The sequence below is a fragment of the Henckelia pumila genome, chromosome 2, assembly GCF_033568475.1.
Source record: "Henckelia pumila isolate YLH828 chromosome 2, ASM3356847v2, whole genome shotgun sequence".
NCBI classification, from domain to species: domain Eukaryota; kingdom Viridiplantae; phylum Streptophyta; class Magnoliopsida; order Lamiales; family Gesneriaceae; genus Henckelia; species Henckelia pumila.
Window position 1 is genome coordinate 194,534,081 of NC_133121.1, and position 72,089 is coordinate 194,606,169.

At 38.1% G+C, this 72,089-nt stretch overlaps 1 protein-coding gene and 1 non-coding gene across 2 annotated transcripts; both read left to right on the forward strand.

The window, feature by feature from the left end:
* Window positions 1–13,310: 13,310 nt before the first annotated feature.
* LOC140885810 (small nucleolar RNA R71) lies at window positions 13,311–13,421 on the forward strand. Its single transcript, XR_012151226.1, has one exon. It is a non-coding gene; the product is annotated as a small nucleolar RNA R71 (small nucleolar RNA).
* A 16,455-nt stretch (window positions 13,422–29,876) lies between these two features.
* On the forward strand, window positions 29,877–30,545 carry LOC140879301 (secreted RxLR effector protein 161-like). Its single transcript, XM_073282976.1, has one exon. It carries the CDS (start codon window positions 29,877–29,879, stop codon window positions 30,543–30,545), a length of 669 nt encoding a protein of 222 aa, XP_073139077.1.
* Window positions 30,546–72,089: the final 41,544 nt, after the last annotated feature.

The window sequence follows — 72,089 nt, forward strand, 5'->3', positions numbered from 1 at the left end:
TATGGATATTAAGTTGTGCCCAAGAAACAACATGAAAAATTTCTTCTAAAGTACCAAAACCACCAGGTAAGGCAATAAAAGCATCAGAATTTTCTATCATTTTAGTTATTCTCTCGTACATTGATGAAACTTTCAACTCTTCCCCAACCGTAACACCTGTAATATTTCCTTCAACTAAAGCTGTAGGAATAATAGCCAAAACCTGACTACCTCCAAGATGAGCTGCTGTTGAAATAGATCCCATTAACCCAATATTGTCTCCTCCGTAAACCAAGTGAATTTTTCTCTCTGCTAACTTTTTTCCAAGATTAATTGCTGCATCAACAAATATTTCATTCTTTCCAGTATTAGAACCACAAAAGACACAAATATTTTTCAATTTTTGTGAAGAAGATCCTGTCATGTTTTTTTTTTCTTTTCAAAAATATAGAGAGAGTTGAGTGATTTTATAAGAAAAAAAAGGAATAAGACAGAAATAGGAATACAGATGTGAACAAAATGATGAAAATAGTAAAAAAAAATAATATATAATAATAACATGCATGCGTATAAACAGTGATGTGATTGTGGCTCACAGTGTTCCTTCAATATTTATGAGTCGAGGGTTGGCTTACTATCCAATTTTCTTATAAATTGGCAAATAGGGTCTTTTTTAGTCAGATTCCCAAGACCATTACCATGACGCTGCGCTTGGAATAGTTTCCATAAACGGAGAAGTTGACCTTGAACATCTCCACTAGAATGCGTCTCAAGTGTAGTGACCCTTACCCGGATCACCTACTAAACAGAACTTAGGCATGCAATTAACTTTAATTAAAACAGATATCAGAATAAAACTGCGGAAACCAATAACATTATACAATCCCAAGTAAAGGAATCTGTAATTATCCAATAATATAAAACCAAATCGAATAGCTGTATAAACCCAAACAACAGTAATAAAACCTAGACGAAGCTCCAGCTGGCCAACCACTGACTAGCCCCTCCTGGATCCACCCTCCTCGTCCAAACGCAAACCTGCCCCAAGGAATAGGGTGTCCAGAAAATACAGAGTACGAGACGTGAGCATAAAACGCTCAGTGCGAGAGTATGAGTATACATGCATGCAAAGTGAACTCCCTATAGACTCGAGGTCAAGGATCAGATAACAGAGACAGACCGGGCCCTGGTATGTAGCACGCTGTGCCGTCGCTTCAGGAGGTGGCTCCCATACCGAGATAACCGTGGAAACGCCGGACCCAAATCGATGGAAGTCCATCCACTAACAGGATAGGGTACAACCCTACTAACAGACATCTCGAAGGAGATACAGCAAGATGCAAATGAATGCAGCATAATATCATGGCATATAAATCATGCAGTCACATAATACATGCATACTCAGTCAGGATATCTCGAACAGTACTTTCGTACCTCAATACAGTGCAAGCTCTACCAACTCTAGGTCCACGCCTATAGTCTGCTCTACACTGCCAAATGATACTACTATCATTAAAGTGCTCTAAAAGCCTTAACTAAGCTATTGCATACTCCTAAATATTTATAGGGAGCAAAAGCTATACCTTCGTCCGTCGTTAGCCCTTTGATGTCGATGCCTCCAGAACTTGGGCACGACTCCGCTACGACTACCGAACGCCCCGCCGACCTCCGGACCAAGCCTAAGAAGACTAGAACAGCTCCAAAAGGACTAGAATAGAAAGGAGAACTCGGAATTGGCAATTGAAAGTGAAGTCTCGGCCTTCTATTTATAGACAACGATCGGAACTTCCGATCCTTGATCAGAACGTCCGAACCTCGATCGGAACGTCCGATCCTGCCATCGGAGCTTCCGAAGATCCTGATCTGCCACGTGTCAAAATATCACTTGTTGACTCCGGATAGGGGTGATCGGAGCCTCCGGTCCTGATCGGAGCTTCCGATCCAGCCACACGTCATGCCTGACGTAATATCGATCGGTGCCTCCGATCGCTCATCGGAGCTTCCGATCCCGATCGGAGCTTCCGATCGTCCCTTCGGAGCTTCCGATCCGTCCAATCCCCAATTTATTTAATTAGCATTAATCCTTAATTACTCAATTAGGGTTCGGGCTACTACATTCTCCCCCACTTAAGATATTTCGTCCTCGAAATCAGATCTTAAGTACCGAATGCAAATACAGAATTCAGAAACATTCTTTATTCAATCAAACGTTTACAGAGTTTGCAACTGAATACAACTTAAAGAATGAAATCAAAACAACTCAGGATGGTCTTTACGCATCCTGTCCTCAAGCTCCCAAGTAGCTTCCTCAGTGCCTCGGCGCTGCCACTGAACTAAAACCAAAGGAATGACTTTGTTTCGTAAAACCTTATCCTTATAATCCAGGATGCGAAGAGGTTTCTCAACATAAGTCAAATCCTTGTCTACCTGAACCTCAGACCGCTGCAGAATATGAGATTCATCCGCCACATACCATCGCAACAGAGATACGTGGAACACGTCATGAATACTGGATAGATGCGGTGGCAATGCTAGTCGATAAGCCAAATCGCCAATGCTCTCTAAGATCTCAAACGGACCGATAAATCTGGGAGACAACTTGCCCTTAAGGCCAAATCTGAGAATCTTGCGGAAAGGTGACACTCTCAGAAACACTTTCTCCCCGACCTCGAACTGCAAAGGCCTACGCTTGATATTAGCATAGCTGGCCTGACGATCCTGTGCAGTCTTAATCCGTTTCTTGATCTGATCAACAATGTCTATCGCCTGCTGGATAAACTCCGGTCCTTCAGCCTGTCTCTCCCCTACTTCTTCCCAGAAGAGTGGAGTACGACAACGTCGCCCATACAACGCCTCAAAAGGTGCCATCCCAATACTAGTGTGATAGCTGTTGTTGTAAGCGAACTCGATCAACGGCAAATGATCCTGCCAGGCTGAACCAAAATCCAAGACGCACGCTCTAAGCATATCCTCTAACGTACGGATAGTGCGCTCTGACTGACCATCAGTCTCCGGATGATAGGCTGTACTCAAACTGAGAGTAGTACCCATCGCACGCTGAACACTCCCCCAGAATCTAGAAGTAAACCTGGGGTCCCGATCGCTGACAATGCTCACAGGCACTCCATGAAGTCGAACGATCTCCTGAATGTACATTCGTGCCATGCGATCCACAGAGTACTCTCGGCTATAGGCAATGAAATGCGCTGACTTGGTGAGTCGGTCCACCACAACCCAGATAGCATCACAGTTCCTCGGGGATACCGGCAAATGGGTCACAAAGTTCATAGTGATAAACTCTCATTTCCATTCAGGAATAGGCAGACTGTGAAACAATCCTCCAGGTCGTCGGTGCTCTTCCTTGACCTGTTGACACACCAAACATCTCGAAACAAACTGATAAACACTGCGTTTCATTCCCTTCCACCAGAAACGAGTACGTAGATCCTTGTACATCTTGTTGCTCCCAGGATGAATACTCAACTTAGTGCGATGTGCCTGAGATAAAATCTCCTCTCGCAACTCTTCATCCTGTGGAATCACAAGCCTACCAGACAAACACAGAAAGCCATCTGACTGATAATGAAATCCAGACGAGCTACCCTCGTTAGCTAGACGAGCTAAACGCTGGGTCTTTGAATCAGACATCTGAGCATCTCGGATCCGCGAATACAAGGCTGGCTCAGATAATATCGCAAACATCTGGATACTCTGCATACCTTTCTTATGCTTGAAGGTATAACCTGAAGTACAACAGTCACTGATCGCACTAGACATCGAACAAGTCTGAAGTGTGGATAGTCGCACCTTGCGACTCAAAGCATCAGCGGTGAGATTAGCAGCTCCCGGATGGTACTTAATCTCGCAATCATAGTCCTTAAGCAAGTCCATCCAACGTCTCTGCCTCATGTTCAATTCTGCCTGAGTGAACAAATACTTGAGACTCTTATGGTCGGTGAAGATCTCAAATTTCTCGCCATAAAGATAATGACGCCAGATCTTCAAAGCGAACACAATGGCTGCTAACTCCAAATCATGGACTGGGTAGTTGTCCTCGTGAAGCTTCAGCTGTCTAGAAGCGTATACGATCACATGCCCATTCTGAGTCAGGACACAACCTAACCCCTGAAGAGAAGCATCCGTGTAAACTACATACCCTCCAGATCCTGACGGTAATGCTAACACCGGCGCAGAAGTCAACCGCCGTCGAAGCTCACGGAAATTCTCCTCACACTCGGAGGACCACTCAAAATCCACACCCTTGCAGGTAAGCTGCGTCAACGGTCGAGCTAACTGAGAGAAGTTCAGAATGAAGCGATGATAATACCCTGCTAGACCCAGAAAACTACGGATCTCAGCAACCGTCGTCGGACGAGACCAATTAAGTACCGCTTCAATCTTGCTTGGATCAACAGAAATCCCCTCCCTGGATATGATATGGCCAAGAAAAACCACTCTATCCATCCAGAACTCACACTTGCTCAGCTTGGCGTACAATTGCTCATCTCGAAGAGTCTGTAGTACCAACCGCAAGTGAGAAACATGCTCTTCCGTATCACGTGAATACACCAAGATGTCGTCAATGAAGACCACGACAAACTTGTCCAAATACTCCCTGAAGACACGGTTCATCAAATCCATGAATATAGCCGGCGCATTAGTCAAACCAAATGGTATCACTAGGAACTCGTAATTCCCATAGCGAGTACGGAATGCAGTTTTGGCTACGTCCTGATCACGGACTCTCAACTGATGATACCCAGATCTCAAGTCAATCTTGGAATAAATTGATGTGCCCTGCAGCTGGTCAAACAAGTCATCAACACGAGGCAACGGATACTTGTTCTTCACAGTGACTCGATTCAGCTGCCGATAGTCAATGCACAGCCGCATCGACCCATCCTTCTTCTTCACGAAGAGTACAGGAGCTCCCCAAGGAGATACACTAGGATGAATGTACCCCTTGTCTAAAAGATCCTGTAGCTGATTCTTCAACTCTCGCATCTCTGACGGAGCCAGACGATACGGTGCTCTAGAAATAGGCGAAGTACCCGGCATCAACTCTATGCCAAACTCGACTTCCCTAGCAGGAGGAAAACCCGGAATCTCATCAGGAAACACATCTGGAAATTCATCCACAACAGGAATGCTCTCTATCCCAATACTCTCAGCGGACAAATCAACTGCATAGATAAGGTAGCCTTCCCCGCCAGACTCTAGAGCTCGACAGGCTCTCAAAGCTGATACCAAAGGCATCGGGGGTCGCGCTCCCTCACCATAGAAAAACCAACTCTCACTCCCTTTCGGATGAAAGCGTACTAATCTCTGATAGCAGTCCACTGAAGCTCGATAGGTAGTCAGCACATCTATTCCCAGAATGCAATCAAAGTCGTCCATCGCCAGGACCATGAGATTCGCCAACATAACGTTCCCTTCAAACTCTAAAGGGCAACCCATCACTAGACGCTTAGCCAAAGCAGATTGGCCCGTCGGAGTAGAAACAGACATTACTACGTCTAGTGCAATGCATGGTAACTTATGCCTCTTAACAAAACGTGCAGAAATGAAGGAATGAGATGCACCAGTGTCAATAAGTACAAGAGCAGGTATACCATAAAGCATAAATGTACCTGCGATGACTTTCTCATTCTCCTCCACAGCCTGATCATGTCTCAGGGTAAACACCTGGCCAGAAGCTCGTGGCCTCAAATGAGAACTCCCAGCAGACTGTCCCTGCGACCTCTGCTGAACGGTGGCCTGAGAACCCGATCCTGAACCAGATCCAGAACCGCCTCCCCCAGACTGTGGACAATCCCTCCGGATATGACCAGTCTCTCCACAACGGAAACAAGCTCCAGAAGCTCTGCGGCACTTGTCGGATGGATGGTTCTTCCCACAGTGATCACACTTGTCCTTCTTACCGAAACGGACAATACCTCCAGAACCAGAGGAAGAAGAAGATCCAGACTTCTTGAAAGTTTGGGCACGGGGACCCAAAGAACTAGAAGGTCTCGACTGAGAGAAAGACCTGTTCCGCCGAATGCTGTCCTCCGCCTGGTGACAACGGCTCACCAAACCCTCGTAGGACATGTCGTCACCAACCGCCACACGGTCATGGATCTCAGGGTTAAGGCCCTGAAGGAACAGATTATACTTCATCTCTGAGCTATCAGCAATCTAGGGGCAATAGGATAGCAGATCAAAGAACCTCTGCTGATACTCATCGATAGACATGGTTCCCTGTCGCAGACTCAGTAGCTCGCCTGCCTTCGACTGACGGAGTGCAGGAGGAAAATACCGCTTTTGGAAAGCTGTGCGGAACTCGGCCCAGGTGGCCACTCCTCTCGCCGCAACAAAAGGTGCAGAAGTAAACCTCCACCACCTACGCGCACGCCCATCCAGAAGATAGCCAAGGGTCTCCACCTTCTGCTCATCGGTGCATTGGAAAGTCTGAAAAGTCGTCTCCATGCGGTCTAACCAGTTCTCCGCATCCTTCGGAGACTCACCTCCAACTAAGGGCTTAGGACCCATAGCTAAGAATCGACGCACAGTGAAACGCTCGTCGTCATGGTGACGATGACGCCGTTCTCGACGAGGCTCCCGGTCGGCATCACCCCAACGCCCACCAACACTGCCATGAGAACTTTGGTCGTCACGATTTGACATCTACAAAAATACCTCAAGATGAGACTAAATCCCAAGAAATCTTTTGCATGCTCTGATACCATAAATGTAGTGACCCTTACCCGGATCACCTACTAAACAGAACTTAGGCATGCAATTAACTTTAATTAAAACAGATATCAGAATAAAACTGCGGAAACCAATAACATTATACAATCCCAAGTAAAGGAATCCGTAATTATTCAATAATATACAACCAAATCGAATAGCTGTATAAACCCAAACAACAGTAATAAAACCTAGACGAAGCTCCAGCTGGCCAACCACTGACTAGCCCCTCCTGGATCCACCCTCCTCGTCCAATAACAAACCTGCCCCAAGGAATAGGGTGTCCAGAAAATACAGAGTACGAGACGTGAGCATAAAACGCTCAGTGCGAGAGTATGAGTATACATGCATGCAAAGTGAACTCCCTATAGACTCGAGGTCAAGGATCAGATAACAGAGACAGACCGGGCCCTGGTATGTAGCACGCTGTGCCGTCGCTTCAGGAGGTGGCTCCCATACCGAGATAACCGTGGAAACGCCGGACCCAAATCGATGGAAGTCCATCCACTAACAGGATAGGGTACAACCCTACTAACAGACATCTCGAAGGAGATACAGCAAGATGCAAATGAATGCAACATAATATCATGGCATATAAATCATGCAGTCACATAATACATGCATACTCAGTCAGGATATCTCGAACAGTACTTTCGTACCTCAATACAGTGCAAGCTCTACCAACTCTAGGTCCACGCCTATAGTCTGCTCTACACTGCCAAATGATACTACTATCATTAAAGTGCTCTAAAAGCCTTAACTAAGCTATTGCATACTCCTAAATATTTATAGGGAGCAAAAGCTATACCTTCGTCCGTCGTTAGCCCTTTGATGTCGATTCCTCCAGAACTTGGGCACGACTCCGCTACGACTACCGAACGCCCCGCCGACCTCCGGACCAAGCCTAAGAAGACTAGAACAGCTCCAAAAGGACTAGAATAGAAAGGAGAACTCGGAATTGGCAATTGAAAGTGAAGTCTCGGCCTTCTATTTATAGACAACGATCGGAACTTCCGATCCTTGATCGGAACGTCCGAACCTCGATCGGAACATCCGATCCTGCCATCGGAGCTTCCGAAGATCCTGATCTGCCACGTGTCAAAATATCACTTGTTGACTCCGGATAGGGGTGATCGGAGCCTCCGGTCCTGATCGGAGCTTCCGATCCAGCCACACGTCATGCCTGACGTAATATCGATCGGTGCCTCCGATCGCTCATCGGAGCTTCCGATCCCGATCGGAGCTTCCGATCGTCCCTTCGGAGCTTCCGATCCGTCCAATCCCCAATTTATTTAATTAGCATTAATCCTTAATTACTCAATTAGGGTTCGGGCTACTACATCAAGAGTCAATGAGATATCATCTAATGACTCTTTACTCAGCCCATTCTTAATGAAATCAATTTTATCTTCTCTATTTGTGGAAACATATCCCAAAGATCTGCATTGTCTATTACAAGTCCATCTGGAACAATTATGACAAACATCTAACCTTTTAGCCCTTCTTTTCTTCGCATAGGTACTTTTACCTAGTCCAGACATATTTCAAACAAGTAAGAATTTTGGAACTTCACCACCTAATCGAACCTTGGCTTCAATTATAAGACGAATATCCTCCGGGATTTATTTTTGCATAAGCATTCTCAATCTTTCACATCTGCCTTCATAAATCATTCTCAGAACTTTTTTAGAAACAGATGGAAAATATTTACCAAGTTTTTTGATAGCTTCATCCATAATATATATTTATATATATATATATTCAATTATTTTGGGAAATTGAAATAAAACCGACTGAAAGTAGTCACGGAGTACCGTTATCCACCACTTAACCGGGAAGTGAACTCAATTCTGCAAAAATAAAATAAAAATATAAGTAAGAATTAAGTTGGATCATATAAAGGCATAAACTCTTCATTAAGAACATCATTTTCTATAAACGGTTTAAGTCTTTGCCCATTAACTTTAAATACATTATTATTTTTAGGATTTTCAACATCAACAGCACCATGAGAATAGACAAATTTAACAATAAATGGTCCAGACCATCGCGATCTAAGTTTTCCTGGAAACAAATGCAAGCGAGAATTATAAAGTAAAACTTTTTGTCCGATTTCAAAAGATTTTCTCATAATATTTTTATCATGAAATGCTTTTGTTTTATCTTTATAAATCTTTGCATTTTCATATGCATCATTTCTTAATTCTTCTAGTTCATTTAATTGAAATTTTCTTAATTTAGATGCATCATCTAAATTAGTATTAAACGCTTTAATTGCCCAATAAGCTTTATGTTCAATTTCAACAGGTAAATGACAATGCTTTCCAAAAACTAATCTATATGGTGACATCCCCAATGATGTTTTAAATGCAGTTCTATATGCCCATAATGCATCACTTAATCTTAAAGACATTGTCTTTTCGATTTGGATTGACTGTTTTTTCCAAAATTTGTTTTATTTCTTTATTTGCAAGTTCAACCTGACCATTCGTTTGAGGGTGATATGGAGTAGAAACTTTATGTGTAATACCATATTTTCTTAACAATGAAAAAAATGATTTATTTATAAAATGACTTCCCCCATCACTGATTATAGCTCTAGGTATTCCAAATCGACTAAAAATATTTTCTTTCAAAAATTTTATCACAACTTTATGATCATTAGTTCTACATGCAATTGCTTCAATCCATTTTGAAACATAATCGACAGCCACTAAAATATAAGTGAATCCAAAAGATAATGGAAATGGACCCATAAAATCTATTCTCCAACTGTCAAATATTTCAATAATCATGATTGGATTTAAAGGCATCATGTTTCGTTTTGAAATTGAACCCATTTTCTGACAATTTTCACAAGATTTGCAAAATGAATGTGTATCTTTGAATAAAGAAGGCCAATAAAATCCACATTGAAAGATTTTTGCAGCAGTTTTCTTTGAAAAAAAATGACCTCCACATGCCTCAGAATGACAAAATTTAATGACACTACTTACCTCATTGTCGGGTATGCATCGTCGAAAAATTTGATCAGGACAATACTTAAACAAATAAGGATCATCCCAATAAAATTTTTTGACCTCTTTCAAGAATTTATTTTTATCTTGTGAACTCCAATGAGAAGGCATTTTATTTGTCACAAGAAAATTTACAATATTAGCAAACCAAGGCATAGTAGTAGCATAAAATAGTTGATCATCCGGAAAATTTTCATTTATTGGTATTTCATTTTGAGATGATTCAGAAATTATTCTTGATAAATGATCGGCTACTACATTTTCTTTTCCTTTTTTATCTTTTATTACAAGATCAAATTCTTGTAACAACAAAATCCATCTTATTAATCTCGGCTTAGCATCTTGTTTATTTGATAAATATTTTATGGCAGAATGATCAGTGTAAACAATAGTAGTAGAACCAATTAAATAGGATCGAAATTTATCTAATGCAAACACTACTGAAAGTAATTCTTTTTCAGTTGTTGAATAATTGATTTGACACTATTTAAGGTTCTACTTGCATAATAGATCACATAAGGTTTACCTTATTTTCTTTGTCATAACACGGCTCCTACAGCATAATCACTTGCATCACACATTAATTCAAATGGTAAAGACCAATCAGGAGGTTGTAAAATATGTGATGTAGTTAAAAGATTAATTATCTTTTTAAAAGCAGTTTCACATTCTTGAGTCCATTCAAATTGTGCATCTTTTGTTAAAAGATTTGAAATTGGTTTCGATATTATGCTAAAATTTTTTATAAATCTTCTATAAAATCCCACATGACCCAAAAATGATCGAATTTCTTTGATCGTGTTTGGTGATGGTAAATTAGCAATAACATCAACCTTAGCTTTATCAACTTCAATTCCTTTTTCAGATATGACATGCCCTAACACAATTCCGGATTTAACCATGTAGTGACATTTTTCCCAATTTAAAACAAGATTTTTTTCTTCACATCTTTTTAAAACTTCTTCCAAATTTTTAAGACAGTTTTCAAATGAGTTTCCAAAAACAGTTATATCATCCATAAAAACTTCCATAAATTCTTCAATCATGTCACTAAAAATACTTAGCATGCATCTTTGAAAAGTAGCCGGGGCATTACATAAACCAAATGACATTCTTTTAAAAGCAAAAGTTCCGAACGGACAAGTGAAAGTAGTTTTTTCTTGATCTTCTAATGATATTGGTATTTGATAATACCCCGAATACCCATCAAGAAAACAATAATAAGGATTACCTGCCACTTTCTCTAAAATTTTATCTAAAAATGGTAACGGAAAGTGATCTTTTCTAGTTGCATTATTTAATTTTCTATAATCAATGCACATACGCCAACTAGATGGAATCCTAGTTTGTAATAATTCTCCCTTTTCATTTTTTATAACAGTGATGCCTGATTTTTTTGGTACTACTTGTGTTGGACTTACCCATTTACTATCCGAGATTGGATAAATAATTCCGGCATCTAATAGTTTTAAAACTTCATTTTTAACAACTTCTTTCATGTGTGGATTTAATCTTATTTGTGGTTGTTGATATGTTTTAGCATTTTCTTTCAAGTGAATTTTATGTGTGCAGATTAAAGGATTTATACCTTTTATATCTTGCAAAGTCCATCCAATTGCATTTTTGTGTTTTTTAAGTAGTGTTATTAAATCTTCTTCTTGTTTTGGTAAGAGGGTAGAAGATATTACAATAGGATATGTTTGATTTTCACCAAGAAAAGCATATTTTAGTTCTATTGGCAAGGGTTTTAATTCAAGTTTTGGATGATCATTTTCTTTTACTTCTTCAAGTTCATTAATTTCTTCAAATAACTTTGATTTAAAAACATTTTTTGAATCAAAATTTTCCACTAAACAAACTTCAGATTGTTGATTTAAGTTTTCTTGGTGTATATTTTCTTCCACAATTGTTTCTATTGCATTATCATCTTCATCTTCATTAATACTTGGTTGTTTACATAAATTGAACACATTAAGTTCTAAAGTCATATTTCCAAAAGACAATTTCATTATTCCATTTCGACAATTAATTAAAGTATTTGAAGTTGCTAGAAATGGACGTCCCAATATTACTGGAATTTCGTTATGTACTTCTATTGGTTGTGTATCCAAGACAATAAAATCCACAGGATATATGAATTTATCGACTTGAACTAACACATCTTCTACGATACCTCTAGGTATTTTGATTGACCTATCGGCTAGTAAAAGAGTGACAGATGTAGGTTTTAAATCTCCCAACTTAAGCTTTTCATAAACTAAATAAGGAATTAAATTCACACTTGCTCCCAAATCTAACAAAGCTTTTTTAATTTTATTTTTTCCAATAATACATAAAATTGTTGGACAACCGGGATCTTTATATTTCAAGGTAGAATTATTTTGAATAATAGAGCTTACTTGCTCCGTTAAGAATGCTTTCTTCTTTACATGCAATTGTCTTTTCACATTACATAAATCTTTTAAAAACTTTGCATAAGAAGGCACTTGTTTAATAGCATCTAATAATGGAATATTTATTTTTACTTGTTTAAAAACTTCATAAATATCAGAATCATTTTTTTGTTTTTTATTATTAACTAATGCATGAGGGAAAGGAACATGTTTATTTGACTCACATATTATTTCAGATAATTTATCATCAACTTTCTTAATCTTAGGACTCAAAGTATCATCTTTCTCGAAAGTATCAAGATTTTCATCCTTACTCTTTGAGTTTGACTGATCTTTGTTTTCATCACTATATGGATCATTAACTATTTTACCACTTCTAAGAGTAATAACAAATTTTACTTGATCAAATTTTTCTTGATTTTGATTTTTAGGATTAGGTTGTGGTTGAGATGGAAATTTTCCTTTTTCATGAATATTAAGTGCAGATGCAAATTTTGCAAGAGTTTCTTTCAAATCATTCATAGATTGAATGTTTTGAATATTGATAGACTCTTGCTTTTGAATGTATGCATGAATTTCATCTTCAAAATGTTTTCTTGGAGGTGGGATATAAGGAGCATAACCTTGATGACTTTGGTTATTGTGAAAAGGTTTTTGTGAAGGTTGTGCATTATTATCGTTCCTCCAACTAAAATTAGGATGATTTCTCCAACCAGGATTATATGTTTGTGAAAAAGGATCTAATGTTGGTTTTTTAAAATTGTTAACATAATTGGCTTGTTCATGGAGACATTCTTTAAATGAAGGCAAAGTAGGACAATTTTTTGTAAGGTGATCATGTGTGTCACATATATGACAAACAATTTCTTGAACACTTTTTAATTGATCACTCTTTTTTATTTCTAATGACTCGATTTTTCTTGCTAAAGATGCAAGTTTAGCTTGAACATCTACATCATCTTTAAGATGATAAATACCACCCCCATTTGTTGAATTATTGGTTTTACTTGGTGGTTCAATTGAGCCTATATTATCCCAATTTTGAGCATTTTCTGCTAATGACTCCAAATATTCTATAGCTTCATTTGGGTTTTTATCTTCAAAAGTTCCATTACACATGAATTCTATTATTTGCCTATCTTTAGGTATTAAACCTTCATAAAAGTGAGAAACTATCCTCCATATTTCAAAACCATGATGTGGGCATGTATTAAGTAACTCTTTATATCTATCCCAACATTGATAAAATGTTTCCCCTTGTTTTTGAGAAAAAGTTGTAATTTGTCTTTTAAAAGAGTTTGTTCTATGGGAAGGAAAAAAACTTTTTAAGAAATTGTTGTTGCATTTCATCCCATGATCTTATTGAACTTGATCTCAAATTTTGCAACCATGTTTTAGCTTTATCTTTTAAGGAAAAAGGGAAAAGCTTTAATCGAACAGTATCCATGCTACAATTTTGATCATTATAAGTGTTGCAAACCTCCTCAAATTCTCTTAAATGCAAATATGGATTTTCAGAATCTAAGACATGAAAATTTGGTAAAAGTTGAATGACTTGTGGCTTAAAATTGAAATTAGATGCATCAGGAGGAAAAACTAAACAAGATGGTGTACTAGTTCTTATTGGATTCATATGGTGCCTAAGTGTTCTTGGTTGTTCATGTTCTTGATGATGATGATGATGATTATTATTATTATTATTATTATTATTATTATTATTATTATTATTATTATTATTATCTTGATTATTAGAATTATTGTCCATGTTTAAAATATTTTCAGTTACTCAAACAAGTCTACCACTTTGTTTACGACTCCAAACAATCATATAATTAAAAACAACATACTATTTACATAATAACAAAATTAAACTTAATTTATACCTCCCCGGCAACGGCGCCAAAAATTTGCTAAAACTTAAATTGTAATTCACCCAAGTGTAGGTTGTCTGCAAGTAATGTACTCGTGAGTACGAGATCGATCCACGGAGAGGATGTTGTAAGTTTAATTTTAGCAATAATATATTATAGATGAAAATATTATTATAAAACTTCAAATACACAAATTATAAAATTGTCAAGGCTTCAAAGGTTCATTGTTGGTTTATTTAAGATTGCTTAATAAAAATAAATAAAAGAAACTAAAATAAGAATAAACATAAAAGAATAATGAAATATTTAAACAAGTATATCATATAATATAGTTCCCACTATATTAATATCAGATTAACCGATATTTAATACATGGTACCCATAATATATATAGATGAATAAATATAAACATAAAAAGAACAATTAAATATTTAAACAAGTATATCATATAATATAGTTCCCACTATATTAATATCAGCCGATATTTAATACATGGTACCCATAATATATATATAAATGCATAAATATAAATTGACATAAAAGTAAATGTTAGATCAAATCACAATATTTCATTTAGAACAATCGGCAGAGCCACGCTATCGTCTAAATAAAATATATGACTTTATGTTATATGCGAGAAAGTAAATGTTAGTTGCGGAAAAGTAAATGTTAGTTGCGATAAAGTAAAAGTTAGATGCGAGAAAGTAAATGTTAGTTCAAATCACAATATATTATTTAGAACAACCGACAGTGTCACGCTATCGTCTAAATAATATATATGACTTTATTATAAATAGATACTTATATTTATAGTATATAATTATTGTAGTATTTATTGTATCATATTTGACAACAAATCAAGGTAACCACATTCAAGGTACCAAGCATTTGATGTAAATAGATAACAACAAATCATCCAAAATTATACCTACAAATAAAGATCAATTAGTAACAATAAAAATAGAAAAGAAAAGAATATATAAAATATAAAAAATCTTACTTGACCAACAATGAAACCTTTTCACCTTGACATAAAAAGATTTAGCTTTCCATGAACATGAAACTCAAGAATAAAGATAAAAGAAATTTCATACTTGAACTTGAGAAACTTGCACACTCAAACTTTTATTTTTACACACACAATATTTATTTTACAAATGAGGAATTCTCTACACTCTTTCACACTATAAATTTTATACAACACATCTATTTATAGGCCAAATGAGAGCAAGGGTCCAAAACTCATTAAATATGGAATAGTAAAGTTGGTGAGTGCTTGTATCCTTGAATGTCAATACATTGACCCAACTTTAATTGGCATGTTTGATGCCATAGACCACCGATTCAGCCTCTTCATTCAACATAGAACACGTAGGATATTTTGTGTAGATGTGTTTGGACATATAATTCACCTCTTTTGGGTAAAAGGTGAAATAGTTATGATATTTTTACTACAAGCTGGTCATAGTAAAAGTAAATCTGTCTCCATTTTGATGATTGATTAGTTTGATCATCTTAATGAAGTTTTTGGAATTTCTTGTCTTCTACAAAGTTGAAGATGCCTCTTTTGTGATTCTACAGGTTTTGAGATTACTCCATTATGACCTCTGTAGCTTGAGTAATTTTATTTTTACCAAACCTGCGCAAACCGTAAAATACAACATTTTAGTAAAACATTTAAATATAAACACATAACACTAAAATAATACAACTTCATAATTTTAATTAAACTTAAATTTTAAAACACACTTTTTAACATATAAATAATTAAAAATTTTAAGTTCCATCACTACGCATACAATGGTCATCTCGATTGGACTCCAACGGATCCATAATACTGCGATTGTCCGTTGGTTGAGGCCTCCGCCCACGTTGTTCAAGCTCAATGTTGATGGGAGCTCGAGAGGGAACCCGAGTGAGTATTCTATGGGTGGGGTTGTTCGGGATTCTTCTGGGAGGACTTTGGCATTTTTCAGTGATTTCATCGGTGTGGGGTCCAATGTCCATGCAGAATTTTGGGCGGTTTGGAGGGGTATCCTTCTCTGTTCTAACCTTAGCCATTTTCCCCTTTGGATTGAGACCGACTCCCAGATAGCCATTCAGATTCTTCGATCTCGGAGGTATCATTGGTGTAACCCCCCAAATTTATCTTAATTAAGTTTATTTGAGATAATTGGAAATTATAGAATTCAAGAGCCGATTTAATTTTGTTTAGGGTCTATTTTGCAATTTTAGGAATTTTTAGGGACTCAAATGCAAATTTGGACTTTATTAGATATTTCAGATCCTTTGACTTGTCTTCTTCACTCCTCCATCACCTCCAACACGCCTCTCCTCAATTGAAGACTTCCAAATGCCATCTTCAAGCTTTCTTCTTTGGTTTCCAGTCGATCCGTCTGGTAGAATTTAAAGGGAAAATTGCAAATTTAGTCCTGTATGTTTGTCACTTTGCGATTTTGGTCCTTTATGTTTTCACATTTCAGTTTTAGTCCTGTATGTTTCGATTTTTGGCAATTTCGGTCCTTTTTCTTCGAAAATGCTGACGTGGCACTGTACACGTCAGCTCCACATCAGCATTGAATTTGTGCCACGTCAGCGCCACATCGGAAAAAGGACTAAAATTGCCAAAAAAATAAAGATAGCGGACTAAAACTGCAATCTGAAAATATAAAGGACCAAAATCGCAAAGTGACAAACATACAGGACCAAAAAAGCAATTTTCCCGAATTTAAATCCAAAGTTAGTTTAGCGATCCCGGCAGCGAGAGCTTCATTATATAGTAAGTTTTTCTCCGATCAGTTATATTTCTTTTTTCGGATGTTGTTAGAATCTATTGAGTTTCAGATATGATGTTCTTGAACTAGTTCTTATAGTTTATTCTCAGTCGGATCGAAAAAAGAGCGTCGTTCGAAATTGTTATGATTTTAGTAGCATATTTCAAAAATGGGGATTTTGAGATGTGTTGGTTTTGAATCGATATTGTTGTTTTGGTATTGGTTTGAGTTGATTGCGATGTTTTACTGTTGTCTGTGTTTCCGGTTTGATCAGAATATAGCTGTTATGCCGCCGGTTTGAGTTTTTGGATTTTGATTCGTTTGAATTGTTGAACCATTGGCGGTTGGGTTTGATTGTTGTTATTGATCTTTTTTTGCCTCCGTACAGATTGGTTTGAAGTTTGTTGAGCCATATTTAGCATAAGTCGATCGTCGAAGAGTTAGACGAAGAGTCGTAAAGAGATTTACCTTGAGCATTTGTTTTAGTGGTTGTATAGATTTTGATATAACCTCTTTTTGTAGCATATCCAGAGTTGGAGCTTTTGAATCGAAAGGTATAAGCAGACATTGGTTAAGCGGGATAGAACACTCAAGATAGATGGTTCTTGAGTTTCCCTTAAATCACATACTTTCATCAATACTTGTTATAGAGTGGGGAGCTTGTATTTTGTGATTGAACTTTTGTTATTAATTGAATTATGTTTAATTCTTTGTGTTTTCTATATGCATTCATCTTGAGCCTAAATCATTGATTTCAGCGGGTTGTACGGCCCTTTTTGTTAGAAGATTTGGGGGCTATAATCGAGTGGCCTGGGTTGTAGAAGTTCACCTAGTGTCAGCATACTCCTTGTAGTCGCACCAAAGTTTAGAGGATGGAGATACGTGACACCACCTTGATCGGGAGAGTCGGTGAGTTGTTACGTGATCTCATCCTCGGGATCCCAAAAGAAAGCAGAAATTCCTTGATTATCAGAGTTGATATCCCGATTTTAAAGACATTCATTTCATTCGTATTAACATTGAATATGTTGTCTTTATATCATGTGATTGATATATTACTTGTTATTGCATGTTATGTTGCTTTTATTGAGATATATCATTCTCACCGGAGTTATCCGGTTGTTTCTTTGTTTTGTATGTGTACTTGGAAACAGGTGGGCAGGATCGAGTAAGAGGAGACTTGGTTAGCATCAAGATCAAGGAATATAAGTGGGACTCGATTTAGAAGTCGAACACCATGTCAATCTAGTTTATATCTTGAAGCAAGTTTAGAACTCAAACTTGTTTGATGTTATATTCGAATATTTAGGATTGAATGTTTTCGTTGCATATATTTTATACCTCGTTATGTAGTGAATGGATTCGAGTAGGAATTTGGTTGTAGAGCAAAAGCTGGTTTTTGACTTCAGAATTGGTCTCGCAGCGGCGGTATGAGCTCGCTCGAGCGAGCGTTTTTATGATTGCGATACAGAGTTTGGTGTCTTACCATTCGAGCGAGCAATCTGTTGAGAGGCGGGCAGAGTTTTGCTCGCTCGAGCGGGCGTCCTATACCGCTCGAGAGAGGCTCTGTGCAAAAGAAATTTTTTTTTTCCTTTGTGTCTTTTAGCCTTGGATCTTGTATGCTTAATTATTGTTTAATTCGAGATTAGATGTTTAGAATCGAGGTCTCACATTAAGTGGTATCAGAGCGATAAGTTCTTTGTTGAACTAGAAGTGAGAGGGGTATATCGAGTCCGCCTGTGTTGGCTTCTCGCATGTTATTGAGTTATTTATTTGATTGTTTGAATTCCATGCGAGCATGCTTTATTTGAAGAATTATTTGAATTACATGATTATGTGATTTAATTTATAAAGCATGGACTACTTGAGATATAACTGTTTTGTTTATCGACTTGTATCCGAATTCCTAAGAAGTTGAAGGGCACCGAATTTTATAGATTGAGATATCTTGTGTCCTAACCCTTTGATTATCAGATGGGTCCTCGTCGAGTAATTAACAAAAACCCACCGCCAGTTACTCCTCCGAACGAACAAGCTAGTACCAAAACTGATCAGATGGACCCCACAGCGACTCCTATGGAAACCTTACTGAAGAGGTTTAAGTCGTTTAACCCACCAATATTGAAGGGTTATGAGAATGCTATTAACTGTGAAAGTTGGCTGGAAGACATATATCAGTTTTTCGATTCTCTCGACTATTCAGATGATCGCCGAATCAGGTTATTAATTCATAAGCTGCAGGGTGTGGCTAAGAGCTGGTGGATTTCGATAAAAAAGGCCCTTGAGAATCGAGGTACAATTGTCTCATGGAGTTTGTTTAAGACAGAATTCTATAAGCGTTTCTTTCCAGTGTCTTATAGAAAGGACAAGGGTGCCGAGTTTGCCACTCTGAGGCAAGGGAACATGAACATTGAAGAGTATGTGTCTAAGTTTGATAGCTTGCTGAAGTTTGCACCGCACTTTTCCGATAACGAAAAAGCAAAAGCCGACCAGTTCATTAATGGTTTGAATTCTGATATCTTCACGTTGGTAAACACTACTAGGCCTGATAATTTTGCAGATGCCATGAATCATGAAAAGGGAGCTGAAGCAGGTTTGATGAGACAGAGAAGAGCTTAGCATGTGCCTCAGCAGCCGAGACAAGTCTCATAACCAACCGTCTCAGTATCAGAACCAACCATCTCAGTATCAGAACTGAAAGAGTGGGTGCCCAGTGAGCCAACTTGTGGCTAAGGGCTTTGATGACTCTTTGTATAAACAATCTTTTGTTTAATATAATTTACACTTTTATTAATGGCAATGACTTTATCTTTCTTCATATTCTTATATTGTGATATACTATTGTTGTTTTGATAAAGACCTTGAATATACTATAGTGTATGTAAGATGTGGTAGAACATGGAGATGTCTATCATGAAACACATCTTATATTCACTGTATATTCTAAACTGTTCCTAGTGAGCCGTCCGATAATAAGGATAAGGATCGCTCGAGTTTGAGACTAGCATTTGCGATGCAGAGTACCACGTTTCATTGGTAAGGAACATAGAGATGTTCGAAGCATGCAAATGGATATTCATATGATGAATGATCGAACTACCCTATCCGGACTTTCCAAGTGGTTATAACTTATCGAGTGGATAAAGTCCGCGGTTTTGGTTGTACACCATTAGTCCTTACTACTTGAAACATCATTGAGACTCTATATGCTAGTACTGTGCTTTGACTCGTTTACCGACTCTATTGGGGTCATCAGGTGTCGGGATTGGGTACAGTTACAACACATATAGGAGTCGATGCTTTGTTGTCAAGGATTCACCACATACTTGCGAGTGTGGATATCCTATGCGATCTGAGGAGATATTAGTGTGACGAATCTCTGGCCAGAGTACATGATGTGTTTTAAGAAATGGTTTCTTAGTAACACATGCGATGTCACTATTTGATCTTCAAGATGTATTGCATAGTTATCGAATCTCGAACGACTCTCGATATACCAATGGTTGTTGATTCGATCGGGATATATGGATGAAGGGACCGTACTGTACGCTAACCAAAATCTATTGGTTCTTGCAGGCACTATCAGTGATACCTAGGGAATCATGGGGCGATGTTTCTAGGCGCTCATACCATGATTCGATGGGCAAGTCGGAAATTGTTGTTCCGAGTCACAAGGAGTTGTGAGCCCACGGCTAGCTGTATCCCTGAACCATTGAGGGTCACACAGAGTAATGGATTTTTAATCCCCGTTGAGATAGTTAAATTTAAAGAGTTAAATTTAATGAACGAAGAAGTTGGACTTCTTAATTATGAGTAGAGGAGTAAGATTTTCTAAAATGACATAGGGATGGGCATTTTTGGAAATCACTGAATTCGGATTCAGAAAAATTTATCTTGACTTTAAAAGGTGCAGAAATGGTTTCTGTGCACATTGGTGAAATCGGTTTATCAATCGGAGTCACGATGAATTTTATATTAATTTCTGAACATGCGGGCTTTGCTTGTCGGGCTTGAACTTATGACTAATGGGCCCTAAGCTGTTAGTGGCCTACATTATAAATAAGTTATTGCAGTACAGAAATTACATACAACAGGTCACAAAATTTTCGAAAAAAACCCTATTTTTCTCTCAGTAGTGGCCGCGCCCCCTTCTCCCCTCTGCTCGGAAAATCCAGTCTGTGAATTTTGAATTGCAGTCTGGTTTAACGGATCAAATTCGTTAATCTCTTCGTAGAAACTTCTGATAGATTTTCTAGTGCAATCTATCAGAGGGATTAAATATCCATTCGTGGACTTGATTGAAGAACAGTTCGTCCATCAGTTTCAGGGATATACAACAAGAGAAGAGAAATCTGTTGGTGTCCATAATCTCGCTTCGAGATTGGAGGTAAAAATTTATAATCGTTATTTAATTTTTACACACACACAATTTAATCGTAAGGTTGATATCCATTATGGAATTGTTCCATATATAATTTTTAAACTTCCGCTGCACCGGGTATCAATCCTGATTGATCTGATCGCCGCGTTCTCCAACAAGAACCAACCGTCTCAATATCAGAATCAGCCATCTCAGTATCAAAACCAACCACCGAGGTTTGAAGGAGGAAGAAGTGGAGGTAACCGAAGGGATCGCTTCAGAGCAAAGGGGAAACAAGAAGCCAGAGAGCAGTTCTTCTAGCTCCAGTGGCTCCAGACAGTTCGGTGCCGGACAGAGTTCCGGATTTTCATCTATGTTTTGCAACAAGTGTGGAGGTAGAAACTCCCAAGAGCAGTGTAAAGGAGTTTTCGGGAACTGCAATATCTGTCAGCAGCCAGGGCACTTTGCTAAGGTGTGTCCCCCAACGAGGTAATGATCGATCTTAGAGTGGGAGTTCTTCTAGACAAATAGCTCAGCCTGAGAAGCAGACTTCTGCGGTTCACTCTTTCCAGCCTCAGCAACAGAATACACAGGGAGGTAACCCGAATGCAAACCAGCCTCCGAGACAGTTGGCACGAGTCTTTGCTCTGACAGAGAATCGGGATCAGGCTGCACCTGACGATGTTATAGAAGGTAACTGTTCGATTTTCGGTTATTCTGCTCATGTATTGATAGATACGGGTGCGTCTTACTCTTTATGTCTGAGAATTTTGTTTTGATGCATGCCTTGCCTTGTGATCCTTTGCCTGCTGTAGTAGTTGTTACTTCACCTTTGGGTGGAGGAATTGTGTCCGTAAGATTGGTACGGAACTGTGAACTACGGTTTGAAGTTAATGTGATTATTTTCGATTGTATTGTGCTTGGTTTGTCAAATTTTGACTGTATTATCGGTATAGATGCTTTGACCAAGTACAGGGATGACGTTGACTATTTTCAAAAAGTAGTCTGTTTTAGACCGGAGATGGCAGAGGAGTGGAAATTTTTCGGTAAGTGTTCTCGATCCAGAATTCCTTTAATGTCTGTTTTTTCGATGACTCGTTTGTTACAGAAAGGAGCAGATGGATTCTCGATCTATGCAGTGGATGTCATGAAATCTAGCCCAGAATTGGTTGTTATACTAGTGGTTAGAAAGTTTCCTGACGTCTTTCCAGACAAGATTCCTGGATTGCCACCTATTCGTGAGATCGAATTCAGCATTGATTTATTGTCAGGTACTCAACCGATTTCCAAAGATCCTTATCGTATGGCACCATTCGAATTGAGAGAATTAAAAGAAAAGCTCGAGGATTTGATTGCCAAAGGATACATCAGACCTAGTGTGTCATCTTGGGGTGCTCCTGTTCTCTTTTTGCGGAAGAAGGATGGTTCTATGCGGCTCTGTATTGATTATCGTTAACTGAATCAAGATACGGTAAAGAACATGTATCCTTTACCTACAATATATGACCTTTTTGATCAACTGCAGGGTTCTTCTATCTATTCAAAGATTGATCTAAGGTCGGGATATCATCATCTGAGAGTGCGAGAAGAAGATATTCCTAAGAAGAATTTCAGAACGAGGTATGGTCATTTCGAGTTTATAGTCATGTCGTTCGGTTTGACTAATGCTCCAGCAGTTTTTATGGGTTTAATGAACTATCTTTCAGCGTTATTTGGATGAGTTTGTGATTATTTTCATCGATGATAATCTTATCTATTCAAAGAATCGTACTGACCATGCAGAGCACTTGAGGACCGTATTGCAGATTTTACGGGCTGAACAGTTGTTTACCAAGCTGTCTAAGTTTGAGTTTTGGTTGGATCGAGTTGTCTTTCTTGGTCACATTATTTCAGGATATGGGATTTCAATTGACCCCAGCAAGATCGAATCGGTAATGAATTGGCCTAGACCGAAATTAGTGCCTGAGATCCGAAGCTTTATGGGTTTAGTTGGTTAATCGCAGATTCATCGAGGGATTCTCTATTGCAAAGCCGATTACCCAGCTAACTCAAAATAATGCGCATTTCAGTTTTGTTGATCTGAAGAAGAGACTGACCAGTGATCCGATTCTTTCTATTCCATCAGGTACTGGAGGTTTTACCGTTTATTGCGATTCTTCTCACCAAGGTTTGGGATGTATTCTTATGCAGAGGAAGCATGTGATAGCTTATGCATTGAGACAGCTGAAGCCACACGAGACTCGTTATCCAGTTCATGATATTGAACTTGCCGCGATCGTATTTGCTTTGAAGATCTGGCGTCGCTATCTTTATGGTGAGTATTTAGAGATCTTTTCTGATCATAAGAGCCTTAAGTATTTGTTTTCACAGGCAGAACTGAATATGAGACAGAGGAGATGGATAGATTTGTTGAAGGATTTCGACTGTGAAATCAAATACTACCCGGGAAAGTCGAATGCAGTTGCAGACGCTTTAAGCCGAAAGCTTTGTTCTTTATCTCTTTCTACTATTGGTGTTTCTCAGTTTATCGACGACTGTTGTACTTCTGGTTTGGAGTTTGAAACAGACAGGAGGACTATCAGAGTGTTTTTTATTCAAGACGATCCAGAGTTAATTGTAATGATCAAATAAGAACAGAATTCTGATCCGAGCATTCAGAATTTTTGAAGAGGTTTTTCGCCGCCGTTCTTGCTGCTTTCCCCGTGTTGTCATTAGTGTTGAAGGCATGGAGACAACACTTAGTGCATAGTCTTGATTAACGATTTTGTTGTTCTTCAAATTTAGGCATACGAGAGTTGCATCTGATTTGTTTGATATTCTAATAGTTTAGGATGCAGTTTTATTTCTCAACCTGTTGAGAAATCTAGTATTTACTATTTTTTTATAAATCAATAGTATTAATTTGTAAGACTGATATAATATTTTCTAGTGATTCATTGGCCCTAAGACACCCGCACAAGTACTAGTTACTTGTGCATAACTGTCTCTGGTCTTATTTATTTTACTTGTTATTTTTATTATTTTCCGCTACATGTTGTCTCTGGTGTTGTAACACCATAGACAACACGAACTCTACTCGACAGACTGTGCAAGTATACCTTAAAAGTGCCATCAGAGATGGTCTCTTGACATTACTAAGTGAGTTCTTGGTTATTTCTCCAGGTTTGTGATGGATGCATCATACAACAACATTGTAATTCGTCCACCAATTTTGGATGGAACTAACAATGTCCCCTCAAAATTGAAGATGCGTATATACATCAAATCTATTGATGCAAGGGCCTGGTGTTGGGAAATTAAATTTTGGTGTTTACAATTACGAATCCCAAAGGATCTAAAAAAAGGCCAAACGGAAAGATAATAAACTGATATACATGAGCTAAACTGCCTCGTGCTAAAATGCCTTGCTCAACTAGCCGAAACTGCTTGCTAAACTGACTCCATCATTTTACCCTCGCTAAACTGACTTCATCAGTTTACCCTCACCAGTTTACTACCTTACCACTTCTGGATAAGATCGTCCGTACTCTGACACACTCTACAGAAGGTAGTGTCGCGATGCAAAGGGAAATGTCGGCTCCAGAATTTGTTGTTGAAAATGACAAATACAACGAGAATATTCAAAATCCTATCTTAAGATTCAATTTGAATTTATGACCGTTAACAATTCAAGGGTATAAATAGAGATCTTGATAGTTCTAAGGAGCTCTCTCTCTCGCACTGTAATTTCTGCCTATATTGCTCTCTACAAGAATATTCAAAGTCTTACATGCTTGAGAATCGATCATGGAACTCGAAGCACAAGTGCCTGAGTGTTATTCTGATCATTGAAGGATCAATCTTGTGCTAAGAATTTCAAGTTGTATTTATTTTTTATATCATCAGTCTAGGACTGAAACTAAGTTTTTGTACTAGGAGTTCTTGTTTAGGAAGTGTCTAATTCCTAAAACGGATCGGGGTTTTGAAAATTGCTTGTAAAATTCAAAGTCTTCTAGTGATATTCTTCCGAGGTGGAAGAAGGTGTGATGTAAGAGTATTTGAAATCTCCGAAGATCCATAAACATTTGCTTGCGTTATTTCAGTTTACCTACTATCATCACCTATCCTAAACTGATAATTACTGAATGTTCAAATCTGTAATTTGGCATATTTCCGCACACACCTTGTTTGTCAAATTACATTAGATACCAAGATAAGTCTAGAATTCCATCATTAAACCGATCGAGTTAAACCTTTTTATACTAAACTATTTAGAAGTGTATTCACCCCCCACCCCCCTCTACACTTGTAATTGATCCTATCAATTGGCGTCAGAGAAGGACTTTTTATCTTGTCATTGAACACTGTATCAAAATGTCTTCATTCAGCAAGATTCCGATGTTCTCCAAAGAAGATTTTAATGATTGGAAGATTCGCAAGCAAGCGCATCTATCAGCTTTAGATGATGACATGTGAGTTTTCATCACTGATGGACCTCTCACAATCACAAAAGTTAATAATGTTGTGGGTCTTTACAGTGGTGGGCCACAATATATCGAAAAGCCAAGAATTGAGTGGACTGCTGAGGATAAGAAGAAGGCAAATCTTGACAATGTTGCAAAAGATATCTTGTACAAGACTCTGGACAAGAATACTTTCAGTAAGATTTAGATGTGCAAAACAAGAAAGGAAATTTTGGAAAAACTGATTCAACTGTGCGAAGGAAATGAGCAAACAAAAGAGAACAAACTATCTGTTGCTACACAAAAGTTTGACAACATAAAGATGAAACCTGAAGAATCAATGGAAGAATTTGATGAGAGAGTCATTAGCATTTTCATTGGGCTCAATGCACTGGGAAAGACATCCCAACAGGGAAGTCATCTTAAAAGTCATTCGAGGTCTTCCCAAAGAATGGGATGTGAAAACAATGGGTATGAGGGAATCAAAGGATTTAAATAAGTTGGAGCTGCATGATTTATTTGCTGACCTAAAGGCTTATGAGTTTGAGTTGAAAACTTGCGAGGAAGATCAGTCTACCTCTCAACTGACCACGACCTTAGCTGCAGTTAAATTAGAATCACCTTCTCAACCAGAGAAAACTGCAGAACAATAAGCAATGATGCTATGTCATTGTTTGTAAAGAAGTTTGGAAAGTTTATTAGAAGAAATCAGGAAGGATCATACAGAAGAAACATTCAAAAGAAAGATGCCACCGAAGATCCAAGAGGTTGTTTCAACTGTGGAAAGACATGACACTTTATAGCTGACTGTCCTAAACCAAAGAAAGATGAGAAAAGCTCCACCGATGGAGGAAAGAAGGAGAAGCTCAAGAGATGACAAATATGCTTCGAGAAAGAAGTATGAAACACTGGTTGCAGCAGACAACAAAGCCAAATGGGCAGAGACCGATACTGAAATAGAAGAATCCAAATATTCATCAAGCTCTAGTGAGGATGATGAAGAAGTGAAGTGCCTAATGGCCAATGATCATGAGCAAGCATCCACAAGTCACCAGGTATTTGACTTTAGCTCTGAAGAATTCACTAGAGAAGAAATCATCACAGCACTTCACGAAATGGCCAATGAGTACCATAAATTGTCCATAGAATTTGATGACATCAAAGCAAAGCACGAGGATCTTCAAGACACCTCAACTGTACTCATCTGGGAGCAATTAGTTGAGCAAAATAATCTTGAAGCAGAGATTGCCAAGTTTCTGAAAAGAAGCAACTTATGATTGATTCCTTGAATCTTACAAAGGAAAATTAGAAACTGAATGACCTAGTAAGTTCATGGAATAGATCATCAAGTTTGCTGACAGAAATGCATGATTTAAAAAAAGCCCTTAAATGAAAAAAGTGGTCTAGGGCATGGTAAAACATATGACATTGGTGAATCCAGTACTCTACCCAAACTGAATATGTGCAAAGAAAAGTTTATAAACTTTGTGCGAGCAGTCAGGGAAAATGAACATGATAAACCCATCCTTATGACTTCGAAGTCGATAGAGCAGATGAATCGGCAGAGATTTGGTATCAGTTTCAATCCTCAGGAAACTAAGGTTGAAACTGCTATAAGTCCAGCTCGGACTAATACATCTCAACCGAATCCTATAAGAGGAAATTGGAATCAATATAACAATCAACTTCTTGTTCAAAAGAGGTATCGGCAACTCAAAGATCTTGGGAAGGGAAAACAACATATGGTATCACAAGCACCTCACACTCCACAACCTAGAGAACATAATTTAGTACGAAACTATAGGAACACTGAAACTGGTAAACTGGTCAAAGTATTCCAGGTTTGGGTTCCTAAAGGATTAATCCCTCGTGGACCCAAATAGATGTGGGTACCAAAATTATTCAACTTTGTGCTTGCAGGTAACAGGTACTAAAGAAAGATTGGATGAAACATGGTACTTGGATAGTGGATGTTCAAGACACATGACTGGAAATGCAAAACTGTTATCCGAACTTATCAAAAGCAGTGGTCCAACTATCACATTTGGTGATAATTCACAGGATAGGACCATGGGTAAGGGTAAGATTATCCACGGCAACATAATCGTCAAGGATGTTTTACTAGTTGAGAACTTGAAATACAACTTAATCAGCATTAGTCAACTATGTGACTATGAATACTCTGTTGAATTTCAAAAACACTCCTGTCTTGTTAAAAATGATTCTGGTGATATTATCTTAACAGGAAACAGGTGTGGAAATACTTACAAAGTATGCTGGAATGATCAGTCCAACAAACCAGTTTGCCTCGTAGCTTCCAATTCCAAGCGCAACTGGTTGTGGCACAAGAGATTGAATCACCTAAACTTTAAGGCTATTGCCAGTCAGATTAGGCTTAAGCTAGTAACAGGACTGCCTAAAATCGACTTTTCTAAGGGCAAAGTTTGCTCAGCTTGTCAGTTTGGGAAGAAAGTTAGGTCATCTTTTAAAAACAAGGGTTATAACTCATTTTCCCGATGCTTGAAACTGTTACATATGGACCTCCTATACTAGTAACAAGTTTATGGGGAATGAGATATACTCTTGTAATCATTGATGATTACTCTCATTTCACTTGTGTCATTTTCTTAAAATCCAAAGACCAAACTGCATCGCAACTGATCAAGATTTTCAAAAGACATTTTACTGAAAAATCACATAAGATTGACATAATCAGGAGTGACAGGGGAACTGAATTTGTCAATCAAACTTTTTCTTCATTTTTAGATAATTCTGGAATCAAACATGAATTCTCAGTAGCTAGAACACCACAACAAAATGGTGTTGCAGAAAGGAGAAATTGTTCTCTGAAAGAAGGTGCGAGAACCATGTTAGCTGAGTCCAAAGTGTCTCAAATATTTTGGGCAGAGGCTGTGAACACTGCTTGCTATACTCAGAACAGATCGATGATATGTAAGAAATTTTTTAAAACTCCATATGAGATCTGGAATGGTAAACAGCCAAATGTCTCATATTTCAAAATCTTTGGATGCAAAAATTTTACATTCACAACAATGGTAAAAATCATCTGACTGCATTTGATGCAAAGTCATATGAAGGCATATTCCTTGGATATTCCTCAATTAGTAAAGCTTATAGATTCTTCAACAAACGAACCTTGAATGTTGAAGAATCTATCCATATTATCTTTAATGAGGATATGTCAACTGAAATCCCAACTAATGTTAATCAACTCTCAAATCTCTTTCAGGAAGTACAGCTGGAAGATGATAGTGAAGATGACTCTTCAATGGACGTCAGAACACTTCAAACTCCAGAACCTGAACTGATAGATCCAGAAGTTGAGAAAGTTCAAACTGAACAACCAGTTGACAATCAACCAACTCACTCAGTCAAGGAAAATAAAGAGCATCAGTACAAAGCTCAAGAAAACATTTTTCACACTGAGAACACAGAAATTGGACGAGATGACATGACCAATCAAAATTAAGAAGAATCTTTGACTCCTGAAAGTCATCTTGGACCCAATCTTAAATGGTCAAAGAAGCACCCACCAAATTTGGTGATAGGAAATCCTCTAGCACCATTAAGAACTAGAGGACAAATGATCAACAAATTTCTTCACGCAGCCTTCATATCACAGATAGAGCCAAAGAAAGTTGAAGATGCTTTAACCGACAGTTGCTGGATAGAGGCTATGCAAGAAGAATTAAATCAATTCACAAGGAATTCAGTTTGGGATCTTGTTCCAAGACCATCCCACCAATCAGTCATCGGCACTTGATGGGTATTTCGAAACAAGTTAAATGAAGATGGAACTGTTATCATAAATAAAGAACGATTAGTTGCCCAAGGGTATAGGGAAGAGGAAGGAATCGACTACGATGAAAATTATGCACCGGTAGCTAGACTGGAAGCAATAAGGATGCTCCTTGCCTATGCATCATTCAAAGACTTCAAGGTGTATCAAATGGATGTCAAAAGTGCCTTTCTAAATGGAAATCTTCAAGAAGAAGTTTTTTTTTGAGCAACCACCTGGATTTATAAATCATCAGTTTCTTGACCATGTTTATCATCTAAACAAAGCTCTATATGGACTGAAACAGGCTTCTAGAGCTTGGTATAATATTTTAACCCAGTTTCTTCTTGAACACGAATTTACCATTGGCACGGTTGATAAAACCTTATTTAAATTTACAAAAGGTGATCACACACTACTAGTACAAATATATGTTGATGGTATTATTTTTGGGTCAACTAACCCCACATTGTGCAAGAGATTCTCTAAGTTAATGCAGGATGAGCATGATGGGTGAACTGAATTTCTTTCTTGGTTTGCAATTTCGACAACTGAAGAATGAGATATTTATAAGCCAAACTAAGTACACCAAGGAACTAATAATGAAGTTTGTTATGGAAAATTGCACAGCTGCCACTACTCCCATGAGCGCATCAATTAAACTTGACAAAGATGAAGGGGGAATCTCAGTTGATGCAACAATTTATCGAGGTCTAATAGGGTCATTACTCTATTTAACAGCTAGTAAACCTGACATTGTGTTTGCAGTTTGTCTCTGTGCTATGTTCCAGTCTAATCCAAAGCAAACACACTTTGTAGCAGCCAAAAGGATACTAAAGTACCTTAAAGGAACTCAGAGTGTTGATTTGTGGTATGCTAAGGATAACTCTTTTAATTTATTTGGATACTCAGATGCAGACTATGCTGAATATAAAATGGATAGGAAAAGTACAAGTGGATCATGTCAATTCCTCGGGGATAGACTGATCTCCTGGTTTAGAAAGAAGCAAACATCCATAGCCACTTCAACAACTGAAGCTGAGTATCTAGCTGCAAGAAGCTGTTGTGCTCAACTGCTCTGGATGCAACAACAGTTGAGGGATTATGGCATCAAAGCCAAAGAATCACCCATATTTTGTGATAACACTAATACCATCGCAATCACTTACAATCCTTGACCGCATAAATCGGTGTGATAAAAATATACTGGCAAGCGTACCAGGTCAAGTAATAATAAAGTGGACAGAAAGTCCAAGTATCGATCCCACAGGGACTGTAGTCAATTCTCAAAAATTAATTATTTTACTTAATCTAGACAAAAATAATAAAGAAGGATGCAATGAATTAAAAAAATTTAATTACTAAAAATAATAAGAATTAAAATAACTAAAAGATAAATATAATTAAATTGAGACAACCAAGACACACGCAGGTACCGAACAAATCATGTAACATGTAGTTGATCAAGAACTCAGTTTTAATCTTAGATTACGGGAATTCTCCTAACTTGTTCAAAAGTCTATTTCTAGAACAATCAAACCTACTCAAATATTGACGGATTAAATTTTCATAATTTTAATCAAATTTGAATGTATTAAATATTTTTGAAAATTCAGTTTACACCCAAAACCGCACACTGAAACCGAATTTTATTTCTAGTCGGTTTTACCATGTGTTTATTATTAAAGTGATCAAAATCAATCCCTTCTCTGCTGAATTGGAAACGATTAACATGCAAGCAAACATTTGATCAGACTATCCACAAGACAAATATGAATTTAACAATCAATAAAATAAAATCAAGTTTGAAAAATCCCAAATTAACATCAAAGTTTTCTACATGAATTTGTTCGGCCCAATCATGTCGTCTTGGTTGAAAACAAACTACTCAATAATTGAAATTATAATTCAATAAATAAAAATAAAGAAGAACAGAAGAAGAAAAAGTGTAGAAATCTTCTCCCAAGCTTGGAGCTTGTAGTCGCCTTTATGTTGCGATCTCTGCGTTCTGGAACCCTTAATCTGATGATTAAATCCATATTTAAGTGTCCAAGATCCCCAAAAGATAATGTCCTTCCCGACCAAGAGTTTCGAATTTTAAAAATTCTTTACGCACGGCTCGCTCGAGCGGACAAAAGGTGCGCACAAGAAAGCAACTTTCTGCTCCGAGGAATTCCTGACCCGTATTTCTCGCTCGAGCGAGCACAAAGTGCGCTCAAGCGAGCCATTTTATGCTCGAAAAAAAACTCATAACACAGACCATGCGCGATAGCTCCTCTTCTAGCGCTATCGCGCATCCATTCTCCAACAGCGCATACCAGGCGCTATCCCCATGCGCAATCGCGCTATTGTCCAGCGTATTTCCTTCTCCTCAGCGCTTTGCATCTGCGCGTCTTTTCTTTTCTATCTTGCGCAAATGCGCATTCCATGCCCGCAGAAGCGCCCTTCTTCTTCTTACTCAGTTCGTGCAGTTGCGTATTCTTCCTGTAGAAGCGCCTCGTTCATTCCTTGCTTGCGCACAGATTTGCTGATCCATAGTTGCTGCTCTTGTTCTTTACGCATAGCTGCTCATCCATCACAATACAATAGCTTCTAAGCTCTTCCAGGTGCAGCTTGTCATTCATTCATGCATAAGAGCATCATTTTTCACGTAAAATGTCATTTCCTTCTATGTCCTGTAAATAAACCAAGGGGATAATGTGAAGCTAAAATGCACGAAAACACCAATAAAATAATAAGAACACGTGCAAAATATACTTAAAAATTCCATGAACATATTCATACAAAATGCACATTATCCCCTTGGTTTATTTACAGGACCAATAAAATAATAAGAACACGTGCAAAATATACTTAAAAATTCCATGAACATATTCATACAAAATGCACTTATCAATCCTATACTTCACTCAAGGACCAAGAATATCGAAGTCAGACATCATTTCATTCGTGATCATGAATTCAAGAAGAATATAAGGCTGGAACACATATCAACGGAACAACAGGCCGCAGACATCTTCACCAAGCCACTTCTAGAGACTAATGTTTCTTACTTTAGAAATATTTTAGGGCTTATTGAATTACCTTAGCTCTATTACTTGTTTTGTATCTTCAGTTTAATCATAGGGTAAACTGGGCATTTTTTTAAAACCCTAAACTGATTCGATTGAAACTCAGTCTTGCCTCTCTCGAGTGCTCAACTGAAACTGATAGTCTCTCCATTTTTTTAGCATTGTTTTTAGGGGAACTTATTTCCATAAACTTTATTATCTTTCTTTAAGCAAGTTTTTTTATAACACTCGACCATAGAAAAAATTCAATACGAAAATAAAATAAACTTTTATTTAGTAACGGTTGAGTACAATATCTATCTCAAATTCTACTGCCATTTTCCAATAATACAGATGCTCAGCTAGCCCGCTTTCTTCAACTTCTTCAAAGTCATGAAGGAAGGACATCATCCTCAACTCCTTCTTCAGAAGCAGGAGATGAATGCTCTTTCGGATGAGAACATAAGCAGGATCGGTGTTTCCCAGCACCTGCTTATACTTTTCCAGGCATTGAACATCTTTGGGACCAAGGGCTTCTAACCCTCTAAACTGCAGATGCACAGCTTTTTCCTGGAGTCGAGAAAATTTCTCCTCCACCAGCTCGTCATATGCTTCTCTTATATTTTCCAATTTTTGAGAGTCTCTTGATTATGATATTTTGATTCTATGATCTAACCCGGTTCCTTTTAAATTACTACATCTCGGGCACCAAAAAGTTTCTTCTATTTTAAAATTCTTTTAAAACAAAAATATGAAGAGTCACTTACGTGTATTTCACAAAAATAGACACCGTTTATGATCAGATTTCTGTATATTGATTTCCTGTAATAATTTTCTGATCACATCGTTCTTCGTACCTTATAATTTTGTTTGCAGTTTACTTATAATATATTTATTAGAAAAACTGCACCAGTTTAGGTACACCTTTCATTGACATACTCATTTAATATTTCTTATTATTCATAAGAATTCGAGACATACAATTACAAATTCTTATGATCTCTCATTTTAAGATCTATTTCATAGCTCCAGTCCATCACCCATGCTCGCAGAGGGGCAACTGAAGGATCCATAAACTCATCAGATAGAATTTGAACCAATGTTCGAAGCTCTTTTCTCAGCATCAAGTAGAGAACATTTTTATCCTTAAAAATTTCTCTAGGTTCAACTGCATCCAGTGTTATTCGATAAAACATCTCCCTTTGAGTTATTTCCTCCACATCTTCAAATTTTCTTGGGGGGAACTGAGCATAATGATACATATGAATCTCCTCAATCTTCAACCACACCTTCATAACCTTCTCAAAAACTCTTTCCTCGATCTTTTTCTTCTCAACCGCGAAGTAACTTTCCTTACATACTTCACATGCAACATACGGATCATGCCTAAATCCGAACAAGGGAACTGTGCTCTCCATTTTTTTTATTTTTTGTGTCTTCTTGCCAAACCTGCAATTATAAAATTCCTAAGTGCTTTTCCCTTAATATTTATACCAGCTGTAAGTAGAAAACAAAGCGGGAATCGTGTGTGCTTTCTCCTGCGCTGATTTGTACCATTCTATTTTGAATTTCAAAATTTTATGTGGCACGTCACTAACTTTTCGTATTGACCAAGTCACACACACTCACAAGAACTTCAGTTTCTCGCGAACCCTAATCTTTACTAACTTCACCTAAACTTCTCTATTGATTTGTAGAGATCACTACAATGGCTACTCCATCTGCTTCATCAGCAATATATATTCTCAATACTCTCACCGTCGATTTTGAATCACTTTATGGAATGAACAAGAAGGGCATAACCGAGATGTGTCAGGCACTTGAACAATCTGGTCATTGATCTTTCCTTGACATCAAAGCTTTGGATTTCTATCAAAAGGATCTTATTTCATTATATAACAAGAGTATGATCAAAGCTGATGGACACCTCTTACTCTCTGTCGGAGGACATCTTGTTCAAATTAGTGAAGATTTATTTTCCAAGACCTTTGGTTTACCTACATCAGGTACTAGTGACTTCAATGTTATATCCACCTCTGATATCACATAAACGCAAAATATTTTCTCTGGCTCGGATCAACCAATCTCTCTGTCTGGATTCAAAAGAGACTTGAAACTTGAATATCAACTTTTAGCTGATATTGTTGCAAAAAGTATTCTGGCAAAAGGAGGATCCTTTGCCAAATTGACTGTTTAGAAATTCAAGGTCATGAATGCAATCATGAAGGGTGTGAAGATTAACTGGAGTAATCTTCTCTTCAAAATTTTTGTTCAAATGATGACTTCCACAAAACAATCCTCAGTATATTTTTTACAAATCAGTAGAATCCTTGAAAATCTTGGAATTACTCTTCAGGGAACGTCTCAGTTGCATAATCTTCGAGTAATGAATGAGGAATATCTGACAATTTTTCACTCCAAGGGGTCAACTGATTTTACTTCTTCAAGAAAACCCAAAGCACTGATCAAAAACCAGTTGAAAAAGAAGAGAAATCTAGTTATCTATGACTGTGAAGAAACCGATAGTGAAGAAATTATAAAGCCGCATACAAAAAGGACAAGAACTCTACAGAAAAAGGCTAATAAATCTCCTACAAAACTAATCATCGTTGTTGTTCATAAACCAGTCAAAGTCTCTACTACAGAAAGCCCTCACTTATCAAATGAAGCAGTTGATGAGCCAATCATACAAGCCAAAACTGTCCTCAAGGGGAAACAACCAATTATTGTCGAACCTCTCCAAAGTTTGGAACCTTCTCAGGAGATCACCAAAGAAGAATTTGCCGATGCAAATCAAAACTCAGAAGGCCCCATTGCAATCCGTCTCACAACTTGTGGGTTTTCCTTCAGCCAAACCCTCAGGTGGTCTATCCTCAAAACAATTAGTTGAGTACACTCACTCAGGACTCGACTTGGAAACTGGAATCTCTCAAATTGCTTCTTCCTCAGATCCTGATAGGCCAACCAATTCCATTCAAACTCAGATAGACCTGACCATGGACGAAGTACTTGCATATGCTGAAAAACACACTAATGAAATCTTTGATACTTGGCATAAATTCAGAACTTCTACACTCTCTAGACATCTGACAAAGAAGAATGAACTTCACAAGTTTGCTAAACTTGAAGAAATTGTGCTAAGGATAGTAAAAACTGCAGATGTTCAAGAAGCATTGGACAGAAGACAATACTTTTATGATTTGATGAGAATCAAGAAGCTTAGTCAAACTGTTGATGAATTTCAGAAGAATTATGATCCATTTGACAGAACTTCGTATGAAGACATATCGATTTTTACTCAACTTCAATGTGATCTCATCACTGTGCAAATGAGAGTTAAGTTTTGGGAAATTGACAAAAAGTTGGCGATTCCAGAACCTTTCGTTTGGAGGAAACATAAGTCTCATTCTAAGTCTCGCTCCAAAAACAAGAAATCCAAGAAAAGTAATACTTCAACTGGATCTTCAAACCATACAGTTGATCAGAATTTGAAGAGCTCCAAAGAGAAGCTTCAGTTGCTCAAAATCCAACAGATACAACCATTGAGCAGCAGCTTCACATCTCAGGAGATGAAACAACTCTACTTGAACTGCAGCTGATGAATGTTGATGACGTGATTTCTCACATTGAAATTTAAGAACAACAACTTCCTCTCCTAACTGATACATCTATGGATAAAGTTGTTCCTCCTGTTCCTTATCTCCATGAAATTGAGGAGCCACAACCTCTACTTTTGGAAACAACTCCTCATCACAATCTTGCAGACAAGGATGAGCCATTTATTCTATCAACTGACCAGCAGAACACCTTACTGGAAGACTTATCTCCTCAAATTCCTACTATGCCAGCACTCACGAAATCATGGAAACGATCATTGTCTCTGGAAATTACACCTTCCATTGCTGACATTATTCACAAATGGTCACTGGCTCTCATCATGCATCCTCAAAAGCTTAGGCTATCTAGCCTAGTATTTCAAGCATCTTTCTTCAATAAGACTGAAAGTCAACTTCAAGGATCTGACTTATCCAGCTCAACTGAGGAAGCAGCCCAGCCATCCAGCCTAACTGATGTTTCACAACATAAAATTCTTAATGCAACTGCTGTTGTGCTCACAGAACCATCAACCGAATCACCAACAACTCCACACTTCAGAAGAGACCTACATCTTTATGATAAAGCTATCGAGGTTGATACTTCGTCTCAAACTCTGGAAATGGTTGTTCACTCTGCTCCTGGATCCTCTTCGCATCAACGCAAACAAAAAGAGAAAACTGAAATGATCTCAACTGATCCACCATCTCATTTTAAAGGAAAAAATATAGATTTTCTCAGTGTTTTACAGACTAGACATTCTTCCAGTGGTAAAGAAATTTCGTCATCAAAACCAAATCACGAAGATTATTGGTATGAGCTTATCTCTGAAATGGAACCTTAATTATATAATATGTTTAAGGATGTCACTGCTCTCAATGACAATCAACAAGAAACTATATGTCTCCTTTCTGAGACAGTCATTGAGTTCAGAACTCATCAAACTTCAAGAAAAACTCACTCTGTTGGACAAGGTCTCACAAGCTTCAAGTCAACTGCACAGCTCATTGCCTCAACTGAATCATTCTCATAAATCTTTAGAGACAAAAGTTGAAAACTTGAATGTATTTGTTAAATCATTTCTCACCTCCGTTCAATAAAATTTTCAAGGCCTTAACAAGCAACTCGCGAGCTTGACCAGTCTCTCTCAGAACATTTTGCGACATCAGTTTGTTGCACAAGCTTCAGGCCATCACACATCCGTACATCACTTACCATCGTCCAGTCGCAGCTCTTCCATGCCAACACATCCATCTGATTGAAGATAGTTCATTATATGTCATTACGATTCTCTTATATTATCTACACTTGTATCTAAACCTCCGGATCTTTATTGTTGATTTATCAAAAAGGGGGAAGATTTAGACAGTCGTGATAATCTTGCTATTTTGCACTTGACAAAATCAGTTTATAAAGAATGACTTAAAATGATCAGTTCATCTCTTCTAATCTCAAAGTTTTGATAAACACCGAAAAGGGGGAAATTGTTGGAAAATTAAGTTTTGGTGTTTACAATTACGAATCCCAACTGATCTAAAATAAGGCCAAACAGAAAGTTAATAAACTTATTTACAGGATCTAAACTGCCCGCGCTATACTGCCTTGCTCAACTAGCAGGAACTGCTCGCTAAACTGACTTCATCAGTTTACCCTCACCAGTTTACTACCTTACCACTTTTTGGATAAGATCGTCCGTACTCTGACACACTCTACAAAAGGTATTGTCGCTATGCAAAGGGAAATGTCGGCTCCAGAATTTGTTGTTGAAAATGAAAAATACAACAAGAATAATTCAAAATCCTATCTGAAGATTCAATTTGAATTTATGACCGTTAACAATCCAAGGGTATAAATAGAGATCTTGATCGTTCTAAGGAGCTCTCTCTCGCGCACTGTAATTTTTGCCTATATTGCTCTTTACAAGAATATTCAAAGTCTTACACGCTTGAGAATCGCTCAAGGAACCCGAAGCACAAACGCCTGAGTGTTATTTTGATCATTGAAGGATCAATCTTGTGCTAATAATTTGAGTTGTATTTATCTTTTTTCTATCATCAGTCTAGGACTGAAACTAAGTTGTTGTACTAGGAGTTCTTATTTAGGTAGTGTCTAAGTCCTAAACCGGATCGGGTTTTTGAAAATTGCTTGTAAAATTCAAAGTCTTCTAGTGATATCCTTTCGAGGTGGAAGAAGGGGTGACGTATGAGTATTTGAAATCTCCGAATATCCATAAACATTTGCTTGCGTTATTTCAGTTTGCCTACTATCATCACCTATCCTAAACTGATAATTACTCAGTGTTCAAATCTGTAATTTGGCCTATTTTCGCACACACCTTGTTTGTCAAATTACATTAGATACAAAGATACGTCTAGAATTCCATCATTAAACCGATCGAGTTCAACCTTTTTATACTAAACTTTTTAGAAGTGTATTCACCCCCCCTTCCCTCTACACTTGTAACCGATCCTATCACCTGGCAATGAGTTGCAGATTGCTGGTCAGCAACAATGAAAGAAGATTTAGATGGTGAAAGTGTACTCAAGCCAGAAGCCAAATGGACAGCTAAAGAGATCTCGTCTTCAAATTATAATAGCAAAGATATTAATGTTATTTTTACTTCTGTTGATATGAATATTTTTAACCTAATTAGTACTTGTATCTGTGCTAAGGATGCCTGGGAGAAAATGAAAAATCATTGTGAAGGATCCAAGAGCATGAAGAGAACAAGGATGTGATTATTGACATCAAAATTCAAAAAGCTGAGGATGGAAGAAAATGAAACCATCATGGAATACAATGGCCGGTTGAAGGTCATGGCCAATGAAGCTTTTGTTCTTGGAGAGCGAATTAGGAATTAAAGGCTGGTGTGCAAAGTTCTTCGATCTCTCCCCAAGAGATTAAACAACAAATTTTGTGTGATAGATGGATCGAATAATACATCCACAATGGTATTGGATGACTTAATAAGCTCTCTTCGCACATATGAGATGGAGATGGAAGAACATAACCAAGATAAAGGTAATACCATAGATTTTCAAGTATCCAATGATTCTTACAAAAGATTAAGAATCAAATCAAATAATTCACATCACAAATCCACATAATTGTTCTCTAATTGTTAGGAGTATCGAAAATCATGGCATTCGTGTATATTTGTGAGAACTCAAGATTAAATATAGCTAACACTAACTTTTTTCAACACAATTATTATTTTTATTATAGGCCAACACATTTACACATCATGCATTTAACTCACAAATCATCATATACCAACTCAACTTTCAAAATTACTCATCAAAAGTTTTCAAATTTTCACACCCCCTCCCCCCAAACAAACTTGATTATGTGCATTGTCCTCAATTTACAATAGTAAATAAAAATAAGAGACACGTACATTGGGCACCGAGCTTCAGTACTCGACACAATCTTGATCATCCATTTCTCTTCTTTCAGGGGTGGAACCTAAGCTCTTGTAGCTCCACATTTTCACCTACACATCTCAAAATTATTATCGATGTCTAGTCTCCTCATGCACAAAAATAAAATAAAAAGGAAAACAACTAAAAAAAATCAAATAAAAATACTATCTTGTGTTTCCTCACAAGAAATGCTTATTTTATAGTCTATAGCCCGACTATACTCCCATTCTAGCCCATTGCCACTTTGTTGGAGGTTTTTTCCCTTCTCTTTTACTCTCCAAACATACTCAACAATCTTCTTGAATTCATATTTCTTTTTCTTCTTCTTTGTCATCTTTGGTTCCTTCTTCGTTGGCAATTTTACTGCACTAGAAACTTCGCTACAGCATTCCATCTTCTTTGCTTGCTCAATCATGAACATCTTCTCTGTGGATGGATTTTTAACCTCCTTGAATACATTAAAAATCACTTTCTCACATTCAACGCCCATCGTCATCTCACCTTTCTTGACATCTATCTTGGCGTCAGCAGTAGCCAAAAATGGTCTCCCAAAGATCAATGGCATATTTCTATTTTCTCCATATCTAACACCACAAAATCCGCAGGAAAAATAAATTTATCAATTTTTTCCAAAACATCCTCGATGATTTCACGTGGATATGTGAGAAATCTATGTGCTAGCTGCAATGCGAATGTAGTGGGCTTCACTTTCCCAAGTCTCAAGCTCCTGAAAATATACAAAGGCATTAAATTAATGCTAGCTCTTAAATCAGAAAGTTCTTTATTAAAATTAGAAGAATCAATAGTTCAAGGAATCGTAAAACTCCCTAGATATTTTAATTTTTGTGGTATCTTCTTTGAAGTAAAGCATTGCATTCCTCAATCAAATTCACAGTCAAATTCCTCCACCTTCTGATTCTTAGACATCACCTACTTCAAGAATTTAGCATAATTTGGAATTTGCTGCAAAGCATCTGCGAATGGAATATTGATGTGAAGTTTCTTGAAGATCTCAAGAAACTTGGCAAATTGTTCATCCAACGCTTTCTTCTTGAATATCTGAGGATAAGGAAGCTTCGGCTTAAACATAGATTTCTATTCAGATTGATCCTTCAACTCCATAGGCTTACTCTCATTAACTTCAGCCTCTTCAACTTTCTTCTCTCTCTCAAATTCAGCTTCAGATTCAGTGCCTCCAAATTCTTTTCCGCTTCTCAATGATATGACTTTACAGTGTTCTAATGGATTCACCTCATTATTACTCGGGAACTGACCTTTGTTTTTATTTTCAGTGCATTGTCCAGTTGTCCAATCTGTGTCTCCATAGATTTCATTGTGGCACTCAAATTTATCATATGCGTCTCCAAGCTATCAAGACAAGACTCAGCCATTGCCATTCATTTTCCATACTCCGCAACAAAAGTACTAACCATGTCCTCCAAATATGGCTTACCTTCTCCCTTATTTGTATTAAATCTCGGAGGGGGATTCAATATATTCTTGTTATTTGCATAAGAAAAATTTTCATAGTTACGCAAATCAGTATGATAAGAATTTGGAAAAGAGTTACCTCGATATCCTCCATAGACTCTAGTGTTAATGTATTGGGCCTCGTCAGGAGTGCGTGAATCTGCAATAGTGATAGCCTTACCTTCAGAATTTCTAGTACTCATAGCAGCTATCTGTATAGTCAGTGGAGAGACTTGAGTAGATGAAGAAGTGAGAGGATCCACTGCATACAATCCGACTGATTTCTTAATGTCAGCTCGTTCAATCGACAACTGAAAGATGTTGATAGTCATTAGTTCTAGAATCTCATATTCCTGGGCATGATCCTTTGCAAATTTAGTACCTCCAGCCGCAGAATCCACAGACATCCTCATTGGCGCATTCAGTCCATTATAGAATAATTCAATCTGCTCCCAATCTGAAAATTTATGATTCAGGCATCTCCTGAGCACATCCTTGTAATGCTCCCAAGCCTCGTACAATTGTTCAGAGTCATGCTACCTGAATGTGCTAATCTCAATATTCAATTGGGTGGACTTGGCAGGTGGAAAATATTTTGTAAGAAATTTCACTGTCATGTCTTCCCAAGTAGTAATACTCTCAAGTGGTAATTATTGAAGCCAACACCGTGCCTGATCCCTGAGAGAAAACGGAAACAAACGCAATCTAATAATATCCTCAAAAACACCATTAATTTTTATCGTGTCAGTGATCTCCAGGAATGTCCTCAAATGCGGATGAGGATCAGCAATGACACTTCCATTAAATATGTTCTGCTAAACCATATTGATCAGTGCAGGCTTAAGCTCAAAATTGTTGGCATTGATGGTTCCACGAGCTATGATAGAATAGTGAGCATGGACCACAGGGCGAAAGTGGTCTCTGATTGGAAACAAAAGAGCCTGTTGTTCATTATCATTCTCACCCTTTTCTCTAAGTTCCTCTCTTCTTCTCCTCCTTAATTCTCTTGCAGTTCTTTCAATCCCAGGATCGAAAAGTAGAGAACCAAAGCTTTGAGATCTTCGCATAAACTGCAAATCAGAAAAACAGAAATAAATTAGTAACTAAAAAAATAAATAAATAAATAAAATGTAAAATCTAAATTAAAATCTAGACTAATTGGTAACAATAGTAATATAAATTCAAATAAAATACTCCCCGTCAACGGTGCCAAAAACTTGTTGCGTATTTTCTTGCATGCAAGTGCACGGTGACAAGTTTTAATATATTGTGAGTAGAGTATCGTTCCGACTAGGAGTATGTATTGAAAATTATACTAATGCTTGTAATTAAAATACGTTAGACTTTATTTACAAAATTTAAGAAGAGTTTTTTTTTACAATTAAATAAATAAACTAAAATACTAATAAGCAAATAACACACTTAAGATAATATCAATGAGCGAAAGAAAATATCTAGAGATTTTGATTTCACTGAGTTTTGACAACTATTTCTAATTAATTTATGTTCATGAATTTCTTTCGTTTAATAGTCAAGAACACTTATTTATTTCTATTTCCCTTCCCCAAACAACAAATATAATGTATCAATTAAATTTTGATTACAATATCCCTATTAAAAATCTAGACTTAATGATATGTGAAAAACGATGTTCTTATTCAAGATTTGTTAGCGTTATACGCCTCCAAAACTATATAAACATTAAAAATGTATTTTCTAATGATCCTATTCAAAATATCCTCTCCCGAGTTCCAGATTTCAAATAAATTTAACAATTCAATTAGTGATCAATTAATTGAAAGACAATCAAATCTAGAAAAAAACACAATTAAATTATAGGAATTCAATAAAATAAATTAAAAAGTCAAAGAAGTTGTCTTAACTAAGCTACATCAATCTTTAGAATCAAAACTTTAGTTCATGATGCAAACTAAACAAAAACAAATCATGTTTAGGAGTTTAGACATCAATATTCAGAATTTAAGAAGAGAAGAGAAAGAAAAACAAATCCAAAGTAGCGTCTATGTCCCCATATGCTGCCGTCTTCGTCTTAGTCTTCTTCTTTGATCCTCGCTCCAAATCATCTACAACGTTCAGCTCTTGTTCTCTCGTTTTGTGTGTATTCTTCTCTCTCGATTCTTCTTGTTTGCGTGCATGTTCTCTCAATTTGTGTGACTGATTCATTTCCTATTCCTATGCGTGTGTTGTCCCTTTTATATCTCCCAAAAGACCATCAAATAAAATCCGTCAATTCAAGACTTTAAAAAGTTTGAAAATCTGCAACCTTTCTCGCGTAGGTGCAGCGCTGGAGCGTTGTTTTCAGGCGCTGGAGCGCTTCAAATTTGTGCCCAGAGTGCAAGGGAGCTTCCACGTAGTGCATGGGCGCTGCATATTTGAAGCATTACCGCTGCAGTGCTGATTTCATGGAGCTGAGGTGCTGCAGCTTCGTCTTTGTAGCGCTTACGCGCTAGTTTATGGCGCTAAGGTGCTGATGCTTGTGTCTAGTGTGCAGAATTTATATTCAGAGTTCTAGCCGTTGCATCAAGATAAAATTTTGACTGCAGCTTTATAACATCTTATAATAAATTCTGAATGGTAAAGATCGGATTCGGATCTCCCTAGAGTTGGCAATAATTTCTGGACATTTTTTGCTTCGTAATTCCTTCTTACGCTTCTTCTCGGTGCTTGGGCTCTTCCTTTGTGCTCCAAAATCATATCTTACCTTTTATTCTACCTCTTTTGTATCCTAAACACCTCTCTTTCGTATAATTCATATATCTTGTACACTTTTGTATTCCACAAAAACAAGAGTGAAATACGCATAAGTCCACTCGATACATCACAAAAGCCAAGTTACATCATATAACAATTAAGTGTATAAATTGCACTTATCATGTGTTATTTGCGTCCCACATAGTTTGGGTAAATATCAGGAAAGTTTAATATATAGACAAAGATAAACCTCCTTTCTTGACTAACTCTTTGGGTTGAGTTAGATCCAATTCTGTTTCTTAAAATAAAGTAATCTTACTTCTAAACATGTACCATCATAATCTCTAATTCATACAAATAAACCCATTTGGTGTTGGTGTATAACATTACATTTACAAACAACATTCAAATCCATAACTTATATTTTGTGTAAAATTACATTTACAAACAACATTCCAATCCATAACTTATATTTGTTTAATAGGAGCAGATGAATTAGAATATCCCGAGTAATCAAGTGGTAAAAAATTAAAAATGATCTCCACAAAATCATTCGATTATGAATCAAAATAAAATTTGTGAAAGATAAATTTACTTAAATTTTCTTTTGTAAATTTAATCAAACATGTTCAAAGCACCTTGAGTAGTAGTGAGATGCAAAAATGGATATCACGATCAGTATATCGCCATCATCTAAATGAAAAAAATAAAGAATAAGGAAATAATAAATAAAAAATAAAGCAGAAAAATTGTAGTGACCTATTCCAGAATCACTTACTAATCGAGCCTAAGTATGCAATAAATATCTTAAAGCACAATAATCAAATAAAACCAGCGGAAACTAAAATGAATTAATAATACCACCGACAGAAAATACAACTGGTACAGAAATCAATTGTTATACAACTCGATCGAATAACAATAATAATCCTCGAATGAAAACTTGGTATGAAAAAAATCCAAACACTGTTGTAGCTCAACGACTGCTACCTCCCGGTCCATCCAACCTAGCCCTTCCCCGTAGAATGAGGTGTCCAGAACCAAAAATCGAGGATGTCAGCTAACAACGCTCAGTACGAAAGTATGAGTATAAACATGGTATGAATGTTAATGCAAATGAACGGGTAGCAGAAACCTATCACGGTATAAAACACTTCTCAATCAAATGGCATCATGGTATGTAGCACGCTGGACCGTCGCATCAGGAGGTGGCTCCCATACCAAAAATAAAGTGTGTATGTATATACCCAGACCCGAATCCATGGAATCCAACCATCCGCTCAATAACTCGGGGTTAAGCGACCCCACTATAGGTAATATAAAGGTAGAGGCTCAACATGATAATGCATGAAACATAATAATCGTGACATAATATATGCACATAAGCCATGCCATATAAACCTTGCAAACATATAATATGCATACTCAGCCAGGATATCTCTGATAGTACGTCCGTATATCTAATCAAGCAACTCATGCAACCTAACCACTCGAGTACTGATGTCCAAGCCTATAAGCATATAATCACCATATTACTTACAACTTAAAAAAATCTTTAACTTGAATAATAGCTACTCAATGAAGCTAATCAGAGTCTAGACTTATACTTGTGTCCTTCGTTAGTCCTTTGATGATGATGACCTCAAAACCTAGGCACAATTTTTCTATGATCGTGGTAGCACCTCGTTGTCTACTAGCCTTCAATACGACGCTTGGAAGCCCTCCAATACCACCAAAAACTAGAGAAAGTTGAGTGAGTGAGGCTCTCGGCCCCATATTTATAGACAACGTTCAGAACTACCGATCACTTGTTTGGATATTCCGAATGAAATTCAGAGCTTTCGATCTCTCCACCAGAGCTTCTGATCTATAACCACCGAACACGTGTCCTTGATTGGACAACATGTTGTTGCCGATGCTGTTCGGACCTTCCGAACTGGGGTTCGGAGATTTCGATCTATCTCATGTCAGTTCACCAATTAGAAAGCCCATACTTTCTTATCCAAAGGCGATCGAACCTTTCAATCTTGAAATCGGAGATTCCGATACTCATTCTCTTCCTCTGAAGTACAAAACTGCTTCCGAACCAGTTCGGTGCTTCCGAACTACTCTTCCGAGCTTTTGAACTGTAAAATGACTTGAAGCCCTTGGAACCATTTCCAATAATTCTGAATCTGATTTTCAACTCTTGTAATCCAATTGAAAATCCCTTAATCATGTTTAGGTAGTTGGTTAGCTTAATTAAAAATCAGAATACTACATTCACCCCAACTTATGAGATTTCATCCTCGACGATTTCTTGATAATGTTCTGAGAGTTTGCATCTTTTAAGGGTTTCAAAGTTCCAAGTCTGATTGTGATAGATGATTGAGGTTTTGATGTGTTTTTGGGTTAAATCCTGGGAGGCGATTGTTTAAAAGAGTATCTTGAAGTGTTTTCCAAGTTTTTCATGGTTGGAAGTTGATTGGAACGCATTTGGAAGGACTCGGTGCATGCAGAATCAGTTTTCAGGTAGGGTAGAATTCTCTGCACAACCCACGCAGGGCATGACCCCTGCGTAGGTTGGGCATTATTTTAAATAAAAAATTCTTTTTTTTTGTAATTGACTTCCTAAGTTTATTTTTATGATATTTTAAAGGTATTTTAGGTAATTTTAAGAGTTCCTATCCAAAAAGTTTCAAGTTTTATTGTCGAGAACGTAAAGAATGACTCACGTAGATCGGTTTAGATATGTATTGCACCTATATGCTATACTTCTTCATGAAAGCTATGTTCCTCATGAAAAGCAGGAAATATTATGAAACTTTAATGGACGTGCTTATGTTTATTTTATTTAGCATGCATGATTTTCAAGCATGAAAGAATTCAAAAGTGCATGACATATCAAGATTCAAGTTATTTCCAAGGTTCATGATGACATGATGAGTTTAAGATTTTTTTCTAAGTATGTTTCATTAACGATAAGAAGTTTTATTAAGAAAAATGATGAGAATGATGAAGTTATGAGAAATTTTATGATGATGTTGTTTATGATAAGAAAGAATGATGAAGTTTACGAAGTTATGATTTTGAATGATGTTGTGTATGCATGAAAACTTTTGAATTATTGTGTGGACTTGTGGTTGCAATATGGGATTGTTGCCCCGGGATGAGCTCTGGAGAGGGACTTTCCAAAAGAATGAAAGTTTAATATACATATCAACGACGGTCGGTATGGGACGGTACGTATATTGACACAAGGCTTGTAGTAGCCCGACTCCTAATTAAGTTAATCTACTGCCTAAACATGATTAAGAGATCCTCATTTGAGTTTAAGAATTTTTAAATCGGATTCAGAACGATCAAAAAAGGTTCCGAGGGCTCCAAGTGATGGGACAGTTTGGAAGCTCTAAAGAGTAGTTCAGAAGTACCAAACTAGTTTGGAAGCCAGTGCTCGTGAACAGAAGGACCAAGTAGTTCAAAAGATCTGATCTTGTGTCAGTCAGTCAGGGTATGGGTTTTTATTGGGTGTTGAACTTGAGAGAGTTCGGAAGTTCCAAACTAGAGTTCGGTAGATCCAAATTGTGTGTGCAGCAGTGTGTAGTCAAATCAGAGACACGCGTTCAGTAGAGGGAGTTCGGAAGGGCGATTGTTAGTTCCAAAGCACGTTCGGAAGCTCTGAACTAGGGATCAGAAATTCCAATCGTGTTCTATAAATAGAGGCCGATAGCTTCATTGTCTTCACTTATTCCTTTATAACCTCTCTCATTTCTAGTTAGCTTTAAGGGTTTTTAGGCGACGTATTCGAGGGCTAGGAGGTGACGAAGCGCTATCGGGATCGTAGAGAAGTTGTGCCTAGGTTTTGAGGCCATCGTCATCAAAGGGCTGAATACGGACGCAGGTATATCGCTAGGCTCTGAATAGCTTCTGTGAGGCCTAGATTCTAATCATGCAATCTTAGGGTAATTAAATTAATCAACTTAATTAAAAGAATAGTATTAAAGAATTCAAATATTTTTTTTAAAAAAAATGGTGCTCGCTCGATCGGTAAAATCTTACCGATCGAGCGAGTACAAAATTCAAATACACTGTCCTGCTACAAAAGGTGCTCGCTCGATCCGCAAGACTCCGCCGTTCGAGCGAGACCCTCTGCCCAAAAAAATTCTGGTTTCTACTCAAATCAATTCCATTCAATCCACAATAACAACATCAAAATCCCATTCAACAAGATACAACATAAATGTATTGAGTTATACAAACCTCACAAAATAAAGCATGCATAATAAGGTCCATCTAGTTCGGACTTATTCAATACAAAAAGGAGTTCAAATACATAATGACTCCTAACATCCAAGCCTTACTTTATTCTCTCAATCGCCTAGCCATGTTGTCTCTGACTCAGTCCTTCCCCACCTGTTGCCAAGTACACAGACAAACAAAGACAACAGCTGGATAATCCGGTGAGAATTGATATTCCCAATAAAAGAGACTGACATGCAATCAAATAAACATATCAAGACAAGTATGAACTTGTTCCTCATATAATCAATTAATCCAATCAAGTATTGAATTTAAAATGATATGCATGTCTTTAAACTTCTGGATTATCAAACTCAGATAATCAAATGAAATTCTTCTATTCTTTCTTTCTTTCTTTGGTTTGGGATCCTGAGGCTAAAAACATCCACAATCACACCGTCTCTCCTCTCGAGGTGGACATGGCATGATTTAATCCTCTAGACTCAAGAGCATTATAGTGAGCTACTCGACAAGGTAGTAAATCGCCTACCAAGCTACTCAACTACAATCCCTAGATCGTCTAATTCAAATTGAATAAATCAAGGCTCAATATAAATGCATATGTAATCTCATGCACTCAATATAAATTCAATCATATAATCAAATAAGCAATCAAATCATGCAATATGTGATTTCTTCTAGGACACTCAAATCAATCCCGACTCGAGTTAATCGTCATATTTCATTCCAAAGTCATCTTATACCTCTTCTTTGTCGTTCCAAACTTCAATCTGAAAACAGCAATTCTCAATTCAAAAACTATCCAATCAAGTTCATTAATCGATATAGAAAGACATCGATACTATACCAGCTCAACTCTTCCAAACTTGCCAAAAGCTGCAACTCTAGCAACTTCAAGGACTCCCAATCAATCTATCAGAAGAAGTCACGGATCAAAATCGATATCAAAACTCAATCAAAACTCAATACGATCAAAATATCGAAACGATATCCAAAACTCAAACTGACGGCATAACGGCTATAAACTGACCAATCCGGAAATACAGACAGCCAAACAACAGCTCAACAAACTCATTCCAATCCTCAAACATCAAACCCAACACAAAATCAACACATCTCAAAAACATCATTTTCAAAAATGACAAAAAAAATCATAACAATTCCGATTGTCGTTAGATCTTCGAACCGTCTTAGATAAACGATCACTGCTAACTCATAATAATCCTCTCCGAATGTAAACAAATTCTGACAAAATCAATAAATTCAAACTTCTCAGAATTAAGATAAACTTACTTCCAAACGGAGCACTCATCGCTGTGATCGCAGATATCAAGTCAGAAATCAATTCTATCAGACGGATTGAGCTAGAAATGAAATCATAAAAGCTTGGAGAAGCTTTTTAGGTCGCTTCAATGGATGGAACATGGTTGGGGAAGGAGATGAGAGGATAAGAAAATGACCAAGTCAAGTAGATAATATAACAAATCCCATAATTGCGTTTCAGTCCCTGAAAATTCCGAAAATTTCAAAATAGTCCCTGATCAATAAAAAGTCCGATCTCGAATTCTAAAATCACTGCTTATCTCAAATAACACCAATTAAGATAAAAACGGGGGGTTACAGCTTCAGTGAGTAGCTATTAATCTAGTTAAGGATTTTAGTAGACATTTAGTGATACGGTGATTGTTTGCTTATAGGCTTGGACTAGAGAGCCAGTATCGCTAGGTTGCTTCTGAGGTACGGAAGTACTATCTGAGATACCCTAGTTGAGTATGCATTATGTTTTCATGGTTTATATGGCATGAATTATGTGCATTTATTATGTCACGATTATTATGCTGCATGCATTATCACGTTGAGACTACACCTTGATATTACATATAGAGGGGTTGCTCAGCCTCGAGGTTTTTATGGATGGATGTCATGGATTTGGGTCTGTATATTCCACTTATTTCTTATGGTATGGGACTTCTTCTTGATGCGACGACCTAGTGTGCTATATACCTTAGCGCCATTTGATGAGCAAGAGCTTCTACCGTGATAGGTTTTCAGTACTCGTTCACTTGTATTTAGTATTCATATCATGTGTATACTCATACTTTTGTAATGAGCATTGTTAGCTCATGTCCTTGATTTTTGTTCTGGACACCCCATTTTACGAGACAGGACTTAGGTTGGACGGGCCGGGAGGTAGCGGTCATTGAGCAGCAGCAGGGTGGATTGTGTTGTATCAGGTTTTCCTTTGTAGAGTTTAGCATTATCTTCGATTGGGTTGTATAAATTTTTGACCGTCGATTTCAGTTATAAATAAATCTAGAAAGTGAACTAGATCAAGTAGTAGTATACGGACAAAGAGTCCATATATCGATCTCACAGAGACTGACTAATGATTACCAAAATATATTTATTCTACTTAATCTAGACTAAGCAATAAAAGGTGATTAATTTTATTCAACTAAATAGAAATAATAAGTAGACTAATCAAAAAATAGAAAGAAAACAAATATCACTTAACGAATAAATTCAATATTAATTAAATCGATCAAAGCACACAAAGGTACAAAGCTAATTTATTCTTAAACGTGGCATAATATAAAACTCAAGACTATTTCAAATCACGGCAAATTTTCCTATTCTATTCAACAAGCTATTTCTAGATCTTATTAAATCTATTCAAGTTGGATGGATTAATTATTTCTAATTAATTCTAATCAAACTTAAACGCATTCAGTAGTCATGAAAATTGACTTTTCACCTAAAACAGCACAATGAAATCGATTACTATTTCTAGCCGATTTAACCTTGTGTTAATTGTTGGAGCGAAGCATAATCAATTCCTAATCTTTCGATATAGAATTAATCAACAATCAAGCAAATAACTGGCAAAATTATTCACCAGAACAACATGATAAATCCAACAATCAATAATTGAAATAAATAAAAAATCCTAAATCATAATCCACGTGTTCGACATAAATCAGTTTCAGCCCATTCTCTTGGCCTTAATCGAAAAGAAAAGTTTACTATAATCATAAACATGAATCAAAATAAAGTTTTAATCATCAAACAAAAACTAAGAGAAATAGAGAAGAAAAGGTGGAGCGTTCTTCAATTCTCTCTAAGCCTAGCCATCTTGCTCTTGATAGAATTCTCCAATATGCTGAATATCTCGAATTCTGCTGCTTTTTCGGTATTATTCGCTCCCAAAAGTCCATAAAAATTATGTTTCCTCTCCGAAAGAGTCCGAAATATGGAAAATTTCTCCCGCGAACACGCTCGAGCACAAGAAGTTGCCGCTCGAGCGCGGTGTACTCTGCCTTGCACAAATATTTTTCACGAGACGCGCTCGAGCGCAACAAGTGCCCGCTCGAGCGTGTCCATTTCTGCCCAAATTCAACAAGAATCCTTCTTCACGCGCTCGAGCACAAAAAGAAGCCGCTCGAGTGCGAAGTTTTCTATCCAAATACGTCTCAATTCTTCAAAATTCCTACAATTAACTCAAGGAAAGTGATGTGGAGACAAAATGCATGTAAAGGAATAAAATCATCCTTAATCAATGCTAAAATAATATGAATGCATGTAGAAACGAACTAAAAATAACCACAAAAACATGAATTAAAACACACCTATCAACTCCCCCATACTTAGCTCTTGCTCGCCCTCGAGCACGAACAAACAACAAATGAAAATACAAAACACACAATGATGCAAACTCAAAGTACGGATGAGCTAATACAGAAAATGCAGGCCTCAAAGAAGTTAAAACACTTTTAAAAAAAATAAAATTTCCTTTAGACTTTTCACAATCCGTCTCTAGATTAAAAGTGCACGTGTTTCTGTGATGTTATTCCAGTGGCATGTAGTTCAAATAGAATCCGTTTTTACGACTGCCAAATAACCCAATTAACACATCAGTGCAAAGATCCCCACATGTACCCATTCCTTCTAGCCACACATAGCATTCACACATCCCTCGGACTGAAGAATAGGAATATGGATTTTTTTTTTGTATATCAAGGATAGGGGTTGGCATGTATAAGATGAAAAGATGGTTCAAAAATTTTGGTCCGGCCATATTTGACATCCAGGTTTACCTCAACACCTTACATTCCTCCATACTTGGCCTTGGAATTTGAGTGGATTAGAATTTCAATCCCCTTTCCAAGGCTTCCCTCACCTTACAATCCCTTTCTTTCTTTCTTTTTTCTCTTTTTCTCTGATTTCTTTTTACAAAAAATCTCTTTTGACGAGACACAAGAGACAAGGTTTTTTGGGCTTTGAAGGGTTATACATGTGTACAGCTCAAGGAGGGTGTCTCAACATTTTTATCTCAATTCGGTTGGGCTATTATTGGATAAGCATGGACTTTTAAAGTGGGCTCAACTCTTTATCTCAGGGAACAAATGTTGATTAGGACAAAAGGTATGCCGAGATCATACATGCGATACTAAAGTGTATTTAGAAATTACAGGAATAAAATTAAATTTACTAAACACTTAGTTTCATGCAATGGTCAAGCAGTCACAACTTCATCAATTTTAGTACACTCCACCGGTTTAACAGTTGTGCAAAAATTGTGTACACAGTTCAATCAGAGGTTTCTCGATTCAAGTCTAGGGCCAAGCTTTCACACTAAAAAATTTTCTCACACTCATCATAGGCCATCATTAACTCATTCAAATTTTGACACTAAATTCGGTATCAACTAGCAAGTACACTAGGTCAAGTAATAGTAAGTGAAAAATGAGTTCAAGTATCAATCCCATAGGGATTGTAGTCAATTATAAAAAATTTATTATTTAGCTTAATCTAGACAGAATAATAAAAATGGGTGCGATGATTTAATAAAAATTCTATTACTAAAAGAAAATTAGAAATAAACTAGCTGAAAGATAAATTTAATTAAAAAGAGAAACCCAAGACACACGTAGGTACGAAAAAATCATGTAACATGTAGCCGATTTAGGACTCAGATTTAATCTTAAATTACGGTGAATTCTCCTAACTTGTTCAAAGGTCTATTTCTAGAACAATCAAACCTATTCAAATATTGATGGATTAATTTTTCGTAATTCTAATCAAATTCAAATGAATGAAGAACTGTGAGAATTCAGTTTTTATCTAAAACCGCACACTAAAACCGAATACTATTTCTAGTCGATTTTACCATATGTCAATTATTAGACTGATCGAAATCAATTTCTCCTCTGTCGACTCAGAATCGATTAACATGCAAGCAAACAGTTGATCAGGCTATTCATAAGACAAATATAAATCTAACAATCAATAAAATCAAATCAAATCCGAAAAATCCCAAATAAACATCCAAATTTTCTACATAGATTTGTCCGGCCCAATCACGTCGTCTTGGTTGAAGAAAATCTACTCAATAATTGAAAAAAATAATTCAAAAATAAAAAGAAGAAAGGAAGAAAAAACTCTGAAAATGATAGAGCAGATCTCCAATCTCCAAGTCTATCAGCCGCCTCCTTCTGTTTGCGTTCTCCCCTTCATCTGATGTTAATTCCCCCTTTTTTATATGGCTTTGAAAGCCCATAAAATAAAGGCCAAAAAAATAAGGTTTTTAATTCCCGAAAATCTAATTTTTTCATGACCGCAAACTCTCGCTCGAGCGGTAAAAATCCCGCTCGAGCGAGAAACTTTATGCCCCAAATCTTAAGTTTTTGCGATGTGCACGGACCCTGGACATGGGTCCGTGCCTAGGTCTGTGCATTAAAATGGAACACAAATTTTTTTACAAAGATGCACGGACCCCTATCCGGACCCAGGTCCGTGTCCGTTCATGTGTACTTTCCAACACCCAACATTCTTGAAAAATTCATATCTCAAGTTCTAGCTGTCGGATCAAGCTGAAATTTGGACAGCAGCTTTAAAATATCTTGAACTTTATTTTGAATATTGAAGATCGGATTTGGATCTCTCTAACATAAAAAATAAATTTTTGACCATTGTTGCTCCGTAAATCATTCATGCGACTCTTTTCTTACTCCAAAAATCATAATTTCTTCTCAAATTCCTAAAAAAATCAACCTGAAGAGTGAAATGACATGCAGGAGATAAATTATAAATAAAATATGTAAAAACACACATGAAACCAAATGAATGCATGACAGATAAACCTAAAAACAACACCAAAATATGCACACACGATGCACTTATCAATAACGGACAATTTCCATAATAGTAGCCAAGCAGCGGAGCTTTGGCGAGGTGTCCGGAGGTCGTAGCGGAGATGTGCCCAAGCTCTGGGGCATTTGACATCAGCGGGCTTACGCCCTTTTTTGTAATGAACTGGGATGGCCCAGTTCATTCTTGCTCTCATGATCTTCTCCCCCCTGGTGGGGAGTTTTTGCCCTCTCCAGGATTCGAACCTTGCACTCCAGGTCATAAATGCAATGTTCCCTCAATCCTGGTACCATTGAGCTAGCTATGAAACGCCTACTACTAATAAATGCAGAAATTTATTTTTTTTTTTTAAAATAATACTACTATACATACATGCCCATACATATATGTATATAAAAATAACATACTTTTTCTTAAATAATCTGAAAAATATTAAATAAATAAATCCTTAAAAATGTTTCATGCATCAGTTTAAAATAATAAACAATGCTGCTGAAAAATCTCATATGCGGAAACAATAATAAAATAAAACATGTTTCAAAATTCAACATAATAAACTAAATAGTTGCGACGGTCACGGGGTCCACTGCTCCGTGAGCTCATAAGTCCTCACCACCGGTAGGAGCTACATAAACATCATCATGCTCACCTGCACCATATAAGGGTAGTGAGCCTAGGGGCTCAACATGTCTAATCCTTTTATAACAAGGTTAAAAATAATGCATCACATAATTACTAATACATATATATGTACATGGGCATGCATGGAAATATTTTCATCACATAATAAAACTGCTGAATCATAAAATGAATCATAACCATAATCATAAACATATTATTTCTTCATCATATATAACATAATTGAGCAATGCTTTTGAAACCTGAAGATGGTCCTATCCATAATTGTGACGCTCATGTGTCGACTGATCAGTCTTCTGAACCAACGTACGATGGCGGTGATAAATCACCTCCTATGGTAGTAAACTACCGAATCATATGGTGGATAACCACCCCTATGGTAGTAAAACTACCGAATCATATGGTGGAAAACCACCCCTATGTCACACATACTTCAATTTCCACCAAAATATTTTATTCCTCATCATTTACATAATTATATACATAAGAAATTTCATGAATGCATGCACTGAAAATATGTTCGTAATATATATTTAATTTATTTTCATAATAAATATACTTATACTTAAAATATAAACTTTATGCATAAAATAATTAAATATATATTCCGGACTTATTTATTTTTCATGGGTTGGTCCAGACTACTGGTCTCTCTACTAAACCCCTTAACTGACTTAAAGTCCATTAACTAACTTAAAGCCCATAATTAATAAATAATTTTAAAAATTATAATTTTTACTAAAATAAAATACTTAAATGTTATTGGGCTTAAATAAAAATATTTAGGCCCAATAACTAATTAATTCATAAAAATTCCTAGACTGGCCCAATAAAATCACAGACTGGCCAAAAAATTCCTATGGGCCCACAAGCCCATAAAAATCATCGGGCTAACTTAAAAATAATTTTGGAATGGTCCAAAAACCAATTAAAACATTAAACACTTTAAAATTAAAATACTCGAGCCCGGCCCACCTAACCTGGACCCGGACTCACTTGACCCAACCCACTACCCTACAGACCCGACCCGGACCACCCAGACCCGACCCAGCAACCCCCAAACCCCAAACCCGATCCCCCCCTCTTCCTCTCTCGGCCGCGAGCAGCAGGCCTTCTTGGCCTGCTGTCGGCCAGCTCCGGCAGCCTATGGCCGGAGCGCCGCCGCCCAGACGTAGCCCACGTCTGGGCGGTCCTAACCCACCATGGCTCAGCCCGAGCCATGGCCAAACACCTAGAAGCCAAAGGCTTCTTCCTATTAACCCTAGACTGTCACCTCCTTGACCAACCCTTGCATCAGACCAAACCCAGCCCATACCAGTCCAAACCAGCTGATCCTGCTCGACCCTAAGGCACCCTAGGACACCCCTTGACCGAGCCCTAGCCCCTGGACCGATCCATGCAATTAAAAACATGAACCATGGCTGGAAAATCATCAAATATGCAACATACATCAAAACTTACATGAAATTCGATATGTTCAAGAACAATTCTGAAAATAAAAACATAATGCATGCATAATAGCTTATATGGTGGCCAAACGAAAGATTTAAACATGCCTTTTCAATTGATTGACGAAGGTTGATGCGTATACGGGTTTTCGGGACGACGAAAGAACAAAAATCCTCAAGAGTTAAGCTTGATCGGCTATGGGGTTCTAGCTTTCTGCTGAAAGGCGTGGGATGGGGGGTGAGAGTGATGAGTGTCGGCTGATGGGGTTTGGGAATAGATTAGGGAGTGATTTAGGTTTAAATTGTTGGTAGATAATTGAATAATAATAGATATTACTCAATAGAAAGATATTATACCTTAAACAAAATATTTTAAACTCTCAAATAATAATAACAATCTGATAAAATATCTCAAATCTCGAAATATTAATATAGAGGATTTTTAAAAATTAATAAAAGTCCATAAATGACTTATTTTGGCCAAAAATCAGTTATTAAATAAATATATAACTAAATACTAAAATTTTCTTGACAAAATATCTTAAAATATTATTTTAAGGCTCATAAAACTCATAAAATATTTTGGCTAAAAATTTTGGTATTTCGTCCGTCCACGGTCCCGTCTACGCGATCAAAACCAATAATTCCTTAAAAATCTAAAAATTCTAAAATAGCGGGTTAAATGCTAAAATAAATTTAAATCATGCATATAATTCACATAATAACACATAAATGTCATTTAACCCAAATATAAATTTTAAATAATTATTTTCCTTAATTATGCATGCAAATTTACGTATTAAAATTTTCGGGTTTTACAAAGGTATAGCTCTATCTCCTTATAGAAAATAGGGAGTATGCTATAGTTTAATTAAGGCTTTTAGAGCATGATAGATGATGTATGGCATGTTAGATAATGCATGAGTTTTTTTTAATGAAATAAATTCCATTAAAAAGGGGGTAAAAAAAGATACAACTACACTGGGCATTCCCAGGCGATACAAAACACCATAGTAACCAAATCTCAATTTCTGAACAAGATCATATATACAAGTAAATTTTATGCAAGTGAAATATTCCTAAACACCAACAATTTAATTTTCCTCACAACCTCCTCCCGATTGAGTTGCGCCCCATCAAAAATTAGTCGATTTCTTGAAGTCCAAATGTGGTATACTGTGGCTGCCAAAGCACATGCCCGCATCCTTGCTAAAGTTTTAGATCCTCGATACACACCTCTATAAGAAACAAGCATAGTGTGAACCGTCTACATTCTTTTCCTCATTCCCAACCAAAGCCTTATGTTATCCAAAATTTGCGTTGTCACCCCTCATTTGAAGAACAAGTGACCAACCGATGCTTCATCCACATCACAAAAATAGCATCGCTTATCTTCAATAAACAGTAACCGATCTTTCGTCAACAAACAACAATGTGCTAATAACCATAGTATAATACTATTCTTGGGGATAATACATGTCTTCCAAATAATTGGTTTCCAAGGCCACTGCCCTCTTGCTTCCAAGAAGTACATGTACGGCATTTTCATCCCTCCATACCCATCAAACCATCGTCCAAGCGTTGAAGTGACCATATCCCATGTCCCCAGTCTTTCGATCAAGCTATCACGAATTCGAATCAGGTTATTAATCAAAGAAGATTCGTTTTTGTTCCATTTCACCTTATTATGAATTGCAGTGCTGCATGGTAGGTTTAGAACCTAGATGGGTGCTTCTAGGAATTGCCTTAGAAAGGTACGTAAGTACTGACTGAGATTGTCAACGGGTTTGCATTCTTATATGTTGCATATTATATGACATAATGCATGTTACTTCTTTGAAATATTATGTTGCATGTGCATTTCATATTGAGCTTGTATCTCCTTCAAGATAAGCTAGTGTTATAGGGTGCTCAGCCCTTGTTAGTACATTTTGACACTGAGAGTCACTATGACCAACGGGTTTGTCAGACTCTAGTGATCCAGGGACATTTGGTCCACATTCTGTTAGGAATGAGTGGTTGGGTCCAGCGGTTGGAGTCCCAGCGGCTACAGCTCATATCCTAGGCGTCAGTCTAAGTGGATTTCTGATTCGTTACTTGTTCATTACATTGCATGCATCATATTTGTATGTATACCCGTACTAGCGTATTGAGCTTTAGTGCTTACATCCAGTTAATTCTGTTGTCTGGACAACCCATTCAACGGGGCAGTTGCAGGTAGTTCTCCTAGAGATCTGAAGATTGGGTGGTGACCAAGGCAGTATTGCGGGTTCAGCCACTAGGTTTTACCTTACTGGTATTAAGTTATTTATTTAGTTTGAGTTTTCGGAGTATATCTATGATTATGATTAACTATTGTTTAATTGCATACCTAAGTTTCTGATTAATAGGTGATCATGGTGCGGGTCACTACACAGCGCCTAGATTCATTGGTCTGTTCTGGATACTAGAGAAGGTTGGAGATGTGGCTTACCATTTGGCTTTATCATCGTATCTCTCCAGAATTCACAATGTGTTCTACGTATCGTTACTCCGTCAATATATTGCAGATGAGTCGCACATTATCCATCCGACAGAGGTCCAGCTTGAGCATGACTTGTCGTACGTGGAGAGATTGCTTAGGATTCTCTACAAGAAGGAAAAAGGTGCTTCGGAATAAGCGCAGTCCTCTAGTTATGGTTCAGTGGTAGCGACGAGGTACTGAGTAAGCGACTTGGGAATTAGAGGGTCTTATGAGCTCCGAACACCGGAGTTATTTTGATTGTATTTTGTTTCCTTTGAGTAGTTCAGTTGTATTTTGAAAACTGCAGCTTTGTAATAAGATTGTTCTAGTGATGTTATTGTTCTGATTATCCTAGGTTGGATTTCAAGGACAAAATCTATTAAGTTGGGGAGAATGTAGTAGTCTAACTCTTAATTAAGTTAATCTACTAGATAAACATGATTAAGAGATCCTCATTTAAGTATTAAGAGTTGAAAATCGGATTCAAAACGATAAAAATGGTTATGAGGGCTTCAAGTTTTGGGACAGTACGGAAGCTCCAAAGAGTAGTTCAGAAGCACCGAACTAGTTCGGAAGCCAGTGCTGGTGATCGGAAGTACCGAGCAATTCAAAAGCACCGAACTGGAGTCCGATCTTGTGTCATCCAGTCAGGGTATGGGTTTTGATTGGGTGATTGAACTTGAGAGAGTTCAGAAGTTCCGAACTAGAGTTCAGTAGATCCGAACTGTGTATGCAGCAGTGTGTTTTCCAATCAAAGATACTCGTTCAGTAGAGGGAGTTATGAAGGACGATCGGTAGTTTCGAAGTGCGCTCGGAAGCTCCGAACTAGGGATCAGAAGTTCCAATCGTGGTCTATAAATAGAGGTCAATAGCTTCATTGTCTTCACACATTCATTTATATCCTCTCTCGTTTCTAGTTAGATTTAAGGGTTTTTAGGTTACGTATTTGAGGGCTAGGTGGTGACGAAGCGCTATCAGGATCATAGCGATGTTGTTTCTAGGTTTTGAGGCCATCGTCATCAAAGGGTTGACTACGGATGCAGGTATATTGCTAAACTCTGATTAGCTATAGTGAGTAGCTATTAGTCTAGTTAAAGCTTTTAGTAGACGTTTAGTGATACAGTGATTGTCTGCTTATAGGCTTGGACTAGATAACCGATATCGCTAGGTTGCTTCTGAGGTACGGACGTACTATCCCAGATACCCTGATTTAGTATGCATGTTCTATGTTTGCATGGTTTTATATGGAATTACTTATGTGCATTTATTATGTCACGATTATTATGTTGCATGCATTATCACGTTGAGCCTACATCTTGATATTACCTATAGAGGGTTTGCTCAGCCCCGAGGTTTTTTGGATGGATGTCATGGATTTGGGTCCGAATATTCCACTTATTTTTTTAGACTTACTATACTTGTATGGTGCAGAAGTAAAACAAGAAGTTATTTATTTAAAGGTTGATCATGGGGTCGAGTAGTCGAGAATGAGAGAAGATTTTGCATGACACGGAAGTCCTAGAACCTTATGTCAGTCATGTCCACGAAGCCTAGACATTTTATTAATGTTATGCACGTTTATTTGATCTAATGTTTTAGCAAGTCATTTTAAGATTCAAATTTTGGCATGCCCGTATGAATTAACATTATGAGGATGTTTTGGTGTATTTTATATTTTTAAGTTTATTAATGTTATGCACGTTTATTGTGATCGCGTATTTTACAATTTCAAGTTTTGCATGTATGAGGATGTTTTGGCGTGCCCGTATGAATTAACATCATTTTTTGTTCAATGATAGTTTAAATGAGTTTTGAACCCTGAGATTTTGATTTTCTTTGGTCGAACTTAATTTTACATATGTTATTTTGTACATACGAGCACGATACATTTTTCACGCAAAAAAAAAAGTATTCCGCATTTTTTCGCATCATAATTTTTGAAAATGTCCAAAAATACAGGACATCATAGGAAAGGTATGAAGCGCAGTGTTTACCATTTGTGTCACGATGCCTTGTTTGTCATCAAGTCAAGGCAGAGTTCAGACGAACCGGAGGGGCTACTTCAGATTTTAAAGATTCCTGATCGGAAGTGGGATCACGTGAAGATGGAATTTGTCATCCACTTTTTGTTGTCTTCCAGGAACAATGATGCAATTTGGGTAGTTGTAGACCCGTTTTCTAAGTCTGCACACTTTTTTCCTGTATAATCGAGACTTCACTTTTGATCGGATAGCGCGACTGTACGTTCAAGAGGTTGTACGTATGCATGGGATTCCACTAAGTGTCATTAGTGACAGAGATCCGAGGTTTACCTCCAGGTTTTAGGATAGTTTCCAGCGTGCCTTGGGTACTTCTCTGAGTTTGAATACGACGTATCATCCGGAGACTGATGGTAAATCAGAGCGGATGATTCGCACCCTCGAGGACATGCTCAAAACTTCTATGATGGATTTTGGGCCAGCATGATAGGATCATTTTCCATTAGTAGAGTTTGCTTATAATAACTGTAGTGGCCCGTACCCGAAATCAGTGATTAAGTGTTAATAAATTTATTAATCCTACTAGTTAAGAGTAAACGTGATTAAGGGAACTCTTAATGGGTTAATGGAGTCCAGAATTGGATTCAGAACACTTGGAAATGGTTTGAGGGTCATCGAGTTTGGAGGCTTCGAAGTCAAGGTTCGGACGGTCCGAAGTCAGGGTTCGGACGGTCCGAAGAGTGGTTCGGACGCTCCGAACGTGCTGCCGACAGTCGTCATGGATGACATCATCATGCTGACATAAGCAATGACTTAATATCGGGTTCGGACGACCAGAAGGCCAGTTCGAATGACTCGAACGTGTTCGGACGACTCGAAGCCCAGTTCGGACGATCCGAACTCCGTCTATAAATAGGGGTGCCGAGCTCATTTTTGAGTGCACCGATCTCTCTCTTCTCTCTCGATTCCTTAGCCTTCTAACTCAGATCTAGGGAATTCTAGGCGTCCCGTAGGGATTCCGGAAGTGGCATAGCGATCCAGGCGTCGTAGCGGAGTTGTGGCCTAGTTTTGAGGCACTCGACAGCAAAGGGCTAACGACGGACGAAGGTATAGCTTTTGCTTCCTATAAATATTTAGGAGTATGCAATAGTTAGTTAAGGCTTTTATAATGATAATAGTATCATTTGGCAGTGTAGAGCAAACTATAGGCGTGGACCTAGAGTTGGTAGAGCTTGCACTGATTTGAGGTACGGAAGTGCTGTTCGAGATATCCTGACTGAGTATGCATGTATTATGTGACTGCATGGTTTATATGTCATTGATTTATGCTGCATTCATTTGCATACTGAGCTATCTCCTTCGAGATGTCTATTAGTAGGGTTTTTCCCTATCCTGTTAGTGGTTGGACTTCCATCGATTTGGGTCCGGCATATCCACTGGTATTATGGTATGGGAGCCACCTCCTGAAGCGACGGCATAGCGTGCTACATACCAGGGCCCGGTCTGTCTCTGTTATCTGATCCTTGACCTTGAGTTTATAGGGAGTTCACTTTGCATGCATGTATACTCATACTCTCGTACTGAGCGTTTTATGCTCACGTCTCGTACTCTGTGTTTCTGGGCACCCTATTCCATGGGGCAGGTTTGCGATTGGACGAGGCGGGTGGATCCAAGAGGGGCTAGGCAGTTGTTGACCAGCTGGAGCTTCGACTAGGTTTTATTCTGTTTTTATTTGGATTGATACAACTATTCGATTGGGTTGTATTATATTTGGGTATTTACAGATTCCTTTACTTGGGATTGTATAATATTTATGGTTTCCGCAGTTTATTCTGATATCCATTTAATTAAGTTAATTTGCATGCCTAAGTTCTGTTTAGTAGGTGATCCAGGTAAGGGTCACTACATTTATGGTATCAGAGCATGCAAAGTATTCTTGGGATTCAGGTTCTACATAAAGATAACTGTTAGGTTAATTTTGTAGATGGAAAATCATGACGAACAGAGTTCTCATGGCAGTATTGGTGGGCGTTGGGGTGATGCCGACCGGGAGCCTCGTCGGGAACGCCGCCATCGTCATCGAGATGAGGATCGTTTTAGTGTACGTCGATTCTTGAAGATGGGGCCTAAGCCCTTGGTTGGAGGTGAGTCTCCGAAGGATGCGGAGAACTGGTTAGACCGCATGGAGACGACTTTTCAGACTTTCCAGTGCACCGAGGAGCAGAAGATGGAGACACTGGGTTATCTTCTGGATGGACGTGCGCGCAGGTGGTGGAGGTTTACTTCTGCACGTTTTGTTGCGGCGAGAGGAGTGGCCATCTGGGCCGAGTTCCGCACAGCTTTTCAGAAGCTGTATTTTCCTCCTGCACTCCGTCAGTCGAAGGCAGGCGAGCTACTGAGTCTGCGACAGGGAGCTATGTCTATTGATGAGTATCAGCATAAGTTCTTTGATCTGCTAACCTATTGCCCCGAGATTGCCGACAGCTTCAAGATGAAGTATAATCTGTTCCTTTAGGGCATTAACCCTGAGATCCATGACCGTGTGGCAGTTGGCGACGACATGTACTACGAGGGTTTGGTGAGCCGTTGTCACCAGGCAGAGGACAGCATTCGACGGAACAGGTCTTTCCCTCAGTCGAGGCCTACGAGTTCTTTGGATCCCCGTGCCCAATATTTCAAGAAGTCTGGATCTACTTCTTCCTCTGGTTATGGTGGTGTTGTCCGTTTCGGTAGGAAGGACGAGTGTGATCACTGTGGGAAGAACCATCCGATCGACCATTGCCGTAGAGCTTCTGGAGCTTGTTTCCGTTGTGGAGAGACTGGTCATATCCGAAGGGATTGTCCACTATCTGGGGGAGGCGGTTCTGGTTCTTGTTCAGGATCTGGTTCTCAGGCCACCGTTCAGCAGAGGTCGCAGGGACAGCCTGCTGGGAGTTCTTATTTGAGGCCATGAGCTTCTGGTCAGGTGTTTTCCCTGAGACATGATCAGGCAGTGGAGGAGAATGAGAAAGTCATCGCAGATACATTTCTGCTTTATGGTATACCTGCTTTTGTACTTATTGACACTGATGCATCTCATTCCTTCATTTCTGCATGTTTTGTTAAGAGGCATAAGTTACCATGCATTGCACTAGACGTAGTGATGTTTGTTTCTACTCCGACGGGCCAATCTGCTTTGGCTAAGCGTCTAGTGATGGGTTGCCCTTTAGAGTTCGAGGGTAACATTTTGATTGCGAATCTCATGGTCCTGGCGATGGACGACTTCGATTGCATTCTGGGGATAGACATGCTGACTACCTATCGAGCTTCAGTGGACTGCTATCAGAGATTAGTACGCTTTCATCCGGAAGGGAGTGAGAGCTGGTTTTTCTATGGAGAGGGAGCGCGACCCCCGATGCCCTTGGTATCAGCTTTGAGAGCCTGTCGAGCTCTAGAGTCTGGCGGGGAAGGCTACCTTATCTATGCAGTTGATTTGTCCGCTGAGAGCGTTGGGATAGAGAGCATTTCGGTCGTGGATGAATTTCCAGATGTATTTGTTGATTAGATTCTGGGTTTTCCTCCTGTTAGGGAAGTCGAGTTTGGCATAGAGTTGATGCCGGGTACTTCTCCTATTTCTCGAGCACCGTATCGTCTGGCTCCATCAGAGATGCGTGAGTTGAAGAATCAGCTACAGGATCTTTTGGACAAGGGGTACATTCGTCCTAGTGTATCTCCTTGGAGAGCTCCTGTTCTTTTTGTAAAGAAGAAGGATGGGTCGATGCGGTTGTGCATTGACTATCGGCAGCTGAATCGAGTCACTGTGAAGAACAAGTATCCGTTGCCTCGTATTGATAACTTGTTTGATCAGCTGCAGGGTACTTTAGTTTACTCCAAGATCGACTTGAGATCTAGGTATCATCAGTTGAGAGTCCGTGATCAGGACGTAGCCAAGACTGCATTCCGTACTCGCTATGGGCATTACGAGTTTCTAGTGATGCCATTTGGTTTGACTAATGCGCCGGCTATATTCATGGACCTGATGAACCGTGTCTTCAGGGAGTATTTGGACAAGTTTGTCGTGGTCTTCATTGAAGACATCTTGGTGTATTTGCGTAATACAAAAAAGAGCACATTTCTCACTTGCGGTTGGTACTGCAGACTCTTCAAGATGAGCAGTTGTACGCCGAGCTAAGAAAGTATGAGTTCTGGATGGATAGAGTGGTCTTTCTTGGCCATATCATATCCAGGGAGTGGATTTCTGTTGATCCAAGCAAGATTGAGGCGGTGCTTAATTGGTCGCGTCCAACGACGGTTGCTGAGATCTGTAGTTTTCTGGGTCTAGCAAGGTATTATCATCGCTTCATTTTGAATTTCTCTCAGCTAGCTCGACCATTGACGTAGCTTACCCGCAAGGGTGTGGATTTCGAGTGGTCCTCCGAGTGTGAGGAGAATTTCTGTGAGCTTCGACGGCGGTTGACTTCTGCGCCGGTGTTGGCATTACCGTTAGGATCTGGAGGGTATGTGGTATACACTGATGCTTCTCTTCAGGGATTAGGTTGTGTCCTGACTCAGAATGGGCATGTGATCGCATACGCTTCTAGATAGCTGAAGCTTCACGAGGACAACTACCCAGTCCATGATTTGGAGTTAGCAGCCATTGTGTTCGCTTTGAAGATCTGGCGTCATTATCTGTATGGCGAGAAATTTGAGATCTTCACCGACCATAAGAGTCTCAAATATTTGTTCACTCAGGCGGAGTTGAACATGAGGCAGAGACGTTGGATGGACTTGCTTAAGGACTATGATTGCGAGATTAAGTACCATCCGGGAGCTGCTAATCTCACTGCTGATGATTTGAGTCGCAAGGTGCGACTATCCGCACTTCAGACTTGTTCGATGTCTAGTGCGATCAGTGACTGTTGTACTTCGGGATATACCTTAAAGCATAAGAAAGGTATGCAGGGTATCCAGATGTTTGCGATATTATCTGAGCCAGCTTTGTATTCGCGGATTCGAGATGCTCAGATGTCTGATTTGAAGACCCAGCATTTAGCTCGTCTAGCTAACGAGGGTAGCTCATCTGGATTTCATTATCAGTCAGATGGCTTTCTGTGTTTGTCTGGTAGGCTTGTGATTCCGCAGGATGAAGAGTTGCGAGAGGAGATTTTGTCTCAGGAGCATCGCACTAAGTTGAGTATTCATCCTGGGAGCAACAAGATGTACAAGGATCTACGTACTCGTTTCTGGTGGATGGGAATGAAACGCAGTGTTTATCAGTTTGTTTCGAGATGTTTGGTGTGTCAACAGGTCAAGGCAGAGCACCGACGACCTGGAGGATTGCTTCACAGTCTGCCTATTTCTGAATGGAAATGAGAGTTTATCACAATGGACTTTGTGACTCATTTGCCGGTATCCCCGAGGAACTGTGATGCTATCTGGGTTGTGGTGGACCGACTTACCAAGTCAGCGCATTTCATTGCCTATAGCCAGGAGTACAATGTGGATCGTATGGCTCGGTTGTACATTCAGGAGATCGTTCGACTTCATGGAGTTCCTGTGAGCATTGTCAGCGATCGAGACCCCAGGTTTACTTCTAGATTCTGTGGGAGTGTTCAGCGTGCGATGGGTACTACTCTCAGTTTGAGTACTGCCTATTATCCGGAGACTGATGGTCAGTCAGAGCGCACTATCCGTACTTTGGAGGATATGCTTAGAGCGTGCGTCATGGATTTTGGTTCAGCCTGGCAGGATCATTTGTCATTGATTGAGTTCACGTACAACAAAAACTATCATACTAGTATTGGGTTGGCACCTTTTGAGGCGTTGTACGGGCGACATTGTCGTACTCCACTCTTCTGGGAATAAGTGGGGGAGAGACAGGCTGAGGGACCGGAGTTTATCCAGCAGGCGATAGACATTGTTGATCAGATCAAAAAACGGATTAAGCCTGCACAGGATCGTCAGGCCAGCTATGCTAATACCAAGAGTAGGCCTTTGCAGTTCGATGTCAGGGAGAAAGTGTTCCTGAGAGTGTCACCTTTCCGCAAGATTCTCAGATTTGGCCTTAAGGGCAAGTTGTCTTCCAGGTTTATCGGTTCGTTTGAGATCTTGGAGAGCATTGGCGATTTGGCTTATCGACTAGCTTTGCCATCGCATCTTTCTAGTATTCACGATGTGTTCCACGGATGAGTCTCATTTTCTGCAGCGGTCTGAGGTTCAGGTAAGCAAGGATTTGACTTATGTTGAGAAACCTATTCGTATCCTGGATTATAAGGATAAGGTTTTGCGGAACAAAGTCATTCCTTTGGTTTTAGTTCAGTGGCAGCGCCGAGGCACTGAAGAAGCTACTTGGGAGCTTGAGGACAGGATGCGTGAAGACCATCCTGAGTTGTTTTAATTTCGGTTTGATTTGTATTCAGTTGTAAACTCTGTAAGCGTTTGACTGGAATAAAGAATTTTTTTGATTTCTATTTTACATTCAGTACTTAAGATCTGTTTTCGAGGACGAAACATCTTAAGTGGGGGAGAATGTAGTGGCCCGTACCCAAAATCAGTGATTAAGTGTTAATCAATTAATTAATCCTACTAGTTAAGAGTAAACGTGATTAAGGGAACTCTTAATGGGTTAACGGAGTCCGGAATTGGATTCAGAACACTTGGAAATGGTTTGAGGGTCATCGAGTTTGGAGGCTCCAAAGTCAAGGTTCGGACGGTCCGAAGTCAGGGTTCGGACGGTCCGAAGAGTGGTTCGGACGCTCCGAACGTGCTGCCGACAGTCGTCATGGATGATGTCATCATGCTGACATAAGCAATGACTTAATATCGGGTTCGGACGACCCGAAGCCCAGTTCGAACGACCCGAACGTGTTCGGACGACCCGAAGCCCAGTTCGGACGATCCGAACTCCGCCTATAAATAGGGGTGCCGAGCTCATTTTTGAGTGCACCGATCCCTCTCTTCTCTCTCGATTCCTTAGCCTTCTAACTCAGATCTAGGGAATTCTAGGAGTCCCGTGGGGATTCCGAAAGTGGCATAGCGATCCAGGCGTCGTAGCGGAGTTGTGGCCTAGTTTTGAGGCACTCGACAGCAAAGGGCTAACGACGGATGAAGGTATAGCTTTTGCTTCCTATAAATATTTAGGAGTATGAAATAGCTTAGTTAAGGCTTTTAGAGCACTATAATGATAGTAGTATCATTTGGCAGTGTAGAGCAGACCATAGGCATGGATCTAGAGTTGGTACAGCTTGCACTGATTTGAGGTACCGAAGTACTGTTCGAGATATCCTGACTGAGTATGCATGTATTATGTGACTGCATGGTTTATATGTCATTGATTTATGCTGCATTCATTTGCATACTGAGCTATCTCCTTCGAGATGTCTGTTAGTAGGATTTTTCCCTATCCTGTTAGTGGTTGGACTTCCATCGATTTGGGTCCGGCATATCCACTGGTATTATGGTATGGGAGCCACCTCCTGAAGCGACGGCACAGCGTGCTACATACCAGGGCCCGGTCTGTCTCTGTTATCTGATCCTTGACCTCGAGTTTATAGGGAGTTCACTTTGCATGCATGTATACTCATACTCTCGTACTGAGCGTTTTATGCTCACGTCTCGTACTCTGTGTTTCTGGACACCCTATTCCATGGGGCAGGTTTGCGATTGGGCGAGGCGGGTGGATCCAAGAAGGGCTAGGCAGTTGTTGACCAGCTGGAGCTTCACCTAGGTTTTATTCTGTTGTTATTTGGATTGATACAACTATTCGATTGGGTTGTATTATATTTGGGTATTTACAGATTCCTTTACTTTGGATTGTATAATATTTATGGTTTCCGCAGTTTATTCTGATATCCGTTTAATTAAGTTAATTTGCATGCCTAAGTTCTGTTTAGTAGGTGATCCAGGTAAGGGTCACTACAATAACATTTATCATCGCAGCATTGACATTACACCTTTTAAAGCTTTATACGGGCGTCATTGTCGCACACTGTTGTTTTGGGATGAGATTGGCAAGCGTCAGGTTGATGGGCCAGAGTTAGTACAACATATCGCCGATAAATTAGAGTTGATCAGGCAGAGAGTTAGAACTGCTCAGTTTCGACATGCCAGTTTTGCCAACACACAGCGTAGACCTCTACAGTTTCAGCCTAGTGAGCTTGTTTTTCTGAGAGTTTCACCATTCCAAAAGGTGATGAGGTTTGGGCTGAAAGGTAAGTTATCACCAAGATTCATAGGATCGTTTGAGATTCTCGAGAAAGTTGGGGATGTATCCTACCGTTTGGATTTGTCATCCTATCTTTCCAGTATTCATGATGTATTCAACGTATCCTTTCTGAGACAGTACGTTGTGGATAAGTCTCGTATATTTCTGAGAGACGTTCAATTAGAGCGGGACCTATCATACGTGGAGAGACCACTCAGGATCATGAGTAGAAAAGAGAAAGTACTTTGGAACAAGAGCATACTCCTAGTCATGGTGCAGTGGCATCGTCGAGGCACTGAGGAAGCGACTTGGAAGTTGGAAAATCATATGCATTCAGACCATCCTGATTTTTTTGAAGGATGTATTTTCTTTTGTTTCAGCACTTGGACTTTGTAAATTTTTCATTTGTAATAAATTAATTTTACTGTTTTGAGTTAGTATCCTCGGGCTTCATTTCGAGGACGAAATCTTTTAAGATAGAAATAATGTAGTAACCCCGAACCCGAATTCTATTTTTACGAGATTAAATGGTTAAACTTGATTAAGTGATTTTAATATGATTAATCGGACCAAGAAATCAAATATAGGATGTCAGAAAATGGTCCAAGAGTCAAATTTTTCTCAGGTTGGTCGGAAGGTCCGAACATGAACCATAGGAGATCGAAAGATCCGAAGTAATCCGACCAAGCAAAGGAGTTCGGAAGAAAGATCGGAACTTCCAAACCAGAGATTGGAAATTCCAAAGATTTAGGATATGCACACTAGTGATGCGTCGCCAGCTTTTTGACACGCAATCGCATGCATGAGATCGAAACGTCCGAATATGGAGATCGGAGCTTCCGAACAAGACAGTTTGGCATGTAGAAGACATGCGAGTTTGGAGCTTCCGAACCCTTATCTATAAATAGGCTGCGAGATTCTAAAATTTTGTGTGTGTTTGGAGGTGTTTCAGTACATTTCAATGTATATTCTTACGATGCTAGCCTTATACTCGAGGGTCGGGCATTAGCGAGGTGTTACAGGACTTGTAGAGGAACTGTGCTTGGTACAGGACCTTTGACATTAGTGGGCTGACATCGAACACATGTATAGTCCGAGATCCCTAATAGATTAGGGAGTATCTATTAGCTAAGTTAAGACTTTTGAATTAGTATTAGTGATCTGGTAATTATTGACATGTAGGCTTGAACCCTAGACTTTTGCTACTATGACAGCATTAGCGAGGTACGTAAGTATTGACTGAGATTACCAGCGAGTAAACATGCTTATATGTTGTATTTTATATGTCATGATGCATGTTTTACTGCTTTGATATATTATGTTGCACATGTATATTCATGTTGAGACAAATCTCCTTCGAGAGGGCCTCTCAGCCCTATATTTCTTGTTATATTGTCTGACATCGGGAGATACGGTGTTGACGGGTACTGACGCTACGGTGGTACGGACGAGTGTGTGGATGTACCCAGCGAAATTGATCCCAAATGGTACTACATACTAATTGGCGCCCAGACTGAGCAGATATTGAGATAACCAATTCCCATTCATTTGCATTCATCATACTAGGTTTGTATACTCGTGCTTATCGTATTGAGTGTAGTCGCTCACGTTCATTGTTTTGTTTCTTGGACACCCTATTCGACGGAGCAGGTCTCAAGTTAGACTAGATCGGTGGGTGTAGACAGGTTTGAGAACTGGTGCTGTGGAAGCATTGAGTTCCATTGATTCAGTAGTGTTTTTACTAATTATTCGATATGGTTGTTTAAACATTTTTACCTTTGGTTTTAGTTACCGGTTGTATTCCGCCGATTTGGTTTAAACTCAATTTTAGTTTCCGTTGTTTTATCTATTGCTTAGGTTATCTTGATTGCATACCTAATAAGGTTATTAGTAGATGATCCGGGTAAGGTCACTACAATATCCTTATTTTTTAAATTAAAGAAAATTATTTTATTTTTTATTTTATGTGAAATCTTATCCACAATATTATATAAGCACTTAATTATAGACTTAAATCTTCTAATATTCTGCAAGTATATCCGTAGTTACCAAACGTAGACAAACCCCAACAAAACAAATCCAACTTAAATGGACAACTAAAAAATTAAAGTCCCCTAATATTAAATTTTGACCCAAAAATATAATCACATGTGACCAATACCACATATAGGTGGATTACTCTATGCTACACCTGGACTACTTATCTTCTCATGATGTGGTCAAATGTCAACCATTGGATCATCAACACATGTCAATTTTTATAAAAATATAAGAATCTCACGTGATCTAATGGTATTGAAATAGGGGGAAAAATACTCTCGATCTAACATAGACTAACCCCATATAGGTCGTCCGTCACCGAGTAAGGTTAAGGACTCAAAGGTCTAGCTTTTTCAAACCGTCTAAATTGTAGTTCTCAATTTGGTCATGTATAGCATTATAATTAAAATCTAAATACCAACTACTAATAGGTTAAAAAAATTGGCCCAAATCAATCAAAATATGAAATTATATAATTATCTTAACATTTTATTTGAAAAAAATCTTTCAAAAATGCATGTAGGATAATCATGTAATTTCAAGTGCATTGTATTTTTTTCAAAAATGCATGTAGGATAATCATGTAATTTCAAGTGCATTGTGTAACCCAACGTGTAATAATCCATGTAATGTAGCACTACCCAAAATTTATTAGTAATCTTGCATTCTAAGATAAATTATATAGGATTTTACTTATTTAAAAAATGTTTTTAAGTTTATAAATATCCATAAATATAAAAAAAATACATAAAAAAAATATTTCTAGTTAAACTAACTGTTAATTTTATCTCAACTTAATTTACTTTTTGCTATCAAAATTTCCAATCTGATAGCACTTTATTATTATTATTTTTAAATATTTTATCCCAATTTTTTTAAAAAAAAAAATTGGTGATCAAAATTTTGGAAATTTGTTGAAAGTATAAGATAATATCTGAAAAATATGTTAAAATTCGTGATTAAAATTATACTATATGTTGAGTGCAATAATTGTCTCTGCTAGTAGAACGATAAAATCATGACGCTTGAGTTGCTGTGTGGTTTAAAATATTTGAGTTGCACTATTACCACCAGCTAAAGTTTCATAATTACCACCAACTATAATTTTTGGTAAAACGGCAAGCGTTCGATCCTACAATATGCTAACAATTAAATTCATAATTCATATAATGCTTTTTTTATTCAGTTATTTCATAAAGATTAAAATTATTCTATATCTTTTTTTATAATTTTTATTTTGAAAAAATAATTAGGCTGCGTTTACTTAGTGGGATGAGATTACACGTGGATAAATCAT

What these genes read in the sequence shown, in the direction of transcription:
- LOC140879301 (XM_073282976.1), top strand. Translation starts at nt 29,877, where the DNA reads ATGGGTGAACTGAATTTCTTTCTTGGTTTGCAATTTCGACAACTGAAG.